This window comes from Alnus glutinosa, chromosome 5 (assembly GCF_958979055.1).
Source record: "Alnus glutinosa chromosome 5, dhAlnGlut1.1, whole genome shotgun sequence".
NCBI classification, from domain to species: Eukaryota; Viridiplantae; Streptophyta; class Magnoliopsida; order Fagales; family Betulaceae; genus Alnus; species Alnus glutinosa.
In genome coordinates, this window is record NC_084890.1 from 23,763,074 (window position 1) to 23,828,355 (window position 65,282).

Here is a 65,282-nt window from a genome sequence, read left to right on the forward strand (position 1 = left end):
GAATCTAGGTTCACTTCATTCTATTCTTGGCTTCTTTCGATGGATTTTTAAGTATATCTTAAAGCTGTTGCTTTTCCTTAAGGTGGACACCTATAGCTTATTTTAGTTTTTTTTGAAAATTTCAGCAAATCTCCTTGTTCTTATTCTTATTCTTTTCCTGCAGATTGGCATAATTGACCCAGATTGCAGACTCATTGGACTCCATTTATATGATGGATTGTTCAAGGTATGTTGTTTGATATAATCAATTACAGCGTCCATACTTAATAATTTTTTTTGGTAGTTTGTGTGTTTACTTACAATAGAGCAGAATTCTTGTCTTTGCATTACATTAAATTTTTTTTATGTGACCATCATAGTTTGTGGTTTTCTCAGGTCATTCCTTTTGATAACAAGGGGCAGCTCAAAGAAGCATTTAACATAAGGTATGCTGCTTTTATTTTTCTTTGGGTTTTTCTTGGGGTAAAAAATTACTTATCAAAAGAAAATTGTTTTTTGGGCTTCTAGCCAGAAATGGATTTTCGGATGAGTATGCTTGTGAAGGAATTGGCTATGACATGGATGCATAAGGGATTAAATACTCTCTCAATTTAATTTTTTGTCCATGTAGCTACTGAAATATACAGAAACTTGATTTGTTGATATAATATATATAGGTGGTTCCTTAAAGATTTATCTCTATCAATCATACAATAGTTCCTGCTTTTAATGTTTCTAGCATTTGTTTAGTTTATTGGAAGAATCAATCTAGTTACATCTTTTTACCTTGGGTGATTTCAGGCTCGAGGAACTTCAAGTTTTGGATATCAAGTTTCTTTATGGTTGTTCAAAACCCACAATTGTGGTTCTCTACCAGGTGCCTCCTATGTTTCTTTTTACATCCATATGTTTATCAAGAGCTGTGCGCTTTCCAATGTATTTACTTGACAAAAAGTTCTTCAATTCTCCATAAACTATAATACTATAGGCGCGTCTTCTAGGTGTGGGAAAGGCAAGCCTCATGTTTTTTAGCGTTGAGTGCTTCATGCGGGTTTGGGGTTTGAGGGTTATTGGTGTTTGTGGGTTTCGGGTTTGAGAGCTTTTGGTGTTTTAGTGGGATTTTTTTGGGTGGGTTCTGTTTAGTTTGGGTTTGGGTCTTTTTCGTGCTAGCTTTAGTTGGGTGCTTCCTATTGTATACTGCCTATGTAATTATGTGATGTCCCAGATCACCTGAGTATGGGAATGTGAATGTATTTATATGTTTATTCGTACCCTTCTTGACACAACGCATTCTAAAGCCATGATGACCATGAACATGAACCTATCAGAACTCCGCAGTTAAGCGTGCTTATGCGAGAGTAGTACCAGGATAGGTGACCTCCTAAAATGTCTAGTTTGAGTAAGGCAAAAGTGGACAATATTGTGTCGTTGGAGGTGAGTCGTTACAAATGGTATGAGAGTTATTTCCCAGCCTGAGATAGGGGAGCGTGCACAAGCCTATTACGGTCGCCAGCGGGCACTTGCTGGGATGGCAAAAATGAGGTGATTTCATGAGGGTCGTCAGCAGGGACGTTGGGTCCCAAGAGGAGGTGATTGTAACGTCTCACATCACTTGGGTATGAGAATGAGGATGTGCTTGTATGTATATTCGTACCCTTCTTGACACGTGTTTTAAAGTCGTGATGGCCATGGACCTATCAAAACCCCACAGTTAAGTGTGCTTATACTAGAGTAGTACCAGGATGGGTGATTTCTTGGGAAGCCTGGCTTAGGCGAGCAAAAAACAGACAATATTGTGTTGTTGGTAGTGAGTCATTACAACTTAGGAATGCTTCTTGCTTTTGATAAAATATCTCTTTACTTATTTTTTTTAAAAAAGGTTCTTCAATTATCATTAATGCTACCTTTCTATTGCATTTTATTTGGCACTTTTGTGACCTTCCAGAAAGTTAGTCCCACATTGGGAAGATAATTTTTCACATAGTGGATAGATTATAAAGGTCTTCATGGGTACTAAATCCCACATTGGTTCCTTTTTTTTTTTTTTTGGATAAGTAAGTTCCACATTGGTTCCGTATTAGGTGAGACTAGGCTTTATAAGTAATAATAGAGAACTCCAATTGTAACTTGACTAGTTTTTTTTTGGAGTGATAGAGCATATATGCTAGCGGTTTTTCAAGGGTCGTTACGAATGGTATCAGAGCAATCTAGTAACACCATGTGGCACTGGTATCAAAGCATAACCCGACCCATTTACTTAAACGGTCATATGTCATATGTCAAATTCTTAACTAAGAGAACAAAAGGGTGGGATCTTAAAGCGTACTTGTTACATTTCCGTTGTTTGTAATCATGTGTCTGTGGAGTGCCGCATTATGAAATTTGACTTCAAAATTTAGGTGCCTTTAGAGTGTGTTTAATCCAAATTGAGGGGCTCTAATAGAAGCCTTGGCATCTGACATGTGAATGACTCTTCCTTAGAAATGTAACAGGTAAATGACTCTTTTATAGAAATGTCTCTTCTGCATGGTCACAGACATATGTGCTCCCTCGTAACTTGTCAGGTGTATTCTTCTTTATTCTTGTGGTTCTTTTGGTTCATCTATATATTAAAAATGGAAGTCAGATAGCCTCATGTAATTTATTTTTATGTGACAGTGCTGTTGCATTTAGTGTAGTAATTTAGATGGCGTCATTTTCACGTTCTGATTTTTGCAGGATAACAAAGATGCTCGCCATGTCAAAACATATGAGGTCGCTCTTAAGGATAAAGATTTTGTTGAGGGTCCCTGGTCCCAGAACAATCTGGACAATGGGGCTGATTTGCTAATACCAGTACCTCCACCACTTTGTGGCGTCATTATTATTGGAGAAGAAACAATTGTCTATTGCAGTGCCAGTGCATTTAAAGCAATTCCAATCAGACCGGTAGGATATGCAGAGTTCTGATAAAATTGCGTTTAGCCTTTAGTAGTGAAATTTCCAAAGAATTACTATTCAAAATTGCTAATGGAAGGACTAAGTTTTCTTATTGTTCCTCATATTGGTCTGCACGTCAAGTCCATCACAAGAGCCTATGGAAGGGTTGATGCTGATGGTTCTAGGTATTTACTTGGTGATCATGCTGGGCTACTTCACCTTCTTGTCATAGCGCATGAGAAAGAAAAGTAAGATATTCCTTCTTGTGTTAATGATTGAACAACATACACTTGAGATTTCTTGATTACAAAACCAAAAGAAACCCTGGTTTAGAATTTGTGGATTTTGTGCAACTCTGAGATTTTCTCAATGCATCATCTACCTTACTTGCAGGGTCACGGGCCTGAAAATTGAGCTCTTGGGTGAAACTTCCATTGCATCTACTGTATCATATCTCGATAATGCATTTGTATATATTGGCTCGAGCTATGGAGATTCACAGGTGTGATATTTCATTTATTCTTTGTATAGTTAAGTGTATATTCTGAGAAATTGCATCAGAAGTTTCATTGGCTTTAATGATCTTGACTTTCCAATTGTTGTTTTAAGCTTTTTAGTTATAATGAAGACATGGTAATAAACAATATCCATGCAAATAGCTAGAATATCTCAGATGAGCTGAATCTAGAATGAAGAATAGAAATTATTGGATGTACTACATATATTGGAAGCATTGACATTTGCCTCTGAGGAAGATGTTTTGAGATGCAGAGGCTGCCATCTTTTCCTATTTGCCAGCTCAAGCAATTGATGGCAGAAAGTCATTAGAATTTCTCTTATTCAATCTCTTTTAAATAAAGTCAATATGTTAACCATTTTTTTCTTTGTAGAATGACAAATAGATTTTGTGTTTGGATGCGTTTGCAACCACTTTGGCTACATTCTTTTTTTGTATCTGCTTTGGTTTATGCCACTTTTAATTAAAAGAAATGTGGATATGTCATTTTAAGGGAATTTTTAAAGGCTTTTGGCATAAGGTCCAAGTTTTTTACTGTATACTGTAGGGTAACATGTCAATATGACTTGTGGCTGTAAGTTGTTTATTGTTAGATCACTTGCAATATTGGATATTAATAGTCCATTGTGGTGTGTACGCAGCTTATAAAGTTAAATCTTCAGCCCGATGCAAAAGGTTCATATGTGGAAGTACTGGAACGATATGTCAATTTGGGGCCAATTGTTGACTTTTGTGTTGTGGACCTGGAGAGGCAAGGCCAAGGTCAGGTTGTAACTTGCTCTGGAGCTTATAAAGATGGTTCTCTTCGCATAGTTCGAAATGGTATAGGTATTAATGAACAGGTATGTTTTACTTGGTGGTTCACTTTTCCTCAAAACTCCTCTATAAGCATTTTTTTATAAGACTAAATTGGTGTGTATATATGAAATGGTGTAGGCTTCAGTAGAACTCCAAGGTATTAAGGGAATGTGGTCATTAAGATCTTCTACTGATGATCCATTTGACACATTTCTGGTTGTAAGTTTTATCAGTGAGACGCGAATTTTAGCAATGAATCTTGAGGACGAGTTGGAAGAAACTGAGATTGATGGCTTCTTCTCTCAAGTGCAGACTTTGTTTTGCCATGATGCTGTATACAACCAACTTGTACAAGTAGGTTTTGTTACTCTTTTTCCTTTATCAATCTATGAGTTCCTCTTCTGATCTAATGTGGAAGATATTTTTGGATGAATTGAACCAAACTAGATGAATGATATTTTTTCTTTGTAAATTTTATTTTCCTGAGGCATTTGTTTTAGACTTCGTGATTTGATTGTGTCATGGATTATTGGAAATGTCAGATTCCTCTGTAGTTACAATATCAATGTCTTGCATTACATGTGGGTGCTAAGTACTCTTGTGCATAAGATATAAAGTTTCAGCTTAAAATCAGTATACGTAGCACTGATTCTTATGCTATTAGGCATAGAAGAGTTAAATGTTTCAAATTTGACTGGAATTTTGATCAATGTGGGGTTGTCTAAGCCCAACATGACCAAATGACCAGTAACTGGTAGTTCCCAGTCTTTTTTGTCCAAACAATGCATTCTCTGTTTTGATTATTTGAAACAATATTGTGAAATTTGAAACTGGAAGCCAATCAGTCTGGGGTTATCTATGTCCAAAGCGCCTCAATTGCATTGATCCTTTTACCAGAACTCCCAGCCTTTTTAGTGAATCAATGATTTTGTGTTTGGAATATTTAAATTAATCTCGCTACCTAAACGTATTTAAAAGTGATTAAGGGAATAAATTGCTCGAAGTTGTTTCTATGTTGTGATTTGATTAATAGGAGTTACTATAGTCTTTCCTTTTGTTAATAATAGGCATTTTTGGCAACGACTTTTTTTTTTTTGGATAAATAAAAATAAAGTTTATTTCTAACAAGTGACACTTAAGTACATGTGGTTATGTACAAGATATCCCTTAAAGAAATATAATTTAGAAATTCAATGAACAGAAAAAGAAGATGATGAACACTGCCTACAGCCAGCATCTGTTTGTACATCATTCCTAAAAAAGAGGTTTTATAATTGCCTTTGTGAAATTTAAAAAGCTGGAGATAGTTAATTCGTTGCTAGTTTGCATTTAGTATACACTGGCTGATCAACTGCCTTTACAGGTCACTTCAAGCTCTGTGAGACTGGTCAGTTCTACATCTAGAGAGCTGCGGTATGAGTGGAATGCTCCATCTGGCTTTTCGATTAATGTTGCCACCACTAATGCCACCCAGGTTATGTTGCAACTTGTGTTATGAGTTTGGACTATAAGTTTCGTTTCAGTGGTGCTGGGTGATATTGTCCCCAACACTACTGCCATGATTTGATCTGTCCATAATTTAATTATTGTTATTCGCCTAAAAAATTGAATCCAATAATGCTTTAAATAGTATAATGATTTGAATTTTGTGATTTTCCAATGCTTGAGTTGGTGCACTTCTTGGGAGCACAGATTGAAGTATGCTTCATACAACATAGTGGAGTGAATACTTGCTGCTTACTAGCACCCATTTGCCTTGTTCCAATTTTGTCTTCATTGGCACCAGTGTGGTGCTTATGGAATAAATGACCAATTGACGCATTGCAATTTTATGACAGGTTCTATTGGCAACTGGTGGTGGTCATTTAGTTTATCTGGAAATTGGAGATGGGATATTGACAGAAGTAAAACATGCACAGTTGGAATATGAGATCTCATGCCTTGACATAAACCCGATCGGTGAGAATCCCAACTATAGTCAGCTAGCAGCTGTTGGGATGTGGACAGATATAAGTGTAAGGGTATTTTCGCTTCCTGACTTGAATCTTATCACAAAGGAGCTTTTGGGAGGAGAAATTATACCTCGCTCTGTTCTTCTTTGTGCCTTTGAAGGGGTATGCTTATCTCAGTTCCTTTTAAGTTATTTTTGTTTGTGGTTATAAGTTCTTATTATTGCCTTTTAGAGATATTTTAATGGTAGTCATCATGACATCCAATTGGAACATTGAGGGAAGCAAATGTGCGCCAATTCAAATTAATACTGTGGAACTCACAAATTTGCCACCTTCTTTTACTTTTCATCAATGAAGTTTTTATGTTGTACTTCCCTAGCTTTTCATACCTTGCTTAAGCAGGTCGGTTGTTTGTTTCTTTCAGATATCTTACTTGTTATGTGCCCTTGGAGATGGGCATCTATTAAATTTTCTATTGAACACAAGTACTGGTGAGCTGACGGATAGGAAGAAAGTCTCCCTCGGGACCCAGCCTATTACTCTTCGTACTTTCTCATCCAAGAATACTACACATGTATTTGCTGCATCAGATAGGCCAACTGTCATTTACAGTAGCAACAAGAAGCTACTTTACAGCAATGTAAATTTGAAAGAAGTTAGCCATATGTGCCCTTTCAACTCTGCTGCTTTCCCAGACAGGTATTTTCTTTCTTCACCCTTCCTTTTTAAGTCGGGTGGTTCCTGGGCATAGGATAAATCTGTGTAATACTGAATATATCATCTTTGTGTCCTATATACAGCTGTGATCTGGTATAATTCAGTTTTAACCTTAACACCATTCGGATATTTCTATTCATCAAATTCTGCTTGTGAAAGAGGCTAATGGGCAGTTGATTTACGAGAAGAAAGTGTATTTGTAACATAATACAACTCTATACATCAAGTGATTTAGAAACAACTTGTAGTCATAAATAGAGTAGTGATGATCCCGTGTGTCCTGAGATATCTTTACAGCTCTAGATATACATTCCTCAACTCGGTTCAAGCTGGATCTTACTTTTATTTATGGTACTTTAAATGTCTTTGGATTACTCGCCTAGATCTGTTAGTTTTCCTTAATGGGAGTTTATCGGACAATTTTCGTAACCTGTTTGTTGGTTGTTCTGGTATCGGCTTTAGATTAGGTTCTCTCTTGTGGGTGTTTTCGATATGAGGTATTCGGCTATGTTTGTTATTGAGTGTAAGGTGTTTGAGCTCTCGGTGGTAGAGGGGCCTTCTGTCTTACCTTTCGGTGAAAGGAGTAGGGGTGTCTCTCGTGCTGTTCTTCTGGGTAAGGTTAGTGATTGTGTGGCTCTTGGGTACGGTGGTAGAGCTGCTGTAAGCCTGTCAGGGGAGGGGCTGAATGACTTAGTGAAATCTTTGAAAGTAGGGAGTAAAGCTTAAATCACTCAAAGATGCTCCAATAGACATGGCTGTTATCCGGCTCTTTCGGAATACAGTGGTGGTGGTTTGAGAGCTTTCATTATCTTGCTGGAAGGACGAGATGGGGTGGGCTGGAGAAGTTGTGAATTTGAGTTGCAAAATGTGTTTTTTTTTTTCTTGCAGTGACGGGGTTAGAGTTGTGCCTCCCTGCAAGCCTCTTGGTGGCCTGTTGTGGAGTGGGTGGCAGGTCATTGGCTGTAGAGGAGAAGGCTTTGTCTGAGGGTGTAGGGAAAAGGTCGTATGCGGTGGCTTTGGTAGGGATGGGGCATGATAGAACAAATATATTAGGCTGTAAAACCTTACTCTATAGCTGAGCATTCATTGAATATTTATAGGAGAATTACAAGAGTGCATAATAGACTAGGACTCCTATACACGCTGATCATAATAGATTAATACTCCTATACATACTGAAAGTAGGACTCTTTAACTCCCATCTATTTAGCATACAATTAGACTTAGGACTCTAGCTTAGAACCAGGAGTCTGGATGAGACCGGATGAGATAGACTTCTTATCAACCACTTTCGGATAGAGTTGTGCCGCACAAGACTCATACTTGGAATGAGAGTCTTGTGTTGTAGTTGCATTAATAGGGCAGTCGCCAGAAACTGCCATAGAGTACAGGGGCAGTGTGGGTTTTTCAAATTGTAGAGTACAAAGGGTTGGGGTGGCTAGTAGTGGAGGTGTGCCATGGGTAGTGTTAGGGCAATCCAGTTTTTACACTGGCTCTGTCTAGCCTACAGATCCCTGCGAGAATTTGGGAAATTTTTTGGACTTCGCACACTGAAGGACTTGCTGTTTAGTCTGAAGAAGGAAGTCAAACATTGTATTGTTAGGTTGGAGGTGGGCCAAGGCTTCTGTGGACTTGAGAGGGTAGTAAAGGATGGAGGTCCTCCGATTTTTGCTGATGGTTTAGGGGTTAGAAACCTGATTCAGTTTAATCAAGCTTTTTTGGGAAAATGGTTATGGTGTTTTGCCATGGGGAGGGAGGCCTTGTTGAGATTGGTGGCGGAAGCTAAATATGATAGCATGTGGGGAGGGTGGTGCTCCATTGAGGTTGGGTCTTTTGGGGTTGGGGTGCGAAAAAAATGTTAGGAGTGGATGGGGTTTTTTTTCTCTAGATTCATCATATTTGAGATGAGAGATGGGTCTAAACTCAGGTTCTAGCATGATTTGTGGTGTGGAAACCAACCATTTAAGGCAGCTTTTCCAGAGCTGTTTAGCATTGCTTGTAAGGAGTCTTCAGTGGCATAACATGTGAACAAAGGGGACACAAAAGACGTCGTACAAAGATACAAAGTATGAATAAACAAAGCTAAAATAAACTTGTCTTATATACTTCCGGTGTACTTAGGGGTGCCTTACACTTTTAATAAGACCAGTTTATTACTTATATTAAAAAACTAGCGAAGTTTATTAATGACACTCTTCAATAAAATATTACTTTTTCCAAGCCAATGCATGATTGGGAGGTGGAGTAACCTTCCAAAAGGCAGACGTTCGAGGTTAGAGACCATTTTATCATGTGCTTTGCCTTCCACGGGCTCCACTTTTTCATGGAAGAGCTTGTGGAGAATTAAGGCTCCTTCAAGAGTGGTTTTTTTTTTTTTTTTTTTTTTTTTGCACAGCGGCATTAGGAAAGATTTACTTTGGACAACTTGTGAAAGAGGCACGTCATAGTGATGGATTGGTGTTGCCTGTGCAAGAAGAGCGGGGGATGGCCATAAATCGTTTTCTTCTCCATTGCGAAGTGGCTAGAGATTTATGGGTTTCAATCTCCCTTCTTTTTGGTCTAGAGTGGGTTATATGCCTCAAAGGTGGCGGAGTTGATGGTGTGCTAGAGAGGTCAACATTTGTTTGACCATCTATGTTGGTCATTGCTGCACTATATAAAGTATATTGGAATTGGAAGGTAAACAAACGAAGATAGTGTAGTATTTGAACAGATAGTGGCTCTGAGCTACCAGGGACACCTTGCTGGTATAGGGATCAATTGTTGCAGGCTGAATGAACCTCTGAGGTTAATGTCCACAATAACAGGTGACTTATATTTGTGTAACAGTGATACTCCATCGATGGATATGCCATAATGTATGTCTTGGTAAATACATGATATTTTAAGAAGATGCTTTTAATGCTATAGATCTCGCAATTTTAGTATTATTTTGTCCCCAAAGTTCTTTCAGTCAGAACAGAGTAGTGTAGAGCAGGATAGCATGTAAAATTAGGATAGATGCTTTGACTATTTCAGATCGTGGAGACATTATGGCCTGTCTAGAGATGACAATTGATGTGCAAGACTGCTATCGGAAACCTGATCCTGGCCCTTTATTTGTTTGATGGGAAAAGTACACATAATCTCCTCGAACTACCAATTCATTGTTAATGTACTTCTCAAACTACCAATTGTGTCAATCTCTCTCCCGAAACTATCAAAAAAATGTCAATGTCCTTCTAATGACAAAAATACCCTTCATAAATTATTAAAATAAAATAAAAGACTAAAAAAATTATTAAAAAAATATAAAATAACAAAAATTTATTCCTAAAAAAATTAAAAACTGTTTTTTTTTTTTTTTTTTTTCCGTTTGTTTATTTTATTTTTAAAAAATAATTTCCAGTTATTTTTTTGTTTGATTTTTTTTAAAAAAAAAAATTCTTTTTTTTAAATTTAATTAAAAACTGATTTTATTTTTCGTTTTTTTTTAAAAAAAAAAAAAAAATTGTTTTTATAATTTATAGTTATTTTTTCGTTTGATTTTAAAATATATATATCTTTTTTTTTCGTTTTTTATTTAATTTAGTTAATTTTTTTTTTTAATTTTTTAGTTTTAGTTTTAGTTTTTTGAATTTATAAGGACATTTTGTCTTATTAAAAAAAAGAAGGGCATTTTTGTCTTTTTGTTGATCTTAGAGCATCTCCAGCAATGAAAGTTATAATAGCTGTTAAAAAATACCAACTCTCTACTTCAACCACTGTTTATCCTATTTTCTCTCCAACAGTTCACTCTTTACTTTTTTTAAATATTATTTTTTAATCATTTTCTTTAATTTTTGTATTCATTTCTCTCTCACACTCCGGTCTCCCTCTCACTCTCCTGTCTCCCCCAACCCCAACCCACTGCACTACGACGAAGAAGAAGCACCCACCGCACCAGAGTAGCACTTCAATACCGCACCACTCAACCACTGGATTAGCGCCGTTCAACCACCACACACACGACGTCGATCCACCCACAGCAACCGATCCACCGGAAAAAGGGCACAGCTGAACCACAAAAAAAAACAAGGCACAGAACCACCAAAATCTCCAGACGAGTCGAGGATCTGGTGGGCCCCGGTGGAATCCACCTCCAGCTTCACTGGCGTCGACCCATCCACCGGACATCACCCATCGTCGATCCATGAAAGATCGGGGCTCATACTGTTGCTTCCATTGTTAGATGAGGGACAGAGAGGGACGAAGAGGAATCGGAGAGGGAGAGAGGGAGAGAGAAAATATTAATAAAAAAAAGTCTAGACACATGAATAGTGAATAGCCAATGTTGGCTATTCACTGTTCATGTGTTTAGAAAAATGGTTAAAGTAACCATTCAGTTGGAGAAGAAAATTTACTAATAATAGTCAAATTTGACTATTTTGAAAGAAATAGCAAGTCTGCTGGAGATGCCCTTAAGGAGAACATTGACATTTTTGGATAGTTTGAAGGGGGACATTGACATAATTGGTAGTTTGGGAAGTACATTGACAATTGAGTGGTAGTTTGAGGGGGATATGTGTACTTTTCCCTTGTTTGTTTTTTCTTTTCTTTTATTTTTTCCTTGTTTTGTCTTTTATTTCTCTCTTGACTAATGCAGGGATATGGGGGTGGGAGGGAGTTGAAACTCCATCTGCTTTCATACTGATTTTATTTATTTTTTGTCGACAGCCTTGCGATCGCAAAAGAAGGTGAGCTTACTATTGGCACCATTGACGATATCCAGAAACTTCACATCCGTTCTATCCCACTTGGCGAGCATCCACGCCGTATCTGTCATCAGGAGCAGTCCAGGACCTTTGCTATTTGCAGTGTGAAGTATAACCAGTCCAGTCCAGAAGATTCTGAAATGCACTTTATCCGCCTTCTGGATGACCAGACGTTTGAGTTCATTTCTACCTACCCACTTGACACGTACGAGTATGCTTGCTCCATCCTTAGTTGCTCTTTCTCTGATGATAATAATGTGTACTACTGTGTTGGCACTGCATACGTATTGCCAGAAGAGAATGAGCCAACCAAGGTAATATTGACACTCTTTTTTGAGAGTGTATTTTTTTAAAGGCCCTAAACGTAAATGAAGCATGCTGATATTATTAACTTTTGTGTTTCCTTCATAAACAATTTTAGGGCCGAATACTGGTTTTCATAGTTGAAGACGGGAAGCTACAGCTTATTGCCGAGAAGGAAACTAAGGGGTCTGTCTACTCTTTGAATGCCTTTAATGGCAAGCTGCTGGCTGCTATCAATCAAAAAATCCAGTTGTACAAGTGGATGCTTCGGGATGATGGTACTCGTGAATTACAATCTGAATGTGGACATCATGGACACATACTTGCCCTCTACGTGCAAACTCGTGGAGATTTCATTGTTGTCGGTGATCTTATGAAGTCAATATCCTTGTTAATATACAAGGTAAATAATTAGCCCCCCATTCTACCGTCATATGATTTATCATCAAGTCATTTAAATTATCCTTCCTGTCTACCAGTCCAACCGTCAGTGAGCCCTAGCTGAAAGTTGTGGTTGTGGGTTAGAAAATAAAACTCACTTGTCACGTGATCCAACATTGTACATGTCCTGTTTGGATCTTCAAAAATAATTTCAATTTTCTTTTTTCTTTTCTTGTCCTCTTGGTCAGCGGTATAGTTTTTACCAGGATTCTTATAGCTACACTTTCTTATTGAGTGTTACAAAACTGCTCTTTTGTTCAGCATGAAGAAGGTGCCATTGAGGAGCGCGCACGTGACTATAATGCAAATTGGATGTCAGCTGTTGAGATTCTTGACGATGACATTTACCTTGGTGCTGAAAATAACTTCAATCTTTTCACTGTCCGGAAGAATAGTGAAGGTGCCACTGATGAGGAACGGGGCCGTCTTGAGGTAGTTGGTGAGTATCACCTTGGAGAATTTGTCAATCGGTTCCGGCATGGTTCCCTCGTCATGCGCTTGCCAGATTCTGATGTGGGCCAGATTCCAACCGCCATTTTTGGTACTGTTAATGGTGTAATTGGAGTAATTGCTTCGCTTCCTCACGAGCAGTATCTCTTTTTAGAGAAGCTTCAGTCAAACTTAAGGAAGGTGATAAAAGGGGTTGGAGGGTTGAGCCATGAGCACTGGAGGTCATTTAACAATGAGAAGAAGACGGTAGATGCCAGAAATTTCTTGGATGGAGATCTGATCGAATCATTCCTTGATCTCAACCGTAGTAAGATGGATGAGATTTCAAAGACGATGACTGTTTCAGTTGAGGAGCTTTGCAAGAGAGTCGAAGAATTGACGAGGTTGCATTGATATAATTATCTGACGAGGTCGAAGAATCCACGGGATAAAGAAAATATAGTCGAAGACTATCTGTTTGATTGCGCTTTTTTCTGTTTTTTATTATTATTCTTTTATCTCTTCATTTGACATTTTTGCAGATGAATCTTCGTTTGTTTTGTAATCTTTGAGATTACGCTATGGTTTGTCCTGTACGTAATGTATTATATATCTTTGATCATTTCATGTTTCGTAAGATGAATGCTTGGCCTAGATACTACACTAAGGAGAAATCTGCGGTGGGGGTCCATTATTCATGCAAGAGTAGAGAGAATCATTCCCAGAGTACCAAATAATTTTCCAAAAAAGTATTGATGTTATTATATATGCGTAAAGAGGAAAATAGAGATAAAAAAGTTTGATGTTATGTGTAAAGAATAATTATTGCTGATATTACTGAACTTGAGTCAAGGAAGAAGAACCTACTGAAATTAGAGAATATTGATGTGCTTGTTGAATAGAGCAATGTTACATATCATCCCTTTGTTCTCTCAAAATTGATGTGGCTCGTAAAATCACAATTGAATCAAAATCTTATAATGATCTATCATAAATCTAATGGTGATTTTAAGAGCCACATCAATTTTAGAAGGACAAAGGGATGATATGTAGCATTACTCTATTGAATATTATATTATTTTTACAAAATCCCGAAGAGGCAAAATTTGTCTCTTTTCTAGATTATTCATATTCTGTTAAACTATTAATTAAATGATTAAATTTAGAGAAAACTTTATTTACCACCCTTAGTCTTTTATCACTTTTACAATCATACCTTTAAACTTTAAAATATGTCAATTTAATGTATTCATCTTTAAATTGTTTTCAATTTTACTCATCCGTTATGATCTTCCGTTAAATCTTGTTAAAACTTTTAAAATACTCTATTAAATTTTTTTAAAAAAAATTACTAATAAATCTGTAAGGTCCACGCGGTGAATTTGAAAAAGTATTCGACAAAAATGGTAAGAATACGAGTCTCGTTTTTATTTTCTTTTAATAATCATCCCTCGTTAAAAAAAAAAAAAAAAAAAATGGTAACCAAACAAGCTGTTAATCATTGACAAGCCAGGGCTTATATCACTGTAGTACGTAGACGTCCTTTCACATCAAATGTGGAGCTTTCTAACCAAAAAAAAAAAAAAAAAAAAAAATGCCAAGACAAGACATGCTTATTGAATCTCAGCCAACCTTCCTTCGTAAAAAAGCCTTGTTTGTTAAGTTACATAACAGTATAAAGTAATGCGTATACTGTTTATGTATTTTTTATTTTTTATTTTTTACTTTTTCATATTTTCTACTCTTCATCAACGTCAAAACATCTTCACTTTTTTCACTTTTTATATCACACTAATAATTTTTTTATTATTATTCAAATAAAAAAATTCACTACTAAACAAAATTTTTTTACCTTTTTATATCACATCATTACTTTTTACTAATTTTAAAATTAACAACAACTCACTATTCTGTTCTGTTCTATTTTATATATGTCTTTGTCAAACAAGCCCAATGACAACACAACTCTACAACTCCACGGAAGTCGCAAGTCTGAGCCGCACTGAATTCAAGAAGTCTTACGGCTTGAATGACACCCTTTAATTCAAGGGACACTCGCGTCAACTTTTTACAGGAAACATGGAATCCACTATATATATATATATATATATATATATATATATATATATATATGGTCTTCCTTACTTCTAGGCCTATTTCCTGTAACAGTTGCCGCGTAATAACATTGGTTTTAGCATAGTGTACGTAAACCAATGTATAAGCTGTTTAGTTGTAGCCTGTAAGTTCATATTTCTATATATATTATATTGAACTAAGTAGAATGCTCAGTACGACAATACAGTCATAGGCATAGGTTAAAAGATCTCTCAGATAACATTTTTTTGTTCTTCAGATAGATCATGAAAACGCTTGAGTAAATATGGCTAGAGGTAAACCTAGATCCTTGCCATTTTATTTTCGCTGCGCATGTTAGTTTGGTATAATATGTTTACATATTCTAACATGTGGTATCAGAGCCTGCCTCTATGCTATTTTGTTTAGCAATAAGTTTTTGTTGATTCTTGATTTGTATTGAATCTAGTAAATATTTGTGAAAAATATTTATTTATTTATTTTTTACACATTCCAGAGATACTATTGAAAAACCATGAAAAATTGATATGGGTATATTTTTTTTTTTATCAATATTCTGTCAATATTGGGATATATGGTCTATTTCGAATTGCTGTGAAATTTGATATGGGCATTTTCAATTCGTTATTTACTGTTTTGCCCTTGAAACCTACTGTATACCCAAGAAACCCATGAACGAACACCATCGGCCGATTCTCAGCTCCTCAGCACTAGGTTTTCGCCGCAAGCGCCGGCCCTCTTCGTGGTCGGCGTATTACCGCATGGGAGAGGCCGCTGGAAGCGGCCTCTCCCTTCACCAGAACCGGTGGCCCGTGGGCAAACGTTCCAGCGGCCTCTCCCTTCACCAGAACTGGTGGCCCGTGGGCAAACGGCGACCCAGCGGGGTTGCCGGTGGCCGCTTCATAAGGCGGCAGCAAGCACGGAAATCAGCCGCATAAGGTTCCGGCTAAGGAAGGTGGCCGGCGTTCATGGTGAAAAAGAAAAGAAAAACTGAGGAAGAAGAAGAAGGAGAAAAACAGCGCAGATGCAAAGGTGTTTCCGGGTCATTTTCAGGTTAACGGGTTAGGGTTTATTCAATTTCGGTCAAAAGGGTTTCGACCCATTTATGAATACGGGTCGGGTTGGACATCGGGTAAGGTTTTAACCACATTAGCCCACCCGGTTGTTAAGTGGGTTGACCCATTCGGGTCAGCCCAATCCAAAAACCCAATAGGCCCTATCCAGTTATTCCAGTTATTTTAAAAATAAAAAAATAAAAACCAAAATGGGCCATAAAGTGGCTTATCCATCTAGGCCAGCCCAATACATATACTCGACCCAATTAAGTGGGTTGATCCGGTTGGACCAGCCCAATATAGTAGCCCATTACGGTAACCTTTAAATAAAATAAAAGGTTGAGCTCATATGGGATTAGAACTTGGGACCTTCATGTCCATAAAGTGTCAAGCTTCAAACTATTCAACTATGCATGGTTTTATGTTTTCTTATTAAAGTTTTATTCCTCTTATGATTTACAGTGTTGTGTATTAAAACAATTCTTTCTTTAATACATGATCTTGGGAATATATTTGATTGTTTAATTTATGTTGTTTAAATTGCTTGATGCCTGGACCTAAAAATAATTAACAATACCATATATGCAGGCGTGTTTACAGTAATATCCAAGAATGCAATGTCTAGAAAAGTTCTGGTTAGGAAAGTCTTAGGATTTAAGTGTGTCCAAGTGACCCCCCTCACTTTCCTGGGAACTCACCTGGTTGCACCTTGGAAAATGCTGTTTACCCCATTTGGGTATTGGTTTGTTATATTATTGGGGCCATTTTCGGGCATCTATAAAGTTGTTAGATGTTAATGAAGTCGCAATTATCATAATAATTTTGGGAGAGCCACAGCATCCCATTTTTTAATGATAATTACATCAGGATTACACATATGAACATCGTAAAGAATTTTTATTAGATGTTCATGAATTGCAACGTGATTATTATGATTTTGGGAGAGCCACAACATCTCGATTTTATAATAATTGCATAAAGATCATACACATGAACTTCATATAGAAAAATTAACATCGTCTTGTAACCAATTCATAAATTTAATTACTTATCCCCACAGGGAGGTTTTTTATTTTTATGACTTAATTAGAATAAGATGACAAATTTAATATTAAAAGTAAAATTTCTCTCGGTTGCCCACAGGTACGGAGAATTTTATTTATTAATATTTAAATTTATTAGTCTTATTAATAAAGAGTAAATTTCATGCGTGATGCAACCTTTGCCCACAGGTAGGTTGAAATTTACTATTTACTATTTAAATTGGCATTGACTAATTTAAAATAAAGTTACTTCATAGCATTAAAGTATTTATTTTATTTTCTTGGTCATTTCAACTATTCTTATTACTCTACATTTTGGTAGTTTTAAGTTCCAATATTTTATGGTAATATTTTTTCTGACTAGAAAAATATTAATATGCATTTTCATTTGAGTGTTTCTAATCCTATTATGGGAATGAATGATATTATAACTTAGCTCAAGTCCCTAAAGGTTGAAATTTTTTAAGTCATTATTGGTCTATTTCATTTTTGAATTCTCTCTTCTAAGTGTAGAACTTTATCTTGTAACACACATAATCGAAATTTTATTTGTTGCATTTAATATTATATATAGAAACATATAATTAAAAAAATTTAAAGGACGGTGGCTACATAATAAATATGTGATAACAGCATTATTAGATCTGAAATTATAGTTCTAATTTCTGATTTGTGCTTTAGTTCTAGTTTCTGATTTGTCGTGCTGGGTACGACAGAAGGGTTCTTCTTGTTGATTGGTGCTGGTTTTTGGCTGGTGGTGCTGAGGGGTTGGTTTGTGGGTATGGTTCCATGGGGCTCTGTCCTGTGATCTTTTAGGATCGGCTTTGATGGAGCGTTGCTTCACCGTGGAAGCAAAATGTTTCTCTTTTTCGACGAAGGCAGGAGAACCTGAGCTTCGTTTGGAAGAGAGGAGGAAGGCGTTTGGGGGGTTCATTGTTTTGGGTGTCCAGGGCTCAGTGTGGTTGTTGGCCACGGTCGAGAAGGCTTTGAAGGATCCAGGTTTGGATTTCGTCAAGTTTTTTCGGGAGGATACAAAAGCTCTGATGGTTCGAGGGAATGGGAACAAGGCCGGCCGCTTCCTATAGGTGGTAGCCTACGCTGAGGGTGGTCGGAAAGGGGCTATTTGGCTCCCTGAAGGCCGTGGTGGGTGGGGTTGGTCTCGGGTGGTGGGTGAGTTAAGGAAGCTGCTTTCTTTTCTCGATTTAAAGGCTCGGTCGCCGGGTGGTGGGATGTCTTCTTCGAAGGGGACTCCGAATGGGGGGGAGTTGAGCGAAGCTCTGGATTTTCTGGGAGCCACTGATGGGTCTCCGACGGGTATTAAGAAGGGAAAGGGAACTGGTTCTCCGTCGTTCGCGGAGGTGGTGCGCTCGGGAGTTACCGCCTCTGTCTTGGGTTGCAGGTCTCCGGTGCGGAATTCGGGTTGGTGCGATTTGGAGAAGAAGCCGCCACCAGTGGGTTGCTCCGCCATGGAGAAGCAAGCGACTGGTCCCCTGGGTAAGGACCGCCGTGTTGATGAGTGCCTCAGTTCCAGAGTTTGCGTCTGTTGTTCGGCTTGCGTGTCTGGGGCAGCCGATGTTAAGGGTGACTCTTCACTGCAAAAGGATAGCGTGTCTGGAGTGTTCGGGCAGATTTTAGAGATCCTTGGGCGCCTTTCCAAGGCTTTGTTTTGGGCTTGTGGGTCTTCGCATAGATTGGGCTTGAAGTCCTCTGTTCGGCCTAAAAGAAGGTTGGGTTTTGTTGCGGGCCGGATGCTTAAGAGGTGCAAGTCTGCTTTCAAAGGGTCCCGGTTTCAGGCTGGGGCTAAGGTGCCTAAGCCTTTTGAGAGGGCTGCGGAATCGGGTCGTCTAGGTTTGGTTCAGCTTTCTTCCCCCCCGGAGGCGTCGACTTCGGCGGCCATCTCCGTTGAGCGGCCTTTGGCGGCAGTTCCAGGTTCGGTCGTTCAGCGATCTCTCATCCCGGAGCCTTTGTCTCCGGCGCCTTCTGTTGAGTGGCCGTCGGCGGTAGTTCTTGCAGGTCCCGTCCAGTCGCTCTCTGCTCCAGTCTCTTTCCCGGCGTCTTCTGGGTGGGCCTCTCTTTCCCCGACGATTGCTATGCTTGCTGCTCCGGTGTCTCCTGTGCAAGGATCCTTTTCTGTTCCGACGGAGGAGGTTTTTCAGTCCCCAGGTTCTTTGAAGGGCTCAAACCTTGCAGAGTTTGGCGGGGCTCTTCCCTTGTCGTCGGCTGCTCATCCAGCTACGGCTGGGATGTTAGTGAGTTCGGTTTCTTCCAGTAGCTCGTGTGGTTCAGGGCCTTCCGTCTCTGCTGTTGCTGCTTCTCTATCAGGGGCTACTAAGTTGGGGGTGAAGATTCGTTCTTCCCCCCCCTTGCTGCATATCAAACCTTTTCAGCATTATATCAGGAGGGCTAGGGAGTTTAGGGTAGGTCATACAGTGAATTGGAATGATGGGTTATTATCGGACTCTCTGGAAGCATCGAAGTTGTCTGCTAGCCTTGTTGTCAATAAGGTGTTGATGGTTGAGCCTCCTGCGATAAAGGTCATAAAGTCTCCAGTGAAGCTGGGCATACTTAGGAAGGGGTTTCTCAACCCTCGCCCGATTGTTTCTGGCCCTTCCGCTTCGCCTCAGGAGGTCACCGATGTCAGGGTGGTAGGTCCTTCCTCCCCTCCGAGTGGTTGCATCATTTCTTTTTCTGTTGAGGGAAATGGATTCTCCCAATCCAAGAATTGGCCTGTCGGTTTTGATCATAACGGGGAGATTGTAGTTTGGGAGGAGGAAGATGATTTTTGGGATGGATTACCATTAGATTGGGCGTTGGATGAGGATTTTGCGTTGGCTGAGGACTTTGGGGAGGAGGCTATGGCAATTTGAGATGCCATGGAAGAAGAATTTCAGCAGGAAAAGATGATTGCACGCCAGAAGTCCAAAGGAAAGAGAGAGCTCCTGAATCTGCATAGCTCTATCAATTATGGCGACGATTTTATTCCTATTAGGCATAGGAAAGGCAAGGCCCACGTGAAGTAGGCCTTGGCGGGTTGTGGGTTGTTTTTCCGTTGCTTTCTGGTTTGCTTTGTAGCTCGGCTTCGGTCGGCTTGGGTTTTGGGGTGTCTATTGTGGTTTTGGTTGGCTTCAATATGCTTGGTCTTTGGGTTTTGTTGTAGTGGGGGGTTTTTTTGGAGCGTTTAGGGTTTTGTGGGTGTTGTTAGGGTGTTCTGCTGTTTTTGGGCTTATTCTTGGGCTTTGGGTTTGTAAGTGCTCCTTGTATACTGCTTGTGTACTGGGGCGCCTTTCGCTTTTTTAATAAAATTGCTTACTTATCAAAAAAAAAAAAAAAAAAAGATCTGAAAAATGTAATCTTAATTATAAAATAACGCATTTCTAATTTTACTTGAAATTGAGAGGATTTTATTTTGTCCAACTATTGCTTGCAATCATACCTTTTTAAAATTGTAACGGGAGGAACAAAAAAAAATAATAATCTAATTCATAACGGTTCATATTAGGTTGCATCTTTTATACTAGATACATATATAAGCATATAATTTTTCTTTTCAAATAAAATTCCATTTATCGTATTATATAAATTTTGTTCCATACATTGTCAAGTATATAATGATATTTTCTGTTTTCATAATTATTTTGTACTATGTTTAAACTCATATTATACTCCCATTTAAGAGGATTTCAAACTTAAAATTATTTTTTTATTTATTTATTTTTTACTTTCAAAAACATTTGACGAGAGAGATCATTCCTAAAACAATTGATATGGGTGGGTGGTTACCTCGAAAGAACATGATGTGGTGGTTTCTGTTTGGGTGTTGATTTTTTTTAATCAAAATATTATTTTTATTTACTGTGCGAATTACGAAGTTTGACTTTATGAGATAAAATTTGAAAAAGTTGAATAAAATATAATTTATTTTATTATTCTACATTTTATTCAAACCAAACATACCTATTATTTCAATATTGTTGGCGTCCCATTTGCTAAATTGCCACAGTAGGCATGTCTAAATACTCCAAAACAATTTTTGAAATGGTTAGCCACTCTCAAAATAATCGATTGAATAGTCTACTCAGTTCCAAAATAATTAAGAGTGACGAAGAACACTTCAAGCCTATTTGAAGTGGTCGACCACGACTTCAATTCAAATGATAGGCCGCTTTAGAATGGTCTCACTATCCTCAAACAATTCTTGAGGTGACCAGCCACCCAAAACAATAGTCAATGAGGTGGCTAATCACTCATTTCTTCTCATTTGTTAATATATATATATTTTTTTAAAAAAAAAAAAATTGAATGACATGGCATTTATCGTAACCATTGGTTACAAATGAAGGGTTGAGAAGGGGTGGTCCATGTATAGGCATTCCCAATGAGGCATGAGAAGGGGTCAAAGGGCATCTTTTAATCCACCCAATCCGCAATCATAGGCTAGGCTGTCTCATCTTATGTATGTGTATGTTAGTTGAGTTTAACTAATTGAAAAGCTTCCTCGAATCTTGGTCTTCGTGGAAGCTTGTGCAGGAGTGACCCTCAAGATCTCGCCACCCTCTCTCTCTCTCTCTCTCTCTCTCTCTCTCTCTCTCTCTCTCTCTCTCTCTCTCACTTTTTGTTGTTTTCTTCTGAGAGATGTCAACAATTAGGGGATAAATTTTCTTCGTATCATATTTTTTCATTGAATCAATACAATTAAATAGAATTACATTCATCCTATGTTTGGTCTATACACACATTATGCCTAATATCAAGCTGTAATCGGTGCACGCTCATCTCCTTCCATACTAGTAGATTTCCCCCCCTTGAATATTTACTTTCTATCTTTGCTTATTTACAGCTCACGCCAACACTCCCCCTCAAGTTGATGCATATAGATATCTCATGCACAACTTGTCAAATGAGTTGTAAAACTCTTTACTTGATACCGCCTTAGTGAGTATATCTGCTAGTTGGTTTTCAGACTTCACAAATGGGAAATGGATTATTTTATCTTCCAAATTTTCCTTGATGAAGTGTCGATCCACTTCCACATGCTTTGTACGGTCATGTTGGACTGGGTCGTGAGATATTGCTATGGCAGATTTATTGTCGCAGAAGAGCTCCATTTCTAAAGTAGGAGGAAATCCAAGTTCAGTAAGAAGTCTCTTGATCCACAGTAGTTCACACAGTCCCTTCGCCATTCCACGAAATTCAGCTTCAGCACTGGAAAGTGCTACTACTTTTTGTTTCTTGCTTCTCCAAGTGACTAGGTTTCCACCTACAAACATAAAATAACCTGAGGTAGATTTTCTGTCTGAAATACATCCAGCCCAATCTGCATCTGTATAGCCATTAATTTCTAAATGACTATTCTTTGAGAACATTAGTCCCTTTTCAGGTGATGCCTTCAAATATCTTAGTATCCGGATTACAGCATCCATGTGATCTTCACTAGGATTATGTATAAATTGATTGACTACGCTCACGGCATAAGCAATGTCTGGACGAGTATGTGAGAGATATATTAGTTTCCTAACTAACCTTTGGTATCTTCCTTTGTCTGTTGGAGCTTGATCCGGGTATTCTCCAAGTCTGTGATTTTGAACAATTGGAGTATCTGTTGGCTTGCACTCTAGCATCCCTACCTCAGTTAATACATCCAGTACATATTTCCTTTGGGAAAGGAATATTCCTTCCCTAGACCGAGCAACTTCAATTCCCAGAAAATACTTGAGTCCTCCCAAATTCTTCATTTCAAAATCGGTGGCCAGTTCTTCCTGTAGTCTCGATATCTCTTCCTCATCGTCACCTGTAATAATCATGTCATCCACATAGACTATTAACACAGTCAGCTTCTTTCCATTATGCTTTATGAACAGTGTATGATCTGAGTTGCTTTACTTGAACCCATATTTTCGCATTGCCGTGCTGAATCGCCCAAACCACGTTCGTGGTGATTGTTTTAGACCATATAGGGCCCGTTGTAGTTTGCACACAACTTTGACATCCCTGGATGTCGTGTATCCCGGGGGAAGGTCCATGTAAACTTCCTCTTCAAGTTCGCCATGTAAGAAGGCATTTTTTACATCAAATTGATGTAGTGGCGAATCAAGGTTAGCTGCAAGAGATAACAAAATTCTTACAGTGCTGAGTTTTGCTACTGGTGAGAAAGCCTCCTGATAGTTGACCCCATATGTTTGTGTATAGCCTTTTGCCACCAATCTTGCTTTGTATCTCTCTACTGACCCATCTGCCTTGTATTTGATGGAGAATACCCATTTGCATCCTACTGCTTTCTTCCCTTCAGGTAGTGGAACTAGGGTCCATGTGTCATTCTTTAGCAATGCCTCCATTTCTTCCTTGATTGCCTGTGTCCACTTTGGATCAGACAGGGCTTCCTGAATTCCAGCTGGGACTTGAATTGAGGAAACTTTGTGCACAAATCCTCTGAGGGGTTCAGATAATTTTTTGGTTGACATATAGTTGGCAATTGGATACCTTGATCTTCGCTCTTCATCATCAGGGGAGTATCTTTTCGGTGGCTTGCCACGGTTTGTCCTGAAAGGTAGTACATATCCAGCAGAGGAATTCAAGTTACTGTTATCTAAATGTGTGTCAAGTGTGCTTACCTCAGGAATATTCTCAGGAGAAGAGCTTGTGGATATTGGGGAGGGGCTCACAGTGTCATGTTCTGATTGTAACTGGTTCTACCTGTACACCTGGCCTTGAGTGTGGTTCTTCTTCTTCGCCATGTGGTTTTTCACTTGTCACTGTATTACTGTTTGGCCAGTTAAAGTGCACCCAATTCTGTTCTTCATCATGTGTCTCCCCTTGAAGGGCAGGATTGGGGCCGGAGAAGAAAGGTTCAGATTCCAAGAAGGTGACATCCATTGTCACATAGAGACGACTGGTAGAGGGATCATAGCACCGGTAACCTTTCTGATGTGTGGCGTAGCCCAAGAAGAGACACCGTAGAGCACAAGGGTCCAGTTTAGTTTGTTGGTTCTTGTGGAGGTGTACATAAGCCACACACCCAAATACTCAAGGAGCGAGCATGGGGGTAGTGGGTAGGGAGACATGGGACGCCAGGACCTGGAGTGGGGTCTGAAATTGCAGGACTTTGGAGGGAAGTCTGTTAAGTAGGTGAACAGCGGTGGATACCGCATCGGACCAATATCGAGTTGGCACGTGACTTCCATGGAGTAGAGCTCGGGCAGTTTCATGAATATGGCGGTTCTTCGGCTCAGCTACACCATTTTGCTGTGGTGTCTGAGGACACGACGTCTCATGAATAAGTCCATAGTGGTCAAAATAAGCGCGAAAACGCTGCTTAACAAATTCGCCGCCGTTGTCGGAGCGAATAACTCGGAGTTTGGCAGAGAATTGAGTTTGGATCATTGCATGGAATGATTGAAAAATTGAGAACACCTCATCTTTATTTTTCATCAAGTAAAGCCATGTCATGCGGGTACAATCATCAACAAAGAGAATGAACCAACAAATTCCCGAGACAATAGAAACCTGGGAAGGACCCCATACATCAGAGTGAAGAAGTGTAAACGGGACAGTGCTTTTATTCAAACTTGGCAAATAAGACGTACGATGACTTTTGGCTATAATGCAGGTAGATCATTTTAATTCAGATACCACTACATTATTAAAAAGTTCAGGAAATACATGTTTTAGATAGCCAAAATTTGGATGCCCCAGTTGTTGATGCCATAACCGGATTTGCTGTTCCCGTCCATCACTGCGGACGTGACAAACATGACCCGTGCTGATGTCATCCACATAATAGAGGCCCCCCCTTTTAGTACCACTCCCAATTATCTCCTTGGTGAGAATATCCTGAAGAAGACAAAAATGAGAGTAAATTAGGACCACACAATTTAGTTCTTCAGTGACTTGGCCAATAGACAGTAACTTATGTGAGAGTGATGGAATAAGTAATGTATGAGATAGTTGGAGAGACGGGGACAAGGACATGGTGCCAGCCTTTGTAACTGGGGAGACCACCCCATTAGCATTTTCAACACAAGTGCGTCGCGGGGTAGATCTCGTAATAAAATCTGTTGCATCAAAGGTCATATGATCGGTGGCTGCTAAGTCAAGAAGCCAAGCATTGTGGTTACCATCACTAGAAGAGGTGGCAAAACCCGAGCCAATTTTACCTATATCTGAGACTGGGTCCGCATCCAGGGGCTTAACTTGAGGAACTAGAGATAGATGAGGCTCAGCTGACATGATAGCCACAGTGCCGGTATTTGTTTTAGCACCCCCAGAATTCTTTTTTTTTTCTTTGCCTGCAAATCATACCACCAGTCAGGATACCCATTTTTTTTAAAACAAGTAGCAATAGTGTGGTTCGGCTTTCCACAGTGGGAGCATTTAGCCCCATCAGGGGCATTTTCAGAATTGCGTGACCTAGAGGTCACGATAGATTTGCTCGAGTTTGGGCTGGAAGCCGCACCAGTACCGGAACCCACACAGTGGGTAGGCTGCAATCGCAGCCCTTGGTGGCCAGAACCGCGCCAGAGGCGGTGTGGGGTTCGTCGGCGCTCATGATAGCTTGCCGGAGAGCCTCCCAACGGACCAGGGCATAGGCTTGCTCGATGGAGGGGAAGGGTTGCATCTGGAGCACATCACTCCGGATGTGGTCAAGCCGATCGTCGATCCCGTTGAGGAAGGTGTAGACCCGGTCCTCCTGGAGCAGGGAGTTGTGATGGTGGATGTCGGCAGGGCACTCCATCGGATTCAGCCGCCGGAAGTCAATCTCGCGCCAGAGACCTTGCAGATCAGTGTAGAACTTCTCAAGGGAGCCGTTGGCTTGTTTCAGGCGAGCAACACGTCGTCGGAGTTCGTAGACCTGAGAGGTATCACTTCCATCAAAAAAGGTTTTAGCAATAGCATCCCAAACTGCTTTAGCAGTGGGAATTCAGATGAAATTTCCGATGAGTGTCGGGTCCATAGAGTTGATCAACCATCCTTTGATGATGGCGTTATCGGTTCGCCATTTTCGAAAGGATGGGTCTGTCGTCGGCGGTGGCGGATAGTCACCGTTGATAAATCCCAGTTTGTCTTTGCCGAAGATATACATCTCGACAACTTAGGACCAAAGGCCGTAGTTGGAATTGTCCAACTTGATACCAATCGGGGCCGTAGCACTTTCGGTGGAATAGGTTGGGGTCTGAACTTTAGATAGGGCTTCTGTCATTTGGTTGGTGAGATTGGTTAGAATGGAGGTTGTTGGTGGTGGGTTATCACTGGAACCGGTGACAGTGTCGGTCATGGCTGAATGAACAAGATTAGGCAAGGACGGCTAGGGTTTTTTCAGGAGCAGGGATCGGACTCCTTGCTCTGATACGATGTAAACAATTAGGGGATAAATTTTCTTTGTATCATATTTTTTCATTGAATCAATACAATTAAATAGAATTACATTCATCCTATTTTTGGTCTATACACACATTATGCCTAATATCAAGCTGTAATCGGTGCACGCTCATCTCCTTCCATACTAGTAGATTTTCCCCCCTTGAATATTTACTTTCCATCTTTGCTTATTTACAGCCCACGCCAACAAGAGATTCTTCCCAGTGGGATTTTGGCTTCTCTTTGAGTTCTGTAGCTTTGTAAGCATTTTTGTTTTGTTTTTTTACGTCCCTTTTATATTTGGTGAGTTCCATTCTCTGTGCCATTTGGTTCATTTCGTCTCTGTTAATGGGCTGTTGATGTCTTTGGCCGTCGGAGTGGTCTCAAGTTCCAAAAGCATGGGTTACGATGAAAAAACCAACTAGGGCGACGAACACAGTGAAACTTCAAAAACATAGACAACGGAAAAAACGGATACAGATGAAGAAAATGCCGGTGCCGGTACGGCGAATGAGTGAGAGTTCTATCTATGCAACTGAGGAGGATGAAGATGATGCAGGAAGGAAGATAGAGTTGGGTCCTCAGTACACACTGAAGGAACAATTTGAGAAGGATAACGTTTGTTTCTGCATGTGTTTGTTTTTGTCATTAATTAAATAATCAAATACTCTATTTTTTGGGCCTTTCGATTATGATAATTGTTTTTGTAATCTTTGTCGCTTCATGGATATATATGAGGATGTAGGATGATGAGAGCTTGAGGAGATGGAAGGAACAGCTTCTTGGGAGTGTAGACTTCAATTCTGTTGGAGGTAACATTTTACTTTTTCCTAATTGTTTATCTTTAAACTTTGTTTGGTTGCTGAGAAAAATGGGGGCGGGGTGGGGATTCAAATTTGGAATCTTTCCAAATTTTCTCTGTTCTTCTTAGAATCAGAAGTTATAACAACTTACTCCTACGCTCTATAAGGTAGCAAAGATCATCCCAAAGAAGCGTGGAAAATAATATAAGATTCGTTTATTTTTCCAATAGTAATTGGATGCACATAAAATTAAGAAGAGGTACCGACTTTGAAAGCGATTACTGGTTTATGAATAATGAGTAGACTCTTATAAGACTATGATACAACTGGAATGATGTGGTGGTGAAAATCAGTTTTTGGATCAACACGGACTAGTAAAAATGAAAAATCAATTTCTGATTTTAAATTCTACGTCATCCTGATTGAATGACAGTTATTAGCAGTCTACTAAGTAGTATTTCTCTTAATTTATTTGTGTTTCTGAAATTTTTTTTTTTTTTTTTTCCCCCTATTTTTTCTCTGTGTCTAATGTAGAAACTCTAGAGCCAGAAGTTAAGATCCTGAGCCTCGCCATTAAGTCCCCTGGAAGAGGTGATATCTTTCTTCCCATTCCCCAGAATGGTAACCCAAAGGGCTTGTGGTTTACTCTGAAAGAAGGAAGCCGTTACAGCCTGAAGTTCACTTTTCAGGTCAGCAATAACATTGTTTCAGGTTTCAAATACACCAACACTGTGTGGAAAACTGGTATAAAGGGTAAGCTCTCTCTCTCTCTCTCTCTCTCTCTCTCTCTCTCTCTCTCTGTCTCTCCTTGTCTCATGCACACAAACTCATGGAGTTCTAAAGAATCAGGACATATAACCCTTGGAATCAATTTTTTTGTCTTGTGAATCCTTGTACCAGTGGACAGCGCAAAAGAGATGCTTGGAACCTTCAGTCCTCAGGCAGAGCCTTACACACATGAGATGCCTGAAGAGACTACACCATCTGGCATATTTGGCAGAGGATCCTACTCAGCTAGAAGTAAGGTTGGTTCAACCAATGTTCTATTCTATGTTGCCTTAGCTTTTGGTTTACCTTAATTATTCCAAATAATTTGCTTGAAATTCTGTATCATGAGACAACGACATAAAACTTTAGGCCATGTTTGTTTATATTTTTGTTTTATGTTCTCAAGACAAATAAATTAACAAAAATCTCAAAATACAAAACATTTCTCAAAACATAAAAACAGTTTTCACGTTTATCATATCAACACACTTTTTCACCCAAATCATAAATCACACCCAAAACATTAACAAACATAGATCCATTTGTTTACACCAACTGGTGCATGGGAAAAGAATGAAAGCTTTGCTTGCATTTTCCTGGTTTGATTATCAAACTATATCCTTTGCCTGTCATTATTAGTTTTGTTACTTGTTTAAGAATACCAAGCTAGGCTAAGTTAATGGCTGTCTTATATGCTTACATTAATTTGCGCCTGGAAAGATCCATTCAATTTGTTATCAGACCCATGTTGCAGCATCAATCATACATGTGAAATTCAAAATTGCGAGCCACTCAATAGTTAGAAATTTAACGTTATGATGATAAAGACTCTCAGTTTGGACTTGACTTATTGATCTCCTTCATACTCCTTTCTTTTTCTCTGTTTTCAGTTTGTTGATGACGAAAACAAGTGCTACTTGGAGATCAATTACACATTTGATATCCGTAAGGATTGGCAGTCGGCTTAGACTGGGAAGTCTCCCTTCGGTGTTACTGTTTTTGTCACCTGTTAATTGTTTTCTAAGCAGAAATCTGCTTCAGTGTTGACATGTCTCATTTCCAGTATCGTATTTATTTTCAATCCTGTCTGAGATCAGCACCTAAACAATGAAGAGAGTATTTTTGTGGGAAAAAAAATGGAAAAGAAAATTATATTCATTTAGTAGGTACTTGTTAATAAAGTTGAGCTTTTGAGAGCATTCTCTCTCTCTCTCTCTCTCTCTCTCTCTCTCATTGTTGTGAATTTCAGCATATCCATGTAATTGAGGAGTCGTTAATTTCTGTTATGTTAAGCTTTATATCTGTACTTTGAGCTTGTTAACCATTCCTGTAGAAAAGGGCTTGTTTCATAGTTGTCTTTGTTCTTTATTCACGATATGAACTCCAACTGCTAAAGCTCGCCAAAGCATGTTACTTTTACTTTCTTCTATGTTCTGTTCTTTGCATGCTTCTTTCTCTCTTTTTTCTTCCTTTTTTCCTTCTTCAGTATCTCACATTCAACATTCATTTAAAAATAGATGTGTGCGACTTTGTTTTCTTGGGAGGATAATCGTTTTTAAGTCTTGTGCGGATCTGAGGTGTTAAACTAGCCAAACTTTTAGCTCGAAGAAGACAATAACAAATGACAAAACAGGCACTAATGTAATGGAAAAGAGTGTTTTATGGTACGAAAGAGCACTGGCTAGACATACTTTTTGGGTGCAGAAGTCATTGTTAATGAGCATAATAGAGGCACAAACAGCAGTTAATTATATATAATGGAAAGAGTAATTATTTTAGAAATGCTTTAAGAGTGTCGTGATTTGTGAGGGCTACTATAATTTTTATTAAAAGTTTTTTACAAAGTAACGTAACAATGGATATGATACTCATCACATCGGTCACTAAAACGTGGATCGTCACATAATAGTCTGGCGTTTATCATATTTACAACCTGATGTACTAGTTCACATGGTACTAACTGCATTAGCCACTAAAATGTAAACTACCACGTGACAATCGTTTATGAAATAGAATGACATAGAGTGTCGCGTGAGTTTATAAGAGATTGTAGTAAAGATTATTGTACCCCAAACATTTTCTATACTATTCCGTCTCTTTTGTTATTGTAAAAATTCTTTTTCTTGGAAATCAGAAAATAAGAAAGACTTTCATATTTTTTTAAAACTTCCTAAAACATTTACATACTGATCTTTTCAAATGAGTTGTGGGTAGATAATGCATAAAAACCAATCAAAATTTATATATAATTAGAATATTGAAAAGTATCATGTTATTGAACTAGTCATTTTCATAGGCATGTGTCGAACTTATTACCACGTTCAATGTGAGGGTGTTGAATGTCCTCCACCATCCAACCAATAGGGTAGAGAACGCCACTCTGCTCAACTCAAGCTCCGCATATTAACTTTATACAGATTGGTCTTGTCGAGTATAAGTGTAAAGACCAATAAAATAAATAGGCGACTTAATAAATTAACAAATTATATTTATTAATTAGATGAGACTGATAGTTAGATTTTAATTGACAATATTTATATTATGAAAATAAAATGAGTTTAAAATAAATAATGGAATAAGAGTAATAAATAATTAATTGTAAAGGTAAAATGTAATTAAATTAAATGTGGATTTAAATGTTAATTATTGAATGATAAAGACAAAATAAGTTGAGGTATGCAGTAATTTGTAGAAGTGTGGGCTTTAAAATAAAAAGGAGATCTCCTTGTGCCAAGTGTCGGCCTGTGATTAGCCCAGTAGAATATTTTATCTCTACAGTAAAGTAAAAAGACGAAAAAAAAAATAAAGAGAGAAGGGGGTAAAGGTTGAGTTCCCCCCCCCCCCCCCCCCCCCCTTCTCATACGATCTCTCCCCCTCACCCTTTTCTTTCTTTTCTTTCCTCTTTCTTTTCTCTTTCTCCCACATCACCTGACGCCTCCTCTCTCCCCTTTTTCCTTTTCCTTCTTCCCTTTTCTTTTTCACTTTCTTTCCCTTGCTGTCACGCCATATTGCCGAGAGAGTGGGTGAGTGACGCCGTGAGAGAGAGAGAGAGAGAGAGACCTGCTGGTAAGGAGGATCCAACCGTGTTGCAGTCCAAGAAAAAGAGAGAAGAAGAAGAAGAAGAAGAGGAGGAGAAGCAACGGCTCATGGGTTCCGGCCATGGGCTTTTGTGGGGTAATTTCTAACATTTTTCTTGTGTTTTCAGGTTACCCATCAATTATATAGCACGAAAATCATGTGTATGGTTTAAGATTTGGATTTTAGGTTAATATGGTAATGGGTTTCGGTTTTAGGGAGATTGTTGTTGATTTTTGGGTTGTTTATTAGGGCATTTAGTCCATAGATGCTAAAACGTTAAGGATTGAAGCTTTTCTTTGAGATTCCATTATACCCATTAAATTTATAGTTTGAAATTATATTGTTTTGTAGGAATTCTTATTGGGTCCGAAATTAGGGTTTAATGTTTGGTGATTTTAGGGGTTTCCATGGACTACTATTTGAATTGGTGCATGTGTGTGAAGTTTGGGTATTTGATTTGCAATAATTGATGAGTGATAGAGAATATAATTTTGGTTATGTTGCTTGTTAGAAATGGTTAGTTGTGTTGCCTATGGAAGAGATTGATTGTATTTGTGTTGGGTTGATTATGAATTGGTATGAAGCCTAGTGGACATTGTTATGTAATCTTGTAGAAAATCTAAGTGTGTCCCCACTTGAGAATAACAAATTTATTGGGTATTTAGGGATGAAGTTTTATGAAGTTTGTTAATAGATTATTGGTGATTATTATTATGATATTCTAGTGGGAGAAATGTGGGTATTTCCATTTGAGAAATGGGTTGAATCTTAATGTGCGAAGGGTAGTTGATGGACGCTTATTTAGGTGGTTGGCCGAATGGTGGATTTGTGATGTTAAATTGTTGAGTATTGGGTAAGTGTTGGCTTGTTGGAGAAGGGTTTGAAGTTAATGTATTTAGACTCTTTGTATAGATGACAAATATGGTTAGGAATTAAAGTTAGGCCTTTATTATGCTTGTATGAACCGAATGAGATCAAAGGACTTTAGTCTTAGTACCAAATGAGAAAATGAAACAAACAATGAAGGAAAACGAATAATTAAATAATTTTTTTTTGATAAGTAATGACAGTTTTATTGAAAGCGTAAGGCGCCCCTACGTACACTAGAAGTATACAACAAGAAACACCTAACTAGAAAGCGAAAAAGAAGCAAGAAATTCAGCAAAGCTGATAGATAAAGGGTACAAATAAGCCATCAACTAGACATACAAGGTATGGAGAAACAACTCTAGCACCTCTTCTAGGGAGCTCTCTAGATTCTCAAAATACCTAAGGTTGCTCTCTCTCCAAATACACCAAAAAAGGCAAATAGGCACCATCTTCCAAGAAGTAGCGCTCCCAGATCTCCCAGACTTCCACCAACAAGCAACTAAGTCAAGCACATTCCTAGGCATGACCCACGAAATACCAAAGCGGGAGAAAATGTTGTTCCAAAGAGTTGAGGCTAGATCGCAATGCAGAAGAATATGGTCCACTGATTCTCCATCCCGCTTGCAAAGACAGCATCTATCCACAATAATTATGTGCCTCTTCCTAAGATTGTCCAAGGTAAGAATTCTGCCTAGAGCTGCAGACCAAGTGAAGAAAGCTGCCCTCGGGGGAGCCTGAGACCGCCACACACACTTCCATGGGAACCACGTACCTCTAGAACCCATCATAGAACCAAAATAAGACTTCACCCCGAACACACCTTTCTTGGACGGGACCCATTTGAGACAATCTGCCCTCTCAAAATTCACTTTGGTAGCGCCCAGCACCTGGAAGAAAGAGGCAAAAACATCAACTTCCCAATTATGAGCCTCTCTAATAAAGCTCACGTTCCATTGAATGGACCCACCCAAACTCTCCAAATTATCAGCCACTGACGCATCCTTCACCCGAGCAATGCCAAAGAGATCAGGAAACACTTCTTTCAGAATCGAATCTCCACACCACAAGTCATGCCAAAATCTAATCCTGCTCCCATCCCCCACCTCAAATCTAAGGAATTTGGAGAAATTCTCCCAACCTTTCCTTATAAACTTCCACAACCCTACTCCAAACGCCCCAGCAACCTCTCGGGAGCACCACCCACCCCACAAACTTCCATATTTGGAATCCACCGCGACTCTCCACCAAGCATCTCTATCCATGCCAAAACGCCATAACCATTTACCAAGCAATGCTCGATTGAACTGAACCAACTTCCTAATGCCTAGCCCCCCATTCGAAATAGGAGTACAAACCTTCTCCCAACTCACCAAATGGTATTTAAAATCTTCACCCATTCCACCCCAAAGAAAATCGCGTTGCAACTTCTCAATGCGAGAAGCAACACTCACCGGTATAGGGAACAGAGACATGTAGTACGTAGGCAAGTTAGAGAGCGTACTCTTGATAAGGGTCACTCTCCCTCCCTTAGAGAGGTATAACCTTTTCCAACTAGCCAACCGTTTTTCAACCTTCTCAATAACTCCATCCCAGATACGAGTAGACTTGTAAGGAGCCCCCAATGGAAGACCCAGACACATCACAGGCAAATGAGCAACTTCACACTCTAAAATCTCGGCTAACCTTCCCACATGAGCGACATTCCCCACTGGAATAATGCTGGATTTGGCCAAGTTAACCTTAAGACCCGATACAGCCTCAAATAAGAGCAAGAGACCTCGCAAAGACCGAATCTTTGAGGAGCTTGCATCACAGAAAATCAATGTGTCATCAGCGAACAAAAGGTGGGAAAAAGAAGCATCGCCCACTCTGAAACGATCCAACACACCCCCACTCACTACCGCAGTAATCATCCGACTCAGCGCCTCCATAACAAACACAAACAACAGGGGGGACAAAGGGTCTCCTTGCCTAAGGCTAATAAATGAATATATATTATAATATGCGATTGTAAGTTAGTTTAATAAGAGTTATTAAATTATAATGTTTTTTTTTTTATAAGTCATAAGTTGGTCTTATTAAAAGCGTAAGGCGCCCCTTAATACACCGGCAGTATACAAGAGAACGCACCTAGCTAGAAAGAGAAAAACGAATTTAAAAAATGGCGCAAGGCTCCCCTAGAAGCGACAACCTCACAACCGACCCTATAATGTTAAACAAGATTAAGGTTCTATAATCTAAACTACTTATATGGGTAGTAATTAAATAACTAATGCAATTATTCAGGTATATTAAAAGTACTGAAGTATATTGTTGAAGTAGGCTTAAGTGGATAAACAAACTATAAGACTTGATAGCTAATAATGATAATAAGACAACTAAGTACCTAATCCACCTATCCATGTACACTAAGTATTTTAGTATATCATTGGTTAGGTTTAAGCGTTGCATGCATACATGTATATATGCATATATATATGAGTTCAAAATATATTGCTAACTTGGTAAATAAAACAAGCAGCCATAAAAAGGGTTATTAATAATAATGTTAGATAACAAAGATAAATACACTAGTAAAAATAGTAAATGCATTGTGTAGTTAATAAACAAGATAAAATGTGAACCTATAATCAATGATTAACCTAATAATAGTTTAAGGTGTCTAGCTAGCTTTAGAAGCAGAGAATGTGATGTGTGAGCACGCGGGTAGTTTATGTGTCATAGAGTATAGAGTTCAATAGCATAGTCTAATGTTATAAGTATTTGCAGGGTCGTGTCATAATTAGAGACTCCAATGGGTTCTTCAATGTTGAGTTTGAGTCGTGAGTCCAATGCAGCCAAGATGAATATTCTACTCACTGAGAAAACTACTTTTAAATATGTTATAGAAATGCAAACACTATTGTTTTATAAATATGAATCAACTGTATGTTGATTATGAACTGTTTTGGATGATTTGAGTACTTTTGAGTATATTAAGATTATGATGATGTTTTGAAGTATGAATATGATATGTGGAGTTTAAATGAATGGAGTTACTATGTGTTATAGTTGGGAGTTTTGAAAACTATGATTGCAATGGAACATGAATATGATTTTAGAGTGAGTTAAGTTATGCAAATTGTTTAAGAAATGACATGTTGAATTGATTATGTTTTTATAAAGAAAGCATGTGTTAAAGGCATGATGCATATGCATATGAACGCTAAACGTGCATCGAAGTGGGGTTTATAACCCACGGGAAACAATGCTCGGGGTAATTCCTATGATGCTTGGATTAATTTCCATGATGCTTGGGGTAATTCCTATGATGCTTGGATTAATTTCCATGATGTTCTTAGGGTAATTCCCATGATGTGCATTGCATAATCATTTATAGCATGGTTTTGATGAGTGATGTTTTTATACTATGAGTAGTTTTGCTAGACGTATAAGTATGCATAAGAGTCTCAATAGAAAAGAACTTATGTATATTTCTATCGGATGGTTGCATGATTTAAATGTCATTGTTTTCCAAGTCTCACTGCATCAAAAAGTATTATAGTGGGTGAGAATTTATGTAGTGGTTTCCAACAATGAAACTTCTACGTATAAGCTCAGCTGCGTAGTATGCTTTAAATGTTTTCTATTAGTCGGTGTCCGCTAAATCAGCTATGGGGATTTTCAAACAAAAATTTATAAGATTGGTGGCTGTTATAGTGTACGCATGACTAGAAAAGAAAAGTTGATTCTTTGCGAAAACTCAGTGAATAGTATACCTATGAGGTCTTAGTGTATTTATTTATGCTAAGATGGTGGGCTCATAATTCTACCTATACGGATGTGGCAAACCCCCACAACCATATAGATGTTCCTTTGGCTGCAGGTATTTCAGTCGTAGTTGATGGTGTTGTAGAAGTATGCTTGAGATATTATGACTGACGCACGTTGCGACGGTTGTAATTGTCGGACCACAGTTGTCCACTATTTTATAGGTTTTGTTTATGGCTTGTGACGCTTGTGTCACTTGTTATTGTATAAGCCATTCTTGTTGTTTAATTACAATGTTGATAGGACTTAAACATATAGATATTATGGCTTTGTATTGTAAATAACTTGTAATAGATGTATAAGCTTTGCTTCCGCTATTCAGGTTTATGTTTTCGCTGCATAGTTAGTTATATGTTATACTCTGATTTACCAGGTATATATATTATGGGATATATGCCATATGTTGGCTTTACGACACATCGTCGTGCCACTGTGAGGACTCGTTTATGTTTGTATAAAAAAAAGAAAAGAAAAAAAGGGTCGTCACAGTAAGACCCTGCTTAACCTTGGGCTCTATTGATTAGCCCCACACAGATTGGGTACATCGAACATAGTATCTCCGATTATCTACTCAACCTTGAGCTTGGAACATATAATTCACATGAAACGGGCTTGCCTTTGTGTTAACTTTGCTTACCGAAAAGCTTTATACCTTTACTTATAAGGACAACAACAACATAAACTCTTACAAATCAATTTTTAAAACTGACATCTTTTAAATTATTAAAAAAAACATGTTAGAAGTATATGCTATTAAAAAAAAAATAAGTGCTTCTTACGTACTAAGAACATGTCATTTTTAAAGGCTGTAAACAAAATAAATAAAAGGGTCCATCTTCTTGTTGCAGGTTGGGGTGACATGATAGTAACTTAGTATGAACACCCACCAAACCCCCTTTGCAAACTAACGGGCCGTGCTTGTCTTTCTCGCCAAGCCCGTGAAGATAACCACCCGAGTGCAGGCCCAGGACTGAACGCTACTGGGTATGGATCTCTTTTCGAGCTGGCGATTGCTCATTGGGTAACTCGGCGCTGCCTATTGGCTACGTTTTACACAATTGAGAACCGCATTCTCGAGCTACCCAGAACATTTCCGATTCACGACTCGCCACTCGTTCTGAGTTACTGGTGACCGAAACTTCACATTCAGCTTCTCAGTATCACTCCCAGGTTCGTCAATAAATCATCTTCAATTTCTTAAAATATATTTTTTTGTTTGGTTGCTCTCTTTGCCCTGTTTAGCGCAAAACACTAGAGATTTTAGGGAGAGAAATGCATAGAAAATTCGAGTTTTTTTTTTTTTTTTTTTTCCTTAGAAACCAAATAGAGTAATTAGCTTTGCTCTCGAGTAAATTGGAAACAACTAGTTCTTCATCTTTAGTAACTGTTTATATGTATATATATTTTTATATTTTGTGTTTTTGGAATAGTAGATTTAATGCATTTGAAATAATTCAATATCTTGGATGAATATTTTGAATTCATCTGAATTATTAGATTTTCTAAATGGTAATTTTTTATTAAATGGTTTAGATTACGACACTGAAATGCAATTTATATTGGTAGATAGACAGATTGGTGAAATTCTGTTTGTATAAGCGAAGTGAAACTGTAACAGAAATGAAATCCAAGAGAGAGAATGATGACTTGGTGGAGGAGGAAGGGTTTGCTTCAGAATCGAAGAGGCGGAAAGTGGTGGAGGAGTCATCTCCCTCGCCGCCTCCTCTCCCAATAGCAAATCCTCTTGCCGGACTAGCGAATTATGATGACGATGATGAAGAGGAGGAAGATGAGAGGCATAGGCGTTCCGAGCAAAATGACGATAGAAAGGAAGGTGGTCAACAAGATGATGACGACGACGATGATGATCACCATGAGCAAGCATACAGTCAAGGAAAGCGAAGCCGTGAGGTGGAGCGCCGGAGGGACTGTCCTTATCTTGATACCGTTAATCGGCAGGTATACAACTCGTCTTTGGATGCTAAAAATATTTTAACAACATTATTGGTATATTTCTGTGTAAGTTCTGCATGTGTCTATGTAATTGCTTTACTCGATACATAGAAGTGTCTTATTTTGAGTTGTGTGTTTATGCTTTAGAGGTTTTAAGTTTTGACTTTGAGCGGTTTTTTTTTTTTCTCACTCTGTCAAAGTTGTACAGATGTCAATATTAACTAGGGGCATATATCTGTAAAAATGCATTTTCAGTGTGTGTGTTCCATTGCTCTTCTATGTTTTTCAGGTTTTGGATTTTGATTTTGAGAAGTTCTGCTCTGTATCTCTCTCGAATTTGAATGTGTATGCCTGTTTGGTCTGTGGGAAGTACTACCAAGGAAGAGGGAAAAAGTCTCATGCATATACTCACAGCCTCGAAGCAGGGCATCATGTTTACATCAATCTTAGGACTGAGCAGGTCTATTGCCTTCCTGATGGATATGAAATTGACGACCCCTCATTAGATGACATTCGGCATGTTCTGAATCAAAGGTGTGCTTATGTTTTGGTTACGTACTTTTATTTTATTTCATCTCTATTGCATGTTGTCCCCCGACCTTTCTCTGCACATCTGTGTGTGTTTGTGGGTGCAAGTGGCTGTCTAAGCAATCACTTGTGCATGCATGTTTATGTTTGTGCAGAGGCCTACATGCATTTTATGCATGGATATGTGTTAGCATGTGGTCATGCTCATGTTGTGACTCTCATTGGATATGTGTTAGCATGTGGTCATGCTTATGTTGTGACTCTCATTGGATATGTGTGCTTTGATCCATGTGGATAACAATTTCTCTTAGAAAAAAGAAATTACATTGGTCAGCTTCATTTTCTTAGTGATATTTGTGATAGTGATATGCTATGTTTTGATACACATGCTATTGTCCATGTTTTATTTAAGATTTGAGTTTATAGAATCTGGCAATCTTAAGCTCTTAATTTTTATTTGTTTTTCTGCTGCTAACATATATGCAGGTTTACTAAGGAACAAGTTGAACAACTTGACAAGAACAAGCAATGGTCTAGGGCACTTGATGGTTCTGATTACCTCCCAGGAATGGTACCTATCTTCGGCCTTTCTCGTACAAAATTGCATTTTGTTTTATTGTTAGAGATGTTTTTGGGCCATTTTGAAGTGTTAATCATGATTTTGGCAAATTTCAGGTGGGCCTTAACAACATCAAGGAGACAGATTTTGTGAACGTCACAATACAATCTTTAATGAGAGTTACTCCTTTAAGAAATTTTTTTCTTATCCGTGAAAATTATAAACAAAGCAAATCTTCACTTGTTCATCGATTTGGAGAACTCACACGGAAGATTTGGCATGCGCGGAACTTTAAAGGACAGGTTTGATCCCAGTGATTTGCATATTGAATTAATAGTCTTGAACATGAAATTCATATTTATCATTTTTTTTTTCTATCTTTGCAGGTGAGCCCGCATGAGTTTCTGCAGGCAGTTATGAAAGCCAGTAAAAAACGGTTTCGGATAGGCATGCAGTCTGACCCAGTTGAATTCATGTCATGGCTTCTAAACACACTGCATTCTGATCTTAAAACAAAGAAAAATAAAAGTATTATCTATGATTGCTTTCAGGTGTACATATCATCCTTCTTCTTTGCTGTCCACTTTGTTCTTAGTAGTTGGATATTCACCTGTGCTTATATAGAATCTACTACACACTTGATAGGGGGAATTGGAGGTTGTGAAAGAGATCCATAACAAAGCTGTTACTGAGAAGAAAGAAAACAGTGATGACCAGATTGCTCTTTCGAAGCGCACAGATGGTGGAATTGAACATGATGCGGAAACTTCCAGAATGCCGTTCCTAATGCTTGGACTGGATTTGCCCCCACCTCCTCTTTTCAAAGATGTGATGGAGAAAAATATAATACCCCAGGTATACTTTGACTTCTTTGTTAGTTTGGTTGCAATGTAAATGGGATTTGTATTTCTGTTGTCTTTAGTAGATCTTGCTTAAAGGGTTGGTTCTAATCAACTAAGGCTTTATGTTTTATTATTGATAGATATGAGAGAGTATTTTAAAATAACATGGAATTGGCGAATTGATGTGTGTGTGTGTGAGGGAGAGAGAGAGAGAGAGAGGGAGGGAGGGAGGGAGGGAGGGAGATAACTTGGAATTGAGATAAAGGGTTAAATATGGCTGTTCCATCTCTTGATTTACATAGGCAGCATTTGAGCCACTTTATTTGTATGGAAAAGTTAGAGAGAGCCAATGATTGGAGAATTCTTTTAAGACCCAGAGAGAGAGAGAGAGAGAGAGATATTCAAAATAACTTGGAATTGAGATAAAGGGTTAAATATGGTTGTTCCATCTCTTGATTTCATAGGCAGCATTTGGAGCCACTTTATATGAATGTAAAAGTTAGAGAGAGCCAATGATTGGAGAATTCTTTTAAGACTCAGAGAGAGAGAGAGAGGGAGTAAACAATGCCTTCAATTTTCAAGAGTGATCACACAAAATTGAAGAATTTTTCATTTTCAAGAGCAATCACAGTAAACAATGCCTTCAATTTTCAAGAGTGATCACACAAAATTGAAGAATTTTTCATTTTCTTATATTTTATTCTGAGAATTGGATGGTAATTTTTTTAAAAAAAAAAAAAAATAAGAGGACCTTTGGGTGATATATTTGAAGTGGCCTCTTGTTCTAGAATTTGGGCTGCTATCGATATTACCTCTAAATTTTTATTTGCATGACATCAGTACTAATTGTAACATTGCAATGAGCTCTGGCACAAATGACACTTCCCTCCCCTATAAGAATAGGGTGGATGGTCCAATCATTGGTTCAAGACCAACTAGGTGTGTGTGTGTGTGTGTGGGTGGTAAAAGGTTCAAAACCAGCTAGTTGTATGTGTGTAACTTACCACACAAAAAAAGAAAAAGAGAAAAGAAGTATTAACTGCAACAGCAATCATCTCCATCATTTGTTTAAAGAACACAATTATCTGAATCAAAGTGGCCTTTTTTCAGTTTATTTTTGGAAAAATGGAGTACCAGAAGTCGTCGATAGATATATGTACTAGAGAAAATTTGGGTTTATATGCATTTTTTTTAATAGTGTTTCTCATGGACCAAATTCTTTGTATGATTTTGTTATAGGTTCCACTCTTCAACATCCTGAAGAAGTTTGATGGTGAAACTGTCACTGAAGTTGTCCGTCCTCGTATAGCAAGGATGAGATATCGTGTTACCAGATTGCCACAGTATCTTATTCTTCACATGCTTCGATTTACAAAGAACAACTTTTTTGTGGAGAAGAACCCTACATTAGGTAAGATTTCATCACTGTATCTGTGAGTTGTAAAATGAATCTATGGTTATCATATAATGTGGAACTTGGCCAGTTCATATGCCTTGTGCTAACTGATGTTGTCTTTGTCTCAGTCAACTTTCCTGTGAAGAACCTGGAGTTGAAGGATTACATACCCTTGCCGATGGCCAAGGAGAATGAGAAATTACGGTCGAAGTATGATTTGATTGCTAATATTGTTCATGATGGTAAACCTGACGAAGGGTTCTACCGGGTATTTGTACAGCGGAAGTCAGAAGAATTATGGTAACTCCATATTTAATTGATTTGTGCAACCTTGAATTAAAATGTAACAAGTATTGCAACTGACACTTATGACATTCAATATTTTCAGGTATGAGATGCAGGATCTGCATGTTTCAGAAACACTTCCTCAAATGGTTGCACTCTCTGAGACCTATATGCAGATTTATGAGCAGCAGCAGTAATATTGGACTTCAAATCCCATTGTCGAATGTGTATTGAGTTTAGATAAGCGTCATGTATTTTCAACACACAGATGGTGAAACATGATAAGAGAGAGGATTGAAAGTGTTAATCTTTTGAAGTGGTTGATTTGTCAATATGGAGGAAGCTGCCTAACTGAAGGAAAAGTAAGGCCATCATCTTTCGGTCTCCCAAAGTTTTGACTGAAAACTATCCATACATTGTTTTAGAAGAATTATAAAGGCAAAATATTGTAGTGTTAATAATTTTTGACAGTTTTATGTTGGTGTTTACTATTTGTATGCGATGATTACTTTTTTATATGAGGAAAATGGGAGCAGAAGATTTTCTACCTTGACCAACTTATCTTACATGATCATTTGAATCCACAGCCTCTGGATATAAACATGCAGTTTGTGGGGGTTACGATAGTAAGTGCTTCACATGGTTAAATATAATTTTAACTATTTGTATCGGTGTATATAAGTTTTTGGGCATCTATTCATTTCAAGTTGATTTGCCAAGTGACACTAACGGTTTCCAGTAAACTTAAACGGTAAACTCACAAAAGAATTTATTGTGAATAATCGAAAATTCAAGCATTTAATTTTTAAAATTAAACAGTAAGAGAGTGAATTCAAATCGTGAATTAATATGAATGTGCTGGCGATAGTCATAGACTCGGATCAACAATGCTACCAGTAGACCCTTTACAGCATAGTTTAGACGCGACTTGTGTCCACTCTTGGGCTTTTTGGGAGCTGGGTGTTCCTCAGTTTTGCCATTTGGATCTGAAGGTATTGGTTTGTTTTGGGGGTTTTCCGATGACTTTGGAGGTGGGTTTTGTCGGATCTTAATGGGAAAACAAGCAAGGGCAACGAAGCTCCCAAGAGGGAGTGATGGGTCGACTGAGGAAAGAGGCCCTTTGCTAAAAGCAAAGAGCAAGAGTTTGAAGTTGGTGAGCCAAGCAACGAAGAAAGCAGAGGTGCCCCCGAGATGCGCGGAGGAGAGGTTGAGAGGAAGGACAAGGAAGAGGCACACGATTGGGAGCATACAAAGCAGTCTTGGAATGCCTCTGGGGACAATCTTACCTCTGGCATAACAGTAGCTTAGAGATATGAAGACTGAAACCCATACCTTGGCGAAATTCTTCATCTCACCCTCCATTTTCTCTGTCTGATAATCCTTCCCCTTCTTCTTCTTGTTCTTGATCTTAATTTGCACTTTCGGTGGTCAATAGTTGAGGAATAGAGAGGTTTTGGATCCACAAGTTGGAGTATATATATATATATATATATATGTGAATAAAATATATTCTGTGTTCAGAAATGTGGAAGCCGCTAGGAAGAGAAGCTGAACCGCGTTTCTCACTCGGCCGTTTAGTGTATAAAATATATGAATCTAGTATTTTCTTGACTGTTGACTGAAAAAAAAAAAAAAAAGATTAAAGTTGATATTCCCTAATGTTTTTATATAGGAATAATGTTTAAACCTGGATATGATTTGGTCAAATTAATTCAAAACTTAACCAAACAAAACAATTAACTAAAATTGTATTAATGTTTTGTTAAGGCTAATCATTGATTAAAAAGTCAATGGATATGAGGTGGTTAAATTCCTAAAGATACGATAGCCATATTGTTAAATCACATGGAGGTAAAGGGTGAAAATAATGATTAAATTCGGGATCTTTGTTTAGAGAATAATTTTTTTTTACAAACTGGTTTGTAGGAAATTTCATACTACCCACATATAAAAATAACATGTGTCGTTTAAACACGTGAGAAACACATGTATTTTTATTAATGCTATTAAAAAAGCATGTGACAAGCGCATGCTATTAAAAAAACATGTGTCTAATTCTCACATGTAAAGGGACACACGCCAATTTTATATGTGAATTGTATAAAATTTCATACAAACCGGTTTGTAGGAAATTTATGTCATTGTTTAAATTTGATGTTAAATCACCATTTATCTTAAAAACTTAAAAAATTGATAAGAAATAATAAATTTAATCATTTAATGTATATTCTAACACTATTACAATTTCAGGTTTGAAGAGCCATGATAGCCACGTATTGATGTAGCAACTTCTCCCAATTGCATTGCGACAGTCACTGCCAGATAAAGTGGTTAGACCTCTTGTGGAGATGTCTGCATTTTTCAGAAGCATATGCTCAATCAAGCTAACACAAGATGAGATGGACCGACTGCAAGGTGACGTCTGTATCACTTTTTGCAAGCTGGAACAGGTATTTTCTCCTGGGTATTTTACCAGCATGGTCCACTTAGTCGTACATCTTGTGCGCGAGTGTAGACTCGGCGAACCCGTGCAGCATAGGTGGATGTAACCAGCAGAGAGGTAAAATTGGGCGGAATATATATATATATATATATATATTGTTTTGATGTATTTGGTTGGACAAAATGAAAATTTCTTGATGTGCATGTGTATACACCAGGAGCCTTGGGGGTTTCAAGTTTAATGTGCACAATAAAGCGGCCCCTGAGGGGTGCATTGTGGAGGGTTACATAGCGACCGAACTAGTGACGTTATGTTCGAGGTATCTAGATAACGCACCAACCTTCCACAACAGAGCTCAGAGAAATCCTAATGGTTCCAAGGGGGCGAGAACGCGAGTTAGCCTGAACCGGTTGACAATGCACCAGATTCACCATTATATTGTGTTCAACTCTGAAGAGTTCATCCATTTGCAAATGTAAGTAGTGTTTACGTATTTAACAGGATTCAAAAAAAATTATTAAAATTCGGTGTACATAATCATATCCACCGAATGTAGGATGCACAAAGACGCGCTTAGGCGATCATGCACTAGGGGTCGCATCACGGACGCTCTTATTGAAGCCCAACACCATGAGCAGTTCTGCGAATGGTACCATGCATATATAAGGAAATAGTGGTATTTTCGTATATAGTATTTCTGCGTGTTCAATGTAATTTAAGATAGGATTTACATGCTCTTAAAATAACCAATGTGGGCTTTAATATTTGAAATTATAACATAGGTCGATGGTCTGGATGATCAACGTAGAGAGGAATTGGGCCACAAAATGGTTATGCATTGTAGAGGGCTGAAGGAGATAGCAGTCAAGTATAACAGGTACGTGGTAAATGTTAAACTGTTCCGCACGCTTGCCCACGATGTGAGAAGGAGGACTCAGAACAGCGGCATATGTGTGCCAACCGTTGAAGGCGAAATGTACTATGGGCAGTTAACTGATATAATTGAGGTCGAGTACTATGACAGACCTACGTACGTCTTATTCAAGTGCAATTGGGCGAACCCCACGATAGACAGGGGATTTAGAATAGACGATTATGGCATAGTGTTTGTCAACTTCAATCACCTTGTCCATAGTAGAGAACTGATTACTGATGAGCCTTACGTGCTGACATCTCAAGTAGACCAAGTATTTTACGTCGAAGATGGAAGGAACCCAAATTGGGTTTGTGCTGTGAGGACTAAACTGCGAAACGTGTACGACACTGGTCAGGGGGAAGGGAGTAATGATGCAGGTGCAACCTATCACGAGTACGTACCGCTCGTATTAGCCACTGCTAACTTACATGATATGAATGATGAATTCGAGCACGATAGGCCTGACATTGATCTGATTGAAGCTCCCGTTGGATGAGTGCTATATTCGTTGTTGGTACAATTCGCTTAAACTAAATATATGTTTATAATTTGTAACATATAGTAATCAGTAAATGCGATCATTGTATAATTTGCATAAATCTCATTGTATAATTTGCATGTTCCTTACTAATATATAATTTTAACGTCTAATAATTTGTCTACATTTGTTTGCAGGTATCGATGGACCAGACAGCCCCCACCTTGTTCACATCGAGCACCACGACTACCCGTGCCCCCTACGACCACGTCCACAGCTCAGGCGTCATCGTATACTGCGCCGTGGCCATACTACCCAGCTGCTGTTTATAGACCATTGTTGTCGGGTATGGTGGGGATGACCACGTCAGATCACGGGCAGACCAGCTCAGCTGGATATTCTTGTTCTCCATATTCAGTGCCGCCGACGTTCTCGTAGATGGGGATCACCTTACCGGGTCATGTGACTCGATGGTGGGTGCGAGAGGGTCATGATGGGATGAGTCCACATTGGGCTAATATGTCGTACTTTCCGTACCCCTATACTGGACCTACACCATGTCGATCTGATAGTGAGACACAGGATGATAGGTTTCCGCTGCCACATCCAGGCGAGAGGCAGATGCCAGCTACGGGACTGAGACAGATTCAAGCACCGGGAGAGAGCTAGGGCCCGGCGCTTGGGGGGAGCCAGGCTCCTATTTCAGGGGAGACACAGGTGCCACTTTTAGATGATAGTTAGGGGCCGGATCTGGGGGAGAGCCAGATGCCCCAAGAGGGGGACTTTGCAATGTTGGGTCCCGATCAGTTGGCCCCCGATAGCCCCCAAGATATGCTTTCAGATGACAATCAGCAGCCTCCCCTAGGGGAAGGGTTTGGCAAGGAGCATGCAGGCAACCCAGCGCATATAGACTGATCAGATTCGGTTGATGGGTAAGTATATATTTATACATCATTGAAACCCTTAATATTAAATTTGAAAATAACATAAATTAAATTATATCATTTATTAATATAATTTAGTTTTTTATTATATTAAATTATATGTTTTATATTCTTTGATTTGGGTACAATCCAGACGGGAGCATCTATTATGAGGTGATTAGGAACCCGGAGAGGAATTGGGTGCTCCCGAGAGGGAAGAAGATTGTGTTGCAGTGCGGGATGAATGGGCAAAAGTAGATAAGCATATTAAGAAGGCTATGTGGGTTGCGCTGATGGTATGTTTATGAAACTAATTTATTTATTTATTTAAATTAAAACTTAGAGTTACGTTTTTGTTGAACTTATAAAATTAATGTTTAAATTGCACGTGTAGGAGGAGTTTTATCTCCCCTTATCTGTAGATGAGCGTAAGGCACAACACGAAGCGTTGGCTGATATTGGACGTAAGCACTGTTCGTGGAAGTTGAAATTTAAAAAATCGCTAGATATTCGAGACGGTGACACGACCGAGAGTATACGTTCAAGAGTGCCGGAGTCAGTTTTTGAGAAGTATGACAGGACAAAAGTGGAGGACCTGCTGAGGGATTGGTGTACTGAGCAAAAAAGGGTATGTAGGTCTTTGAATGTATTACTATTAATGTTGTGTATCTGTAATAACTATTCATTTATTTTTATTAATACTTTAAATGTGTCAATGCTTATATTTTTATGAAATGTTCAATGCGTAGGCGACCTATGAACGGATGTGGTAGCAGAACGACCTCCCCCATTGTTTGGGATCCAAAAGTTATACCAGATTTAATCACAATGAGGTATGAACAAATATACGTAGATGTTATAATGTTTGTGTCTAATTGTTTATTTTTACATTAAATTAATATAAGTGTTTGTTATTTATTTCAATTGGATGGTGACATGCATCTTCATCTGGCACGCCCCCCACTCGCGCGGAGTCGTTTGTGAAGACGCACACTAGGAAGGATGGCACTTACCTCAACAAACATACACGGGTCCTATGTGTATGCTACTGACTATTTTACTAATATTTCTAAGCTATGCGTGTGATAAAGTGTATATTGATTTTTTTTTGTATTTTATGTTGACGACATACAGGAGAGGATGACACAAAATTTATCCAGTGATCCTGCCGCTACCCAAAGTGTGTCAGAAGACACAGTGCGTTAGGCACCGAACGACGCGTACAATAAGCGTTGGGGAGGCTTGAGTATGCAGGGAGGGTTCGGCAAGTTGGGCTGAACGTTACTCCTGTACGTGGGACGTGTTTCTCATACCAGGCTCGCTCACAATGGGGATCATCTCAGGGCACATCTCGGGACTGGTCTGAACATGATAGGAGGCTATTAGTATTTTGGCCTCATTCTGTGTTTGGACAAAATCACTTATATGTAAGGATGCTGCAAACAGGAATTCCATTGTTCAGAGTGAAGTCAAATGAATTTCAAAGTTCACTGTCAGCCGTCCGGAAGATGTGTCATCCCGTCCGGACGCCCATCTGTCTACTGCTCCATCCGTCCAGACGATGTGTCATCCCGTCCGGACGCCAGACACTCCAGCATCATCCGTCCGGACGACGTGCTTCTTCCGTCCGGACACTTCACTGTATCAAGAAGCTTCTGTGCCAGCTTGCTCCGTCCGGACGTTTCAGCAGCACGTCCGGACGCCTATCAGTTCTCGAACGGTTCACTGATTCTTTCCAAGTTCCAATAAAGGGAAAATCAATCAACCGTCCAAACGATGTGGTATACCGTCCGGACAGATATCTCCGTAAGGCAAGAATCGCAGTTCAAAATGAACCGTCCGGACATCTGACAGCTGTGGTCCGGGCGCTGGCGCATCGTATATGGTAACTGACGATTCGACTTCAACCGTCTGGACGTCTCCCCCTTATGGTCCTGACGCACACGCATCAGATATGGAAATTGCGTGCTAAAGTTTAGCCGTTCGGACGCTCCTGCCCCTTGGTCCGGACGCGCGAAGCCTGTTATGGACATTACTTGCAGCGGACGTGCGTCCGTCCGGACGATCGAGCCATCCCGTCTGGACGATGTTCTTATACAGGAAAGATTTCTTCGCGAAAATTTTGGAAATTCCTGTCGCACAGTTGTCCGTCCGGACGGTCATGGTCCACTGTCCAGTAGGGGTGGGCGTCGGTTCAGTAGGCGGTTAAGTCGGTTAATTCGGTCGGTTAATTCGGTCGGTTAACCGACTTTTGTCTGAATGTAGTCGGTGAATTTATTTCGGTTAAGTCGGTTAAGCGGTTAATAGGCGGTCGGTTAAGCGGTTAGTAGGCGGTCGGTTTAGTCAGTAAAGCGGTTAATAGGCGGTCGGTTAAGTCGGTAAGGCGGTCGGTTAAGTCGGTTAAATCGGTTAACATTCGATTAAAATGGGTAATGAAACGACGTCGTTTTGATTTTTTTAAAGGAAAAAAAAATGATCATACGTTTCGTTCTTTCTAAAACGACGTCGTTTCGTTTTATGTCGGTTCGGTTAATCGGTCGGAATAGAATTCGGTTCGGTTACCGCTTAAAAGGCGATTCGGTTCAGTTCGGTTGCCGCTTAAAAGGCGGTTCGGTTCGGCTGCCGATCCGGCTTTCGGAATGAAATTTTATACCGACTACCGAACCGAAATTAGTCGGTTAAAGTCGGTTTGCGGTCGATGTCGGTTCGGTTCGGTAAGCGGTCGGTAAGCGGTAGGCAGATAATTTGCCCACCCCTACTGTCCAAACGGCTCACAGGCTTATTTTGCCTGAAGCTCATTCTGACCCCCAGACTATAAATAGGGGTCCTTGGGCACTTAGAGTTGCAAGAATTCGGTGTGAATTCCATTAGAGCTTAGAGACGTGTTATTTCCTCTAGAGCCGTTTTTTAAGTGTGCTGCGCTATAGATCGAAGTCTATCTTAGAGGTCGGCTCTAAGGTAAGGAGTTCCATTGAAGACCCCTTCAGGTAGGTGAACCTGGTTGGGAAGCATTCGTGTTGGGTTACACGTCAGAGATCAAGGTACGACCACTGCATCGGTACATGTGAGTGTTACTATCTTGTATCTAGCTTTGTCATCTGAATAGTGGAATTCCTGGGTTTGGCTGCCCCGGAGTGGTTTTTCTCTTAACTGAGTTTCCACTTCGTCAACAAAAATCTTTGTGTCATTTACTTTCCGTTGTGCCTTAATTTTTGTTGACACATATGCCCACACTTTACTTTTAGAAGTCATTTCAATTTTTCAATTGGTATCAGAGCTTGGTACACTCTGAGAAGATTAATTTCTTGAGTGTTTTTATTTTTTGACTTCTATCATGACTGAATTGAGTATGGATAATGTTGTTTCTATTTCTCATGATATGAATGTGCATAGAACCATGTTTACTAAGCCTATCATGCCTCATACTCAATCTGGTCCTAAAGGAAAAAAGGGTAAGTCAATCTATACCTACTTGTTGTAATCACTGTGGTATTATTGGTCATACTCGTTCAAATTGTTTTCAAATTAGGTCTCAGAAACCTTGGAAGAAAACCCTGATCCCTAGAAAAGATGAACCAGGTTTGGAAGAACAAGTTAGAATGTTGAGTGATCAAATGAAACTCATTAGCGAGAAGTTAGCATCCCTCACCCCTAATGAGCTAAAATCTGTCCTGGTTAACAATAAAAAATCTTCCAAACAAGTCTGGGTTGGAAGATAATCTGTGTTTAGTCTTTCATACTGCACTAAAAATTCTTGATACTTGTTTGTGGTATTTGGATAGTGGTTGTTCTAAGCACATGACAGGTGATAAGACTCTGCTCAAAGAAGTTCAGATGGGAAAAGGCGGGCGAATCACCTATGGAGATGGGAGCCAATCCAGAGTCATCGGTAAAGGGATCATCGACATCCCAGGCCTCGGAACATCTCAAGAAGCCTTGTATGTTGAAGGACTCAAGGTGAATCTCCTCAGCATCAGCCAGTTCTATGATAATGACTTGGTGGTGCAATTCTCCAAGAAGGAATGTAATATATTTGACAGCAGTGGCAGATGGCTCATGGGAGGAGAAAGAACTGCTGACAATTGCTACGGCCTTGCTGGTTTGACTACAGATCCTCAGATCTTCTGCAACAAAGCAACCATAGATGACAGTGAGCTATGGCACCAGAGGTTAGGGCATCTCAATTTCTCCGATATGTTCAAAATTGCAGGCAAAGATGTTGTTAAAGGCCTGCCCAAAATGGAGAAGACTGAAAAAGGAGTCTGTTGGGCTTGTCAGCTAGGGAAACAGACTCGAGCTGCTCATAAGAAGACCTCAGGTATTCGTACTTCCAAAAATCTAGAATTACTGCACATGGATCTCATGGGTCCCACTAGAACTGCTAGTCTAGGTGGGAAAAGATATATTCTGGTTATTGTAGATGATTTCTCTCGATTTACTTGGGCCATTCCTATTCGAGAAAAATCTGATGCTTTTGATGTAGCTCAGCATTTGTTCAAGAAAATTCAGGTTGAGCGAAATTGCCAGATTATGAGAATCCGCAGTGCTCATGGAAGAGAATTCGAAAATTCCCAAGTTTGAAGAATTTTGTCTCACTTATGGAATCAAGCAGGAATTTTCCTCACCTATTACTCCTAAGCAGAATGGAGTTGTTGAAAGGAAGAACAGGGTAATTTAGGAGATGGCTTGTGTAATGATCCACTCAAAGAATCTTGCTCAACACTTCTGGGGAGAAGCTGTAAACACTGCCTGCCATATCATCAACAGAGTCTACCTTAGGCCTGAAACAAACAAAACTCCCTATGAAATTTGGCGAGGTAAGAAACCCACGGTGAAGTATTTTAAAACTTTTGGGAGTAAATGTTATATACTTCGTGACAAGGAAAATCTGGGGAAATTTGATACCAAGAGTGACGAAGGCATCTTCTTGGGATATTCCACAAACAGTCGAGCTTACCGTGTCTTCAACAAAAGAACAGAGACTGTGATGGAATCAATAAATGTAATTGTTGATGATGAAGAAGTTCAGAGATCTATCAGCAGGGAAGAAAAACAGATTGATTCAGTTGATTCTTCAGCAGCTCCAACTGGTATTATTGAGCCCTCTTCAAAAGAATCTCTAGATGAATCTTCTCCTACCACTTCGGGTTTCACTCCCATTACTTTCGAAGATGAGGATATTCCAGTTGATCCTCCTAGGCAATCACGAGTGAGGCACAATCATCCTCCTCAGCAGCTTCTTGGGAATTTAGATGAAGGGCACAGACTGAGAAGCAGAGTCATTCAGCCTACAAATGAAGTAGCAAATCAAGTCTCCTACAGCTGCTATCTTACTCAGACAGAGCCCAAGAAAGTAGATGAAGCCCTACAAGATGAAGGATGGGTATCTGCAATGCATGAAGAGCTACATCAGTTTACCAGAAATGATGTCTGGACCTTGGTTCCCCGTCCTGTAGAACAGAATATCATAGGAACGAAGTGGATCTTCAAAAATAAAACTGATGAGGCCCGTCTTGTTGCACAGGGATATACTCAGATAGAGGGAGTAGATTTTGATGAAACATTTGCCCCGGTTGCCAGGTTAGAATCCATTCGAATTCTTCTCTCTGTTGCCTGTCACCTTGATTTCAAGTTGTACCAGATGGATGTAAAGAGTGCAATTCTTAACGGTGTTCTTCAAGAAGAAGTCTATGTGGAACAGACGAAGGGTTTTCAAGATCCTCATCATCCCCATCATGTGTACAAGCTGAAGAAGGCTCTTTATGGGCTTAAGCAGGCGCCTCGAGCATGGTATAAGCGTCTCACCACTTATCTCTTAAGCAAAGGCTTTGCAAGAGGGCAAGCTGATCGAACCTTGTTCATCAGAAATCAAGGTACTCATAAACTGATTGCTCAAATATATGTTGATGATATCATTTTTGGAGCTACTTTAGACTCTCTTGCACATGAGTTCTCTGAAGAAATGAAGCAAGAGTTTGAAATGAGCATGATTGGTGAGCTGAACTACTTCCTTGGTCTTCAAGTCAAGCAAACTACTGAGGGCATCTTCATCTCTCAATCTAAGTATGCCAAGGATCTGGTCAAAAGGTTTGGATTGGATGGAAAGAGTCGTGCTCGCACCCCCATGAGCACCAGTGTCAAGATTAGAAGTGATCTTGCAGGAAAATCAGTTGACCCATCCCTTTACAGGAGCATGATAGGGAGCCTCTTGTATCTTACAGCCAGCCGACCAGACATTGTTTTTAGTGTGGGAGTTTGTGCTCGTTTTCAAGCCAATCCTAAGGAATCTCACCTTACTGCAGTAAAGCGTATCATCATGTATGTAAATGATACTCTTTCTTATGGCATTTGGTATTCTAGAGAAACAAATCTTGTTGTTGCAGGATACTCTGATGCAGATTGGGCTGGAAATGCTGATGATCGAAAGAGCACCTCAGGAGGATGTTTCTTTGTGGGGAACAATCTTGTAGCTTGGATGAGCAAGAAACAAGCCTCCATATCTCTCTCCACTGTTGAGGCTGAGTACATTGCTGCGGGTAGCTGTTGTACCCAATTATTGTGGATGAAGACATTGTTAGGGGACTACAGATTCTCTCAAGATACTATGATTATCAACTGTGATAATACTAGTGCAATCAATATTTCCAAGAATCCTGTTCAGCATTCTCGGACCAAGCACATCGACATCAGGCATCATTTCTTGCGTGATCTTGTGGAATCCGAGGTAGTATCACTCTCATTCATCCCCACTGAAAATTAATTGGCTGACATTCTTACCAAACCTCTAGATGGTAGCAGGTTTGAGTCTCTTCGAAAAACCATTGGTGTTTATGCCATGTCCTAGACATGATGTTTCCATGCTAGGATGAACTCTTTGTCCTCTGATAGCATGATGTTGTTTTTTTTTTTTTTTTTTTTTTTTAAAAAAAAAAAAAAAAAAAAAAAGGAAAAAAGGGGGGAAGAGGGGAGTTTTTCGTAGCAGGTTAAGTCTTTCACAAGGTATGTCAACTATTTCGTGTATTCTCTCTGCCTTACTAGTTTGTTAAGCATTGATATATTATGCTTACATGTGGGTGAGAACATTAGTCTGACATGTGCAATAGTTTTTCCTGCCCATTGTTCTGGTTGATAGTAACTTGTCTCATGTGATGACCTCATGCACTATCCTAGACTCCCCGAAGGTGCGTATTTTTCCTTCTCTGACTCTTTGCTCCTAGAATTTTTTGGATAAGAGAAGAAGTTCTTGTTTGGATGGCCAAAAATGACCACAGGCTAGTTGAACCTAGCACCTATAAATTCTGGCACTCCTTACAGACTGCAGTATCATAATTCACAAGCAGTAATTCATCAAAAGTTTTGTGCTTTAAATTGTTTAATCACTGCTTATGTGCTTCAATTTACCTTGCCCTCTATGAGCAAGTAAAAATTTTACCTTATCCTTCATGGTACAAGTAAAACTGAATATGTGCTGTCACTTAGGGGGAGTGTATCAGATGAGGGTGTCTAGGCTCTAACAAGTTATAAGGTTTGACTTTTGGCTTCTGTGTCTCTGACTTTCTCTCTTGTTTAGAAAATCTGGTGGTTTCTTGTCATTTTTGAAAAACGCAAACCTTATGGATAAGAGTCTTCACACACACACGCTTTACATGAGTTAAGCAGGTTATCTTCTTTATTTTGGCAGGGTAACTTTTGTCTATGTTATGCTTATCTATCACCTCAATGTTCTCATAATATTGACTTGCTCTATGACTAGTTTTTCAGACAAATACTGCATTTGCTACTATCCTTGTGACGGTCCTAACTCTGCTGATCTCCCGCCCTTCGGAAGTTTTCTTCAGCATTTCTTTTCAGTCTTTGTATTTGAACAACTGTTGAACTTATATTACTCTATTTCCAGGGTCCTTCTGAGACCGTTAGGGGGAGTAATTTTTATTACAGTTAGTTTTTTATACTCTGTTTACCCTTTGTCCCTTTGTGACAAAAAGGGGGAGTAATTTTTACTTTGGACCGGGAATGTATTTCCAAACCGGTCAAGTGATTTTTGTCTCAGAATGGCCAAAGGGGGAGTTTGTTAGTATTTTGGCATCATTCTGTGTTTGGACAAAATCACTTATATGTAAGGATGCTGCAAACATGAATTCCACTGTTCAGAGTGAAGTCAAAAGAATTTCAAAGTTCCCTGTCAGCCGTCCGGACAATGTGTCATCCCGTCCGGACGCCCATCTGTCTACTGCTCCATTCGTCCGGACGATGTGTCATCCCGTCCGGACGCCAGACAGTCCAGCATCATTCGTCCGGACGACGTGCTTCTTTCGTCCGGACACTTCACTGTATCGAGAAGCTTCTGTGCCAGCTTGCTCCGTCCAGACGTTTCAGCAGCACGTCCGGATGCCTATCAGTTCTCGAACGGTTCACTGATTCTTTCCAAGTTCCAAGAAAGGGAAGATCAATCAACCGTCCGGACGATGTGGTATACCGTCCGGACGCGTATCTCCGTAAGGCAAGAATCGCAGTTCAAAATGAACCGTCTGGACATCTGACAGCTGTGGTCCGGACGCTGGTGCATCGTATATGGTAACTGACGATTCGACTTCAACCGTCCGGGCGTCTCCCCCTTATGGTCCGGACGCACACGCATCAGATATGGAAATTGCGTGCTAAAGTTAAGCCGTCCGGACGCTCCTGCCCCTCGGTCCGGACGCGCGAAGCCTGTTATGGAAATTACTTGTAGCGGACGTGTGTCCGTCCGGACGATTGAGCCATCCCGTCCGGACGATGTTCTTATACAGGAAAGATTTCTCCGCAAAAATTTTGGAAAATCCTGTCGCACAGTTGTCCGTCCGAACGGTCATGGTCCACCGTCCGGACGGTTCACAGGCTTATTTTGCCTGACGCTCATTCTAACCCCCAGACTATAAATAAGGGTCCTTGGGCACTTAGAACTACAAGAATTTGGTGTGAATTCCATTAGAGCTTAGAGACGTGTTATTTCCTCTAGAGCCGTTTTTTAAGTGTGCTGCGCTATAGATCGAAGTCTATCTTAGAGGTCGGCTCTAAGGTAAGGAGTTCCATTGAAGACCCCTTCAGGTAGGTGAACTTGGTTGAGAAGCATTCGTGTTGGGTTACACGTCAGAGATCAAGGTACGACCACTGCATCGGTACATGTGAGTGTTACTATCTTGTATCTAGCTTTGTCTTCTGAATAGTGGAATTCCTGGGTTTGACTTCCCCGGAGTGGTTTTTCTCTTAACTGAGTTTCCACTTCGTGAACAAAAATCTTTGTGTCATTTACTTTCCGCTGTGCCTTAATTTTTGTTGACACATATGCACACACTTTACTTTTAGAAGTCATTTCAATTTTTCAAAGACGTTGCTACAGGCTCAGACCTAGAGGAATGATGTCTTGGAGCAGCGCATTCATCATCTCGAGGCCATCCTCACTTCCGTGGCAGTATCACATGTGAGCCCAGGTGCTTAGCAGTCTCCACCTGCAAACGGAGGCAGTACGTCGTCTGTTAGTAGTGCTTCTGCATGTATGATTAATATTGTGTAAACTGCTTATTTTTAATTGTTTTGATTACTTGTTTAAATTTGCCTATAATTACTATATTTTTTAATTGTTTTCATTACTTGCAGGTAATTCGACAACGATTGGTCCATTGTTACCTATTGGACGACAGCTGAGCCAGCACTCCCCCGTTGGGACTCCATCACCTGTTACACCATCCCTCGCCCAGTAATCGCCCGTTGACGAGCACACGCCTGCTACGAGAGTTCGTGATCAGCAGAGACGGTCCTCAGATTTGTAGATATTATGTGTAATTTTGTTTTGTTAGTAACTAATACGTTTATTAGTACATAATCTATTGTTGTTAGATTATGTAGATTTGTGTACATAATCTATTAGTACAAACACGTTTATTAGTACATAATCTATAAATTACTGATTTGTGTATTTTAATTTTGTGTTCATGGTATATTTTAGATGTTGTCCTGATATTTTGGGTGAAAAGGATTTTGTGATACTTTTGGGAGAAAAAATAAAATTAAAAATTAAAAATAAAATAAAATTGCCACGTGGCAAATTTCCAGCTCCGACTATGGCCACGTGGATTATAATCCACGTGGCAGAATTCTGCCACGTGGATTATAATCCATGTGGCAGAATTCGGCAACGTGGACTGTAATCCACGCGGCCAGCAGTCTGCCACGTGGATCAATGTCCATGTGGGCTGTTGGCCACGTGGAGTAAATCTACGTGGCTGAAATGTCAGTCACGTGTGTATTACACGTGTTTGACGTGTTGCAACGTGTTTTATTGGACATGTGGCACAGTGGCAATGTGTATTTGGTGGACACGTGGCAGATTGTGCATTTTGCAAGAACCGAATTTACCACGCCGCGTACACGTGGCCATTTACACATGTTTAACAGTTTGCCACGTGTATGGGGCCCCATACACGTGGCAAACTGAAAGTGGCTAAATGCAATTTTTTTTGTAGTGCTTTTGCAATAATTCCAGCTGACTTAAAGATGGCTAGGTGTTGGCAAGAATATCCATCTTATTGAGGAGATGATTTCTAATGCGGATGTGGGTGATTTGGTGTAATCAAGAGAATCAGAAGAGGATTGGGAAGAAGTGGTATTTGTGGATGCGTAGGAGACTAGTGATCAACATAGTAAGACAACTAGTGAATGTGATATAGTTTTGATCATAACAAATGTTACGGATGAGAATGTGGTAGTGAAGGAGCTTGGTAAAGAGATGGAAAAGGAAGAACTGAAGAATGAGGTTAATCAACAAGATTGGTGAAGCTTGTTCCGAAAAAGAGAAAATGTAGGGGAAGTTGCAATACTTTTCTTCGAAGAAGATTAATGGTAGAGTTAGGGATGTAAACAAAGCAAAGCTACCTATGAGCTCGCTCGGCCTCTACTCGATAAGGTTCGACTTGTGCATGACTCAATTATTAAATGAGCTATTCGTAGACACGAAACTATACTTGATTATTAAACGATACATACCCGTATAAAATCTGGCTCGCTTGTTTAAAGTTCGCGAACATACTCGTAAAAAGACTCGGCTTGCTTATTAGCTCGACTGATATATATTTATTAATAAAAACCGCTAACCGCTAACTGCCTCTATAGGGCGGTTAACGGTTAATGGTTTTTAAGGCAGTTTTAATGGTTTTGCTTATACGGTTAGCAGTTTTAGGTGGTTAACGGTTACCAAGCAGTTATTAGTGGGCGATTATTTCACCCCTAGCTCACCTGAGTTGAGGATTTTGTTTTCTGGGATGGCAATTATTGATAGTCTATGATTTAGAATTATATTTTACTTATCTCTTTCCCATACTTAAATGACAACCAAACAAAACCCATTAATTTATGTCTTTCTTTTTTTTTCTTTTATTATGTTTTTCAGAGATGATCTACCTATTTGGAAAACCCTTTCGAAACTGAGACTTCTTTTTTTTTTTTTTCATTCATTTTCTAAATCTTTGGACAATGGTTTTTTTTTTTTTTTTTTCAATAAACTTTCTTTTCAATTTTACTTATTGATTTTTAATTTGAAAGGAATAATAAAAATATAAAAATTGGGTTATGTTTAATTTACTTAAAATTTGGTTATATATATATATATATATATATATATATATATGATAATTGCACCGTTGGTCCCTGTGGTATGCCATAATTATTTTTCACTCTCTATGGTTTAAAAAGTTCATGGGAGGTCCCTGTGGTATGCAATAATTACGTTTTACTCCCTGCGTCGATTTTTCGTCCACCAGATTGACGGATTCTGTTAGCGCTACACGTCAGACCCACTAAAAAATTGACACGTGTATATTTGTTTTCAAATTAGTTTTTACTCATTTTTTGGATTTTCCACGTTGTCTGGGGTTGGCCACGTCGGCTTACTAGAGTTTAGTAAATTTTAGGGCTGACTTCTTTTTCCCCAACAGTAAAAAACCTCCATTTATTCTGCCACTCTCCATAATCGCACAGTTTGGTCCCTGATACTGATACCCGTAGCCGTCTTCTTCGCCAGTTCACGGTCTTCTTCGCCGGTCACGCTGTCACTCGTATTTCTTCTCCAGTCACGAGTCACGCCAGTTGTCAACGGTATTGTTACTATTCCTCATTCTTTTTCATTCGTCTTTGCCGGTCACCACCATTTGGGGGGTTTTTGTTCCACTGATTTCTGTATGTAGATTTTTTTGTTGAGAACCCCATTCAGTCTGTAGAACAGATTTTTGTTTAGGGTTTATTCTGTTCTTCTGAAATGTTGGAATTGGTTCTTTGTCGTTTAATTGTTTCGGAGTTGGAGATAGATGGGTTGAAGATAGATGAGTTTGATCGGCCACTGATGGGATTAAATAGAGGTTGGAGACAGTGGGTTCCAAAAAGTTTGGCTTGTTTGTGGGGCTTGTTTTCCCCATTTATTTGTCTGCATTCGTAATGATAGTGATGTTCCACTCCTTTTATATCTCTCGGGCATGGTGCATGTGAATTTGGGTGCCAAAGTTACTGAACTATGCTAAAATATTAACTATGCACATGTGTGGTCCATGTGCCAAAGCATTAACTATACTTTGTGGTCCATTACCGATTGAACATGTGGGTAGGTGATAGTTCCATATCATTTTTTTTTTCATTGAAACAGATAATTAGAAGTGGGACATGTATTTGACATTGTTTAATTCACGTAATGGAAAGCATCATACTATGTTTTTTTATTCCCTTTTCCAGTTGTTACTATGACACATACTTAAAAGTTGTGCTTTTGTTTTGTTTTGTTTTGTTCCTTTCTTTGTCACATTCACTTTCAACACTACTAAAACACCATAGTTTCATTAGACTATGTTTGATTGTGATGTTGAGCGGGCTGGCTTCAAGTTCCTAGGCCCATGTTACTTTTATTTGTGTTTTGGGAATTTGAACTATGTTGGGAGAAAAAAAAATAAAAAATTAAGAATTAAGTTGCAAGTGTACTCATCTAATAACTTTTTTATATTGTCGCAGAAATGGTAAGAGTACTCATTTATTGTGGCGGTTACCTCGAATATCTACGCATGACCTACGTCGGAGGTGAGATATTTGACCAAGGAGAAATTGACGAAGACCTATTATCGATTACGCATTGGGGAAAAAAGCTACATAGTTTGGGGTACAGGAATCATAGTGGGTTTTGGTGTAAGCTTGATAATGAGTGGTCAGACAATGGACTTCATCACATCCGTAATGATAGTGATGTTATTGAGTTGATTGGTATGATACAAACAAAGAATACAAGAGTGTTGCACTTGTACGTGGATCATGAAACTGATGTGCCTGATTTAATTGACCCAACTGAACAACCAGCTGATGTTGAGAGAGGGGTTGGGGATAAGGGTTTAGTAGAAGATGCTGGTGTTGAGGAAAGTGTTAGGGAGGAGGAAGGTGTTGGGGAGGACTCATCTGACGATCCTGATTATGAAGCTTGTGGGGATGAAAATTTAAGTGAATATGAGACAACTGATGCTGAGGATGAAGATCTTTACACAGACGTTGGGAGAGGTAAAAACATAGGGGATATTCACAACAACTTTGATTGGTTTGGGGTTGGTGCAACCTCTAATGCACCAAATGTGGATGTCATCTCAACCGATTCCGCTGATAGTGAGCGGGATATGGATAGTTTATCCTCAGAGTCTGACGATGCAAATGCCTCTCGGTCTAGGCACAAGAAGATAAGATACCCAGACTTCACTGAGAATGATTTGAAATGCAAAATAAAGCTGAAAAAGAGGATCCGATTTCCAAATACAGCATTGTTGAAGATTGCCCTTAAGACTTTTGCCATTCAGAATGGGTTCGATTTTGTGTACCAACACAATGATAAAATACGAGTGGCAGCGGTGTGCAAACTAAAGTGTAGGTGGCGGCTTCATGCGTTGCTGTCAAACAAACGAGATGCCATACAAATTAAAACTTTTGTCAATACGCACAAGTGTGGCACGCATCATGAGAACAAAAAAGCCAACATGCATTGGATCGCAAATCAATATCTTGAGGAGTTTAGAGACGATCCCACATGGACTGTATACGCTTTGAGAGAGCGAATTAAGAGGGACTACAATATTAACATTCCAAAATGGGTTGCCTACCGAGCCAAGACAATTGCCATGAAGAAGGTATATGGGAGTGAGGTTGAGCACTACCAAAACAGTTGGGACTATGCTGCAGCGGTTCACAAATGGAATCCGGGCAGCATATGTGGTTCGCTAAAAGACGACATTCATTTTTATAGGATGTTTGTATGCTTGGATGCATGCAAGAAAGGTATGATTGCTGGATGCAGGCCGATGATTGCATTGGATGGTTGCCATTTGAAGGGTCCATACGGGGGACAATTATTATGTGCGGTAGGCAGGGATGAGAATGATGACATGTACCCAATTGCTTATGCTGTTGTAGAATTCGAGTGTAAAGAATCATGGACATGGTTTATGGCTAGTCTTCTTGACTACCTTGGCCCTATTGAAGAGCGTGGATGGGTATTTATGTCTGATAGGCAGAAGGTGATATATTTGAACCATTTTCTTAAAGTGCATGATTTTGAGAAAGATACTATGCTAATGTGATATATTTGTCTCTTTTGCAAGGTCTCATGGATACATTTGATGTTCTATACCCTAAGTATAACGCCCCAAAAAAAATTTTTAACAATATTTTTGGACCTAAAAGAATAATATATATATATATATATATATATATATATATATATATATATATATAAAAACTTGAACGGCGTCGTTTTATATATATATATATATATATATATATATATATAAAAACTTGAACGGCGTCGTTTTATTAAGGAAGCATTTTATTTTTTTAGTCACACGATGTCTTCCACCTTTCATCTCTCTCGTGACAGATTGCAATTGCCCTTACACGTTACAGAGGATGGCTTGAAAAACCTTTGACACTTTGCAAAAACCATTTGCCACTTCTTGCCACATTTCAGTCCAAGCAACGACACGTTGATTCCATGCATGAGCCTTTCAGCCACGATGCCATTCTTCTTCCTCTATTTAAACATCACTCTCGCACTACTTCAAGGCATCAGTAGAAAAAAAAAATCCTCTAAATAAATTACTTAGCTCGTTTCTGAAAATTGCAAGCCAAGAGGTATTCTTCTGAAAACTTTTCAGCATTGATGTTTTTTTTTTTTTTTTCCTTTTATCACACACACACTCGGCATCAGGGACAACAGACCCATATTATTTTTCTTCTTTCTTATTTTCTCTTCTTTTCCTTCCTTTTCTTCTTCCTTCTCTGCACTTTTTCTTTCTTTTTTTTTTCTTCCCTTGCCAAAACTGTATAAGAGAGACGAGGGAGAGGGAGGAGCAGGGAGAGAGTGTGGCAGAGAAGAGACCCAGCCAGTGGGCTAGCCATCGGACTGGGCGGACGGTGACGCTGGGCCGGTGGACCACGGCCCTGCGCCGGCGACGCCACCGGAGGGCGTTTTCCGGCGACTTCTGGTTGCCCGTGATTATTAAATTTTGATGTTTTTGATTTTTAGGTTCGATAAGTGCTGAATGTTACACATTCAAGCCCCTTAATTTACATATGTTAAGCTCTTAGTTTTGTTATAATTTGATGTTTTGTGTTGTTTTTGTGTTTTCTTGTATTTTACAGGTTTTAGAAGAAAAACCGATCAAATTCCAAGATTATAATGAAGTCAGCAAACTCACTTTTGGATAGATTCAAACTCCAAATCAATTTTGAATTTAAGGAAAGAGAAGTTGGCAAAAATTCGTTATCTTTGGAAAGAATCCAGAATGAGTATGTCTCAGTAATTTAATCATAACTTTCGGCTCAAGTATCATATTGCAACAAAATTGATAGCGTTGGAAAGCTAATAAGAAAGGAAACAAATATGTCAGAAATAGGTTTTTCCTAATTCAGATTTTTTCTATGCCAAAATTGCCCCACAATAAAAGACCGCAAATCTGTACGAATTTTGGAATCCTTTTCCTACTTGGATAGAAATTTCAGAAAATGAGAAGACTTGTAATTATTCTTTTTGGACTAGAAAACCTACTTAGAATTGTAATAGGAATTCTAAAGCTTCTCTAATCCCTATAAATAGGATTCTAGCCTTTGAAGAAAGACACAGAAACTTTGAGGAAGAATCAAAGACTACATCAAGGAGGTTCTTTCTAGTTTTTATTTTCTTCCTTTATTTATTTTCTGTATGTATATAATTTTAGTTTATATTAGTTGTAACTAATACTTTAGTTAGGGCTCGATTGAAGCCCTAATCATGTCTTTTTAAGTTTTTCAATTTGCCTTGCTACAATTTATATATTGATGCTTAACTTGATTAATTCTAGTTTCTTGAATTCCTCGCATGTTTATGTTTAGCTAGCATATTCTTGTGGTATGGATTTGTTATTTATGTCAATTTGAATGACCGAGTCCTGGGCATAATAGAGTAACGGAAGAACCCCGACACAGGTTCTTGGATTAATCAACATAAAGACAATTGGAATAGATACCATATTCCAATCTGAGTGTATTTACCGATTTCCATAGATTTATACTTTCTTGAAGAACAACTTAGTAGATACCATGCTAAATCCTTCAAGGAAGAAAAGAGTTAGAGTAGATACCATGCCTAACTCGTTGTTTAGGGAAATCAATAGTTTTAGGAGAAGATATCATTCCCTTGTGGCTGGTAAGCATTAAGCATCATGTTATGATTGTAGTATTGTATATATTGCGAATCTTATTTGAGTATGATTAGCGGTGGATATCGAAGCCCTACCTTTTCTTCATAGTATTTTTAATTCAATCTTTTATCCTGTCTTATTCAACATATCGCTTTTAGGAATTTCTCTTTAAATACAATTTATACCAATCCTCGTGGGAATGATCTCGTATTTGCCTGCTATACTGTTATTTTGATCTTGTGCACTTGCGAGTAAAATGTACAAGTATTTGCCTATTTATTTAGGTAGATATTTGCACAACAAGTTTTTGGCGCCGTTGCCGGGGATTGTGTTAAATTTTGTTTTTAAAGTTTTTCCTTTTATTTTAGTTATTTCTGTTTATGATAATCTAAAAATAAAAAATAAAAAAAAAAGAAGGCTTTTTTCCTTTAATTTTTGTTTTTGTTTTTGTTTTCCTTTTGTTATGCTTATGTTCATGTAAAAAAAAATAATAATAATAAAAAAAAAAAAAAAAAAAAAAACGTATTCAAAGTTGAGGACGACATGGCAGAAGTAAGTGTAGAGAATCCATCCGAGCGGAAGCCAATGAAGAGTTCCTTCATACCACAAAATCCAAATCAACCCTCTTGCATTGCTTTTCAACCAAATGTGCAAAGCAATTTTGATTTGTAGTCGTCACAGCCATAACCGACTACAGAAACGAGACACCTCGCAACGGGGAGCAAGGTTGCCCATTCAAAAGGTTTGAAAGGCTTAACATCCCGATGTTTGACGGGAAACAAGGTCCTATAGAGTCTGAGAATTGGCTAGTAGACGTTGAAGAAATATTACTGCTGGCAGGATGTACAGAGGAACAGAAGGTACAATATACCGCTTACAGACTATCTGGTGAAGCCAAACGATGGTGGAATGCTAAGAAAGTTCTACTAGTCCAAGAATTAGGAAATGAAAGGGCAATCTCTTGGGAACGTTTTCAAAAGGAGTTCCTTCAGCATTATTTTCCTAAAATCCTCAGAGACGCTAGAGCACGGGAATTTATGGACCTCACACAAGGGAATATGACGGTTGCCCAGTATGCTGCTCGATTTAATGAATTAGCTCTATTTGCGCCATACTTAGTAGCAGATGAAGAAAATCGAGCGAGGAAGTTCGAACAGGGTCTCAATCAACGAATCCTTGATCGGGTCATATGTTTTGAAATCAGAGATTTTGTAGAATTAGTCAACAAGGCATCCTTGGCCGAAGACAGCATTAAGAAAAATGCTCTAGCAATGGCAGATTCAAGAAAAAGGATAGCACCTCCAATGGGAAACAATCAACCATCGTGGAAACGAAGACAAAATGGGAATAACCATAGAGCCAAATTTGAAGAGAGCATATCAGCCCCATTCAATAGTATGCTCTGTCCTAAATGTAATCGTCCTCATCAAGGACAATGTCGTATGGGGACTAATATTTGTTTTCGATGTGGTCAAACCGGACATTTTGTACGAGATTGCCCCAAGGCGAAGGAAGGAGACAGACCCCAACAAAAGGGAAGCGGACAGAAGCAATTTACCCAAGCTAGAGTATACGCTCTCACTCCTGGCGATGCAGAAACAAAAAATGAAGTGGTGACAGGTACTTTACCCCTATTTTCTGGCAAAGCTATAGTTCTTTTCGATTCAGGCGCTACTCATTCTTTTATATCAGTCTCTTATGTTAGAAGATATAGCCTAAATATAGAACTAATGGAGATTGGCGTAGTGGTATCTACCCCTGTGGGAAAATCTGTGATATGCACGAAAATTGTTCGTAAATACCCTATTCATATAGATGGGAGAACCTTATTAGCTGATTTGATTATATTTGATATACATGGGTTCGATATCATCCTAGGTATGGATTGGTTGTCAAGCAACCATGCAATAATTGACTGCCATCACAAAGAAATAATTTTTAGATTGCCATCAGAAGCTAAGTTTAAATTTATAGGGACAAAGGTGAATGTTGCCCCACGTTTAATTTCGGCAGTTCAATGTAAGAGGTTGTTACAGGATGGATATCAGGCTTACTTAGCGTGTTTAGTAGATACCCCATTGGAAGAAAAGAAAATTGAAGAGATACCTGTAGTTCAGGAGTTTTCTGATGTTTTCCCTGAAGATTTACAAGGACTCCCTCCTGATCGAGAAATAGAGTTTTGTATCGAGTTAACCCTTGGAGCTGCCCCAGTATCTAAAGCACCATACAGGATGGCGCCAGCAGAATTGAAGGAGCTAAAGGAGCAATTACAGGAGTTGTTGGACAAAGGATTTATACGCCCAAGTGTATCACCATGGGGAGCACCAGTGCTTTTTGTGAAAAAAAAAGGATGGCACGATGCGGATGTGTATTGATTATCGGGAACTCAACAAAATCACCATCAAGAATAAGTATCCATTGCCCCGCATAGATGATTTGTTCGATCAGCTACAAGGTGCGCAAATTTTCTCAAAGATCGACCTTCGGTCAGGGTATCATCAGCTGAAGATAAGGAGGGAAGACATACCCAAAACAGCCTTCCGCACACGATATGGCCATTATGAATTTTTAG

The 65,282-nt window shown here is 39.1% G+C and overlaps 4 protein-coding genes and 1 long non-coding RNA gene across 9 annotated transcripts in view; 4 read left to right on the top strand and 1 right to left on the bottom strand.

The window, feature by feature from the left end:
* Nucleotides 1-13,410, top strand: part of LOC133868813 (DNA damage-binding protein 1a) — a 21,467-nt gene extending 8,057 nt beyond the window's left edge. For both annotated transcript variants that reach the window (XM_062305830.1, XM_062305831.1), the window contains 14 exons: nucleotides 164-226; nucleotides 376-425; nucleotides 781-856; nucleotides 2,698-2,907; nucleotides 3,040-3,146; nucleotides 3,292-3,400; nucleotides 4,057-4,257; nucleotides 4,352-4,567; nucleotides 5,577-5,687; nucleotides 6,052-6,327; nucleotides 6,590-6,864; nucleotides 11,578-11,929; nucleotides 12,037-12,321; nucleotides 12,621-13,410. In XM_062305830.1, the coding sequence (XP_062161814.1) occupies nucleotides 164-226; nucleotides 376-425; nucleotides 781-856; nucleotides 2,698-2,907; nucleotides 3,040-3,146; nucleotides 3,292-3,400; nucleotides 4,057-4,257; nucleotides 4,352-4,567; nucleotides 5,577-5,687; nucleotides 6,052-6,327; nucleotides 6,590-6,864; nucleotides 11,578-11,929; nucleotides 12,037-12,321; nucleotides 12,621-13,202 (2,913 nt within the window). In that variant the 3' untranslated portion in view covers nucleotides 13,203-13,410. The remainder of the gene's footprint in view (nucleotides 1-163; nucleotides 227-375; nucleotides 426-780; nucleotides 857-2,697; nucleotides 2,908-3,039; nucleotides 3,147-3,291; nucleotides 3,401-4,056; nucleotides 4,258-4,351; nucleotides 4,568-5,576; nucleotides 5,688-6,051; nucleotides 6,328-6,589; nucleotides 6,865-11,577; nucleotides 11,930-12,036; nucleotides 12,322-12,620) is intronic.
* A 13,410-nt stretch (nucleotides 13,411-26,820) lies between these two features.
* LOC133869121 (rho GDP-dissociation inhibitor 1-like) lies at nucleotides 26,821-29,021 on the top strand. The gene is made up of 5 exons (XM_062306086.1): nucleotides 26,821-26,949; nucleotides 27,077-27,143; nucleotides 27,669-27,887; nucleotides 28,035-28,159; nucleotides 28,793-29,021. Exons 1-5 carry the CDS (start codon nucleotides 26,821-26,823, stop codon nucleotides 28,868-28,870), a joined length of 618 nt encoding a protein of 205 aa, XP_062162070.1. The 3' UTR covers nucleotides 28,871-29,021.
* Nucleotides 29,022-30,756: 1,735 nt separating this feature from the next.
* On the top strand, nucleotides 30,757-41,776 carry LOC133868080 (uncharacterized). 3 transcript variants are annotated; one of them, XM_062304892.1, is made up of 11 exons: nucleotides 30,757-31,076; nucleotides 36,509-36,830; nucleotides 37,227-37,619; nucleotides 37,903-38,147; nucleotides 38,628-38,712; nucleotides 38,817-39,002; nucleotides 39,087-39,251; nucleotides 39,346-39,555; nucleotides 40,782-40,953; nucleotides 41,067-41,238; nucleotides 41,327-41,776. In XM_062304892.1, exons 3-11 carry the CDS (start codon nucleotides 37,281-37,283, stop codon nucleotides 41,418-41,420), a joined length of 1,668 nt encoding a protein of 555 aa, XP_062160876.1. In that variant the 5' UTR covers nucleotides 30,757-31,076; nucleotides 36,509-36,830; nucleotides 37,227-37,280; the 3' UTR covers nucleotides 41,421-41,776. The 3 variants fall into 3 exon arrangements, with proteins under 3 accessions (XP_062160876.1, XP_062160879.1, XP_062160878.1); XM_062304895.1 differs by having other exon boundaries at nucleotides 37,231-37,619; XM_062304894.1 differs by having other exon boundaries at nucleotides 37,279-37,619.
* Nucleotides 41,777-42,021: 245 nt separating this feature from the next.
* Nucleotides 42,022-42,585, bottom strand: LOC133869122 (probable long-chain-alcohol O-fatty-acyltransferase 1). Its single transcript, XM_062306087.1, has one exon. The coding sequence runs from the start codon at nucleotides 42,583-42,585 to the stop codon at nucleotides 42,022-42,024; it is 564 nt and encodes a 187-aa protein (XP_062162071.1).
* A 12,427-nt stretch (nucleotides 42,586-55,012) lies between these two features.
* Nucleotides 55,013-55,915, top strand: LOC133867639 (uncharacterized). Of its 2 annotated transcripts, XR_009900125.1 has the most exons (3): nucleotides 55,013-55,147; nucleotides 55,363-55,516; nucleotides 55,620-55,915. It is a non-coding gene; the product is annotated as an uncharacterized LOC133867639 (long non-coding RNA). The 2 variants fall into 2 exon arrangements; XR_009900124.1 differs by lacking the exon at nucleotides 55,013-55,147 and having other exon boundaries at nucleotides 55,206-55,516.
* The last annotated feature ends 9,367 nt before the right edge of the window (nucleotides 55,916-65,282 follow it).

Bases quoted from the DNA above. Each gene is read 5' to 3' on its own strand.
- LOC133869121 (XM_062306086.1), top strand. From the start codon at position 26,821: ATGCCGGTGCCGGTACGGCGAATGAGTGAGAGTTCTATCTATGCAACT. The intron at 26,950-27,076 runs GTTTGTTTCTGC...ATGAGGATGTAG, and splicing joins AACAATTTGAGAAGGATAAC to GATGATGAGAGCTTGAGGAG. The intron at 27,888-28,034 runs GTAAGCTCTCTC...TCCTTGTACCAG, and splicing joins GTGGAAAACTGGTATAAAGG to TGGACAGCGCAAAAGAGATG.
- LOC133868080 (XM_062304892.1), top strand. From the start codon at position 37,281: ATGAAATCCAAGAGAGAGAATGATGACTTGGTGGAGGAGGAAGGGTTT. The intron at 38,148-38,627 runs GTGTGCTTATGT...ACATATATGCAG, and splicing joins CGGCATGTTCTGAATCAAAG to GTTTACTAAGGAACAAGTTG. The intron at 39,252-39,345 runs GTGTACATATCA...CACACTTGATAG, and splicing joins TTATCTATGATTGCTTTCAG to GGGGAATTGGAGGTTGTGAA.
- LOC133869122 (XM_062306087.1), bottom strand. From the start codon at position 42,585: ATGGAGGGTGAGATGAAGAATTTCGCCAAGGTATGGGTTTCAGTCTTC.